General features: G+C 37.8%; 2 protein-coding genes across 3 annotated transcripts; one reads left to right on the top strand and one right to left on the bottom strand.

The window, feature by feature from the left end:
* Nucleotides 1-16,986: 16,986 nt before the first annotated feature.
* On the top strand, nt 16,987-21,265 carry LOC114478299 (zymogen granule membrane protein 16-like). 2 transcript variants are annotated; one of them, XM_028471285.1, is made up of 6 exons: nt 16,987-17,128; nt 17,717-17,826; nt 17,921-18,056; nt 18,195-18,294; nt 18,984-19,073; nt 20,949-21,265. In XM_028471285.1, the coding sequence occupies exons 2-6, from the start codon at nt 17,775-17,777 to the stop codon at nt 21,081-21,083; spliced, it is 513 nt and encodes a 170-aa protein (XP_028327086.1). In that variant the 5' UTR covers nt 16,987-17,128; nt 17,717-17,774; the 3' UTR covers nt 21,084-21,265. The 2 variants fall into 2 exon arrangements, with proteins under 2 accessions (XP_028327086.1, XP_028327087.1); XM_028471286.1 differs by having other exon boundaries at nt 16,994-17,128; nt 17,744-17,826.
* A 330-nt stretch (nt 21,266-21,595) lies between these two features.
* On the bottom strand, nt 21,596-25,406 carry cmtm8b (CKLF-like MARVEL transmembrane domain containing 8b). The gene is made up of 4 exons (XM_028470521.1): nt 25,272-25,406; nt 22,448-22,621; nt 22,228-22,347; nt 21,596-21,761 (listed from the first exon to the last, which is right to left on the bottom strand). The coding sequence occupies exons 1-4, from the start codon at nt 25,404-25,406 to the stop codon at nt 21,675-21,677; spliced, it is 516 nt and encodes a 171-aa protein (XP_028326322.1). The 3' UTR covers nt 21,596-21,674.
* Nucleotides 25,407-51,145: the final 25,739 nt, after the last annotated feature.

The raw sequence follows: 51,145 nt of genomic DNA, 5'->3' as shown, positions 1-51,145 counted from the left end.
GTGAAGTTAGTTAGATATGTTGAAAAAGTAAAGCCACATATTTGTTTCCTTTATTGTTGTAATCTGTGCTTTAAAATGTATATTTATTCAAAGTTTGAATACATTTGAAATTGTTTATTATGAAACAGATTGATTTATTGCTTGTGTTCATTGAAAAATATATGACAAGAGGCCCTTGAAAAAATAATCACATATTAAATCGCAATATTGAGAAAATTAATCACAATTCGATTATTTTCCAAAATCGTTCAGCCCTAGACAGCACAGTGGTGTTCTTTAGTTTGCATGTTGCCTCAGTGCTATCATGGCTCTACCAGGATTTCACAAATCTGGGTACGTGTACCCCTAAAGGTGCGCACAATGGCACTACAGGGGGTACTTCAAAGAGAGAGAGAGAGAGAGAGAGAGAGAGAGAGAGAGAGAGAGAGAGATAGATAGAGAGAGAGAGAGAGATATAGAGAGAGAGAGAGAGAGAGAGAGAGAGAGAGAGAGAGAGAGAGAGATAGATAGAGAGAGAGAGAGAGAGAGAGAGAGAGAGAGAGAGTCTAAATTGAAAAAAAAAATCTATTCAGGATTCACTAAATCAGTGGTTTTCAACCTTAGGGTCAGGACCCGATGTGGGGTTCCCTGAGATTTCTGAAAAATGTAAATAGATTTTTGAAATTTTGAAATTGATATTATTATTATTATTATTATTATTATTATTATTATTATTATTATTATTATTATTATTATTATTATTATTATTATTTTATTTATTTATTTTTTTAATGAAAACAACACAATCTTAAACAACTGATTCACTTTGTGAAATATAAATCTAGTTCAGCTAAAATGCAGTTTCAAAAATCATCTGGGCTCAAACATGATCAAAAACTAATTCTAGAAAAAAAACGCTCTCTGGGGTCGCCAGAAATTCTTGATAATCAAAATGGGGTCACGATCCAAAAAAGGTTGAGAACCACTGCGCTAAATAATAATGTTTCTTTCCACTTATTTACAAAATGAGATTCTTTCAAATGTGTGTTATCACTCGTTTATTCCATAATTAGGTTCTATAGTCATTTTAAAATAGTTTTTATAAGCAAAATGTTATAGTCGGGCGAAGGGGGTACTTGGATTCAGAAATAAAAAAAAGGGGGTACTTGAACCAAAGAAGTTTAAGAATCACTGTAGAGTTATTACTACATTATATAATAATATTTGACAATTAAATAATACTTGATATCTTATTTATACAAACTGTGTCATATTTGTTTGAGATATGTATTAAACCTAGGGCTGGGCAATATGAACCAAAACTCATATCTCAATCATTTTTCTCAAAACGGCGATGTACAATATGAATCTCAATATTTTAAACTCAAATAAAATCTGACCAGAAAAACAATCTGGGTTAAAGTTGCTGATGTAAAATGTCATTTATCCCATTTGTCCCATTTATTAACAAACAACTACAATATGTGGCGCTTTTGGCTTTTTGCCCTATACAGGACAGCACATGTGAGTGAGTTCTGTATTGTGGCTTTTTTTTTTAGAGGAGGGTCTGCATTTCAGCAATTCATTAGCCATGAAACTTAAATCTATATTGATATAAGCGATATTGTAATTTTCTATATTGACAAAATAAAAATATACCTTAAATCTTGATACATTGCCCAGCCCTAATTTTACTATTGAATCCAACCATCTGTTTTTATCTAGATAAGCGTCTGGGACCCTAACCCAACAATAACCCAACATAATACTCATTCATTGTTGGAAAAACAGACATGCATAAACTCAATGACATGCACCCTGATGTCAAATGATAGTATTCTCCAATTATTCTAACAAACAGGATTGGGAATACATAATATGTGGGGCCAAACCCATTAAATTACTGTAATTGCTTGTTATTTTACATAATCTAGTCTTTTTTCATATACATTCTCATCCTGCAAGGTCACAGGTGTTGTTAAAACCTATGACTTATAATGTAAGGCAAGGTCAACCCTGAGACGACACCCATCGGTCCCAAAGCCAACACACAGACTGGCGACCTGGGGGCCTCCAGTGGTAATTGAACCCACAGTCACCTTATCAGATATGCAAACTTTATCATTTTCAGCATTAACAACTAACAAACAATTCCTCATGTGCACATCAATGTGTTTAGCTTCTGATCTGAGTGATAGAAACATGGTAAACTATTTCTATCTCTGCAAATTCTACATAGGATCATAAGTACATGAAATGTTATCTAAAGTTTGTAAATAGAAATAGAACATGAGGGTCATTGGGTTTTAAAGATGATTTTAAGAATTTACTGGTTAAACCCAATGATATGTGTAGTTTAACTTGTAGAACAAAAGGCACCTCACACAGACTTTTTAGTTACACCTTAACCTCTACCATTGATAGATAATGAAAAACCTTCACATAGAAAACAAAGTGTTTTATCACTCAGGCAGGGTGGAAAATTTGTATTTGGTCGAATTACAGTAGCAATGATAATGATCCTATTAATCAAACACAGGTTTGGTCACGTACAGATATCAGGTCAGAGATTACGTTAGGAACATCTGGGGTCAACAATCAACTCTGAGAAATTGGATGGTGGTAATCAATTTGAGACTGTGTCCAATCTCACTCAATGACAAGATCAATGAGCAAACACATTTAAAGCTAACATGAACGTACACGCTCTAAAGACCCACAGATACAATGAACGTGTGCAAATCCTTTCCTATACCTAGACGCCCCACGTCTGATGCATGTGTTGGCCATGTACAAGCTGACGTATAGATGTCAGCTCCAACTGAAGTATTTTTCTACTCAGAGTCTTTTTTCAAAAAGGAAAATCAAAAAACAGCTTTTTAACAAAACGGAATTGCAAAATGTTTCAATATTTTACTTTATCAGTAAAAACATTACTGTTGTCTAGTATTAGGAATGTAAAGAGACAGCATTCTGCTGCATAAATCCCATTCAAAATAAAAGCACAGGTTTTATTCTTGGTTCATAGTGTAACAAGCCAAATGCCACGACTCACTAAAAACAAGTCTCTGTCCTAGTTTTGGGTCCTGGCCCACAGGTTTGGAAACTCTGCTTTAGACAGGGTCAACTGCCACAGGGCCAACACATACACAGACAACAATGTCAGAAATCCAATGTAAATGCCATTGTTTTTGCATAGGTCACATAGGACCACACATGCACACATTCCTTCATTCATTACTTGGCAAAGTCTCAGAGCTGTTGTTGCTTCACCTCAACTTTTAATGCTGGTAAAACCTCCCACCACTTTTCGACGTCATTTCCACCTAACATGGGAGAGTCTGCTGTAAGCCTGCCAGGTTGTTTTCAATTACTCCCACTCTAACGTTCACACACCCTGAATGCACTTTAAGTGACAGACAAGCACAGAAACCAACACCTTTAGCAGACTGACATACTGACACAGGGTATGGCATTATTGGCTATTTAGTATTTAACGTGACAGAAGTTTTTCAGCTATTTGTGTTTCACTTGCTGATATGATCAATATCTGTCCTGACAACACGTTTTCACAAATGCAGCCACGTAGGGAAGACAAATCCGTCATCACTGTTGTCTTCTACCCTGATAACAACAATTGTTTAATCACTCACTGAAACCCTATTTGGCCTGGGTTTTTTCCCCACTATGGATTGACTTACGTGTTGTTTATCTACAGAGCTTACATCACGTGAAACAGATACAGCACATCACCGTCAGTGACAAACACAGGCTTTATGGCCTCAACAGTATCCCTAGACTGAATTATCGTTGTTGTGTTTGTGTTTGTGTTGCAAAGAAAATCATCACGATAACTTGAAAGATTATGCAATAAATTCAAGGATATTGTATCATTTCATTTGCAGTTTGAAGTCATGCACTCTTTGTATTTAATCAATCTTGATTAATGCATAACAATATTTCACACAAGAAGCACCATTTTTCCAATTTAAAAGGATTTTGGTATATAATTGAATCAATGAAAACAATAAATGACTGTTTAATATTTTCATCACTGAGTGCAAACATAATATGCACTATGAATAGAGAATGATATGATTGCATTTGCTTAAATTTAAGTAAGCCATATTCATGCTTTTCTGGATTTTTTGTAAACTTTCTAAAACAAATTTGTTTTTGTGTATTAAAATTAAACAATAGCACAGATCTTTCCAGAGAAGTGGAAATTGAACAATGTAAAATAGTTAGAATATCCGTGGCATGAAATAAACAGACCAACTGATGAAGCTGATGAATTTTGTTTGAAAGTGTCTTTCTACAGAGCAGTTCATCACATCAAATCAATCGTCATTAATAAAAAGTGCTTTTGCATAGATAAAAAATGAAGTTGGGTCAGATGATGCTATCTGTAGCACCACTTCTAGCCCCGCCCACATTCTCTACCACCGAGAGTGGTCGACTGTCCACTAAAAATCATTTATCTAGCACGTTTGTTCATTTGTCACTCATGGACATTTATTTTGGCTCTGAACCCTGTCATCTTGAGTGTGGATTGGCAACATGGAGCATGTTGCAGTTAACACTGTCCTAGTGTCCATGCTAGCTGTCCGTGCTAGCCGCAACATGTTTAGCATTAAAGCTACAGTATTGTTTTTTTCTTCATTTGGTCAAAAATCCATAATCACCTATGAGCATATTGTAATTCAAAGTGTTCTGATAGGAAATGGGACCTCTACATCTTCTATTGGCTTTATTCAATTAAATTCTCAGTTTGTATTTATATAGCGAAAAATACAGCAAAGTCATATCAAAATATAAAGTCCATAGTAAGAAAGAAAGAACCCAAGCATTTAGCGACAGTGGGAATAAAAAAATCCATCTTTTTTATAGGAAGAAATCTCCAGCGGAACCAGGTTCAGAGGTGGCAGCCATCCACTTCAACTGGTTGGGATAGTGGACAGAAGGGAAAACAGAAAAACTTAGAAGAATAGTCCTTTGTAGTAAAGTACAATGGAGGACATTCCAGCAGGAGAATCCACATTGCAGCGTTACGTCCAATGGTTACACGGCAAAGCAAGAAAAAAGGAAAACCGGCCGCAGGTCCATGACTGCGTTCTGTCTGCCCCACGCACTGGTGTCAGAAGAAGAGTGAGAACAGATGAGATAAATTGCATGTAAACCTAAGAGAAGCAAATCCATGGTGGAGAAAACAGACGCAGTTCATTGCGTGGCGGGGGGAGGAGCTCACGGCAGCAGTCGCTGCTGCTTTGGAGGACAGTAACTAGAGAGTGATACTTGCATTCATGTCAGAGTCTCTAAAACTCACCGATAACACAAGATAAAGTCCATACATTTGTCACTAGTCTCTATTGAGAGAAAAGTCGCTTAGAGCTCCACACTTGTGCACGTTCACTTGGACACCGGCAGTGCTTAATTTGTAAATCATGAGATCCCAGAACAAACACCGGGTATTGTTCCGGCACTAAGATAGAGACAAAAATGTAACGGAATACATTTTTTTCAAGCGCCTTTTGCTAACTAAATGGGCCAATTATATCACATGAACACAAACAATGAGTCAGCGTTAAAGAAGCACGGACAATCACCCATTCTGCTGTGTTTCAGCAACAAGGACAGCACAAAATCACTGCTAATTTAGCCATAAATGACACTAAACTTTCAGAAAACAAAAAAACCCACAAATACAAAACTTTTACACCCATAACATGAGGCCATAACTCCTCTAACGAATCAGCAGCACAGCAGAAAATGAAAATAAAATTTGTTAGAGAACTTTGTATCCTGCCTTGCCTTTCATAAGCCAAGGGTAGCAGCTCATCTTGAGTCCACCCTGAGTAACTCTGGATAGTTCTCCTGCATTAGAATCATCGCTACAGGTGCTGCTAGTTGCTAAGCTAAATGCTCTTTTGCTGCTGCTGCACAATTTCCACAGAAACAAGCTTGGACTTCTAAACCTCAGGCTTGCCTTCACATATTGGCTTAAAAAAGCTTTTTAAATCCAACTGCCTTTTTTTTTTTAAATTATTATTATTTTCTACCATCTTCCATGCTGACAGGGATAATGCATTATTTATTTTTTTAATGTTTTTTTTTTTTTTTTGTAATTTTGCTTGATTACAGTATAGTGTTAGGTTTGAAACTTTGTTGCGTAATAAAAAGTAAGTCACAAGTAAAGACTTTGAGGTGACATTCAAGTGTGTGAAAGGAATTTAAAGTGTTTGGAATCCTTAAATAGTTTAACAAACTGGCAGCAACAGCTTTTCAAGTTCCAATAAGTCTTAAAAAAAAACATTCTTCAGACATTTCTGCTTTTAGACTTTAAAATGATTTCATAATGTGAGTGTACGTGTGAAGTGGCATGACCACTTGAACTTTTATCAGCCACTGGGGCAGTTTCTATGTGGCTGTGTTGGTGGGTTTGTGGGTGGCTGGAAACAAGAACAGGGAAAAATAGAATCAAATCATATACACAACAGAGCTACAAGCAAGTTTTAATGCAAACTGTTCTAATGTACATCAATACAAGCCTATAATGTCACAGCCATGATAATAATGTAGGACTCGATCAATTTAAAAAGCACACAGTTCATACGAGGTAGAGGTTGAAATGTAATAGCCATAATTACAAATGAATACTAGCCTATTGTTTGTTTAGCTACAATGGTGTTTTACATTTATATTATTGTAGACCTGTTTTAATGATAAATCCATGTGCCACTGAATGTTCTGAACGCGTGAAAGTGTTTTGTGCACAAAAAAAAAGCAGCTTTTTGTTTTCTCTTGGTTGGTTCGCAGTGAATATTTGGACCGCTTGCTGGAAAAACTTGAAACATGGCCCATGAAAACTAGGCCAAAGCAAACGTGCCTTTGTTTCCTTTTTCCTGACTGCTGCTAAAAATCTCATGGTTCAGATAAAACTGGTATGTGCCGGATCCCAGAATACATGTCAGAAGCTTAAATGTACATCAGGTTTTACACTGTATTACAACTATTTGGCGCGAGAAATAGAGAAATAGTTAGAAACAGTACACCTACGGAACTGTAAGACAGCCTGTTTCCCTTTTTCTCTTTGAGTCATGCTTCAGTTGTTTTTTTTTTCACTTTAAAAAAACCCCCCCCCCCCCCCCCCCCACCCTTCACAACCACCCTCCACCCCCGCCCGTCCTGTCCGCACCACCCAAGGCAAACTGCTGACTCTAGCTCTTAATTAGCTGAGACATTCAACTTTAAAAGCCGATAGTGTCTCTATGATGCAATGATTGAAGCAACATGCAGTTAAGGACCTGGTGGGGTGTAATGGTTGTGACGCGAACTTGTAAATTTTTGGTTAATCATTAATGTTTCGGTGAGAGTGAGTTTTTCGTTGACCCACATTAAAATGTGGTACGTCCATGATTGTGCCTTACAGCCCAGCTTTTTAAGGGCCTGTCCATCTTACACAACCTTATGCTGGATGCGCATTTGTACTCCTTTGAGACAAATAAGCATTAATAAGGCTTTATTACTGTTAATAAAGCCTTATTGCTCGTAATTGGCATAATTATGGCTTTATTACTAGTAATAAGCATTAATTTGGCTTTATTACTGTTAATAAAACATTATTGCTTGTATTAAGCAAAATTAGGGCTTTATTACTAGTATTAATTGCTTTAAATAAGCATAGTTCAGGCTTTATTACTAGTAATGAGCATTAATAAGGCTTTATTAATGTTAATAAATTCTTATTGTTTATAATAAGCATAATTAAAGCTTTGATACAAGTAACAAGCATCAATAATGCTTTATTACTGTTAATAAAGCCTTATTGCTAGTAGTATGCATAATTAAGGCTTTATTACTAGCACTTATTCATACTTATTACCAGAAATAAGTGTTTCTTACGAGAAATAGTAATATAGTAATGCTTCCTACTAGTAAAAAGCACTACTTACTATAATAGTGATAAGATAATGCTTATTTTAAAAAAAATAGATTTAGATTTCCAATTTATTTATTTATCATTCGACACTGTGTACAAAATAATAGTTAAAATCTGTAGATAAATATAAATACAATAAATTTGGTGTTATTAACACCACATACTGTATGAAACAGCAGAGATCAGGGTGTTTAATCTCACCATGGGTGAAATTACAAGGAAAAAAAATGTAGGTTTAAGACAAAACTAAACCGCATCCTGTCTAGTGAGGAAAGTGAGACTAAAAAAAAGTAAGAGGAAACAATGAAAATGTGTGAAATCATTTCTTACTTCAGCCACTGTGAAATGGAAGACTTGATACATTTGGGGGAAAATAGATGAAATCACATGAACCTTTTCCTTTTCCAATAACCCAATGGTTTATATGTATATATATATATGTATTGTATATAAATTGTATAGGTTATAGGTCACATTAAATGTATGTACTGTATCTATCTATCTATCTATCTATCTATCTATCTATCTATCTATCTATCTATCTATCTATCTATCTATCTATCTATCTATCTATCTATCTATCTATCTATCTATCTATCTATCTATCTATCTATCTAGCTATTAGTACACTGTTTTACTAAGAGTCAAACTATGGCTGAAAGGATACTCATCGCCTAGAAATTCAACAAGAGATCGTAAAATAATTATTTGGTTAAATTTAAGCAGCATTTTTCATACAGTCTCACAATTTACATTTACCCTAACTCCCCTACACCACTTCCTACAGCATTTACTGCATTATTGGTCACTGTTCCATCAGGGCACACTGCAATATATCAGTATAGTAGTGTGTGATGAGCATAACTGCAAAGCATTGCACACAAATGTTTACAAGTGTTGGGCCTAAAATAGAACTTTGAGGGATAAAACTCTCTAAAAATGAGTTTTTCTGAAGGTTGGATCAGTTCTTTAGAAACACATAGAAAAATTATTATTGATAAGTATCTACTTTGTTCTGAATTCATTCAACAATCAATGGTAATAAAGCATGGTTTATGTCACATTATATTCAATCACAGTCAATGCAAACTAAGACCAACAATGAATCGCAGGGGTTCAAATTAAAGTCATTCTGGCAAAGGCAGAATGTTTATATCTAATCCAATTGTAACTAAATTCCCCATATTTAGTTGCACATTTTAACATAGGGTCCAATCAGGGTAAAAAAGACGGGACATGATGTTGAATATGCCAATAAAGGTATTTCTTATGTGTGGGGCTTTGTGGCTCTGAAAAAAACCCAACACATGTTTATGAATGAAAATAGAAGCGTACCTAATCCGCTGTGAATTTAGTTAACGAACATAATGAACACATGACGTGGGGTTCAGCCCTGAAAATGTGTCCAAGTAGGACTTGAATGTATTCAAGCAGGCAAAAAATAAATAAATAAATAAATTGCATTACATTTTAGTTACAAGACTATAAAAATAGAAACAAAATCTATATAAAAACTTTTGCCCAAAATTTACATTATTCCATTATCTTGCATTTTAATATCAATTATAATGACATTTCGGCAAGTGATGTTCTGTTGTGCTTGTGGAGAAAACGTTCTCTTTTATTGTAGCTTTGAAACAGAACCCTTTTAAGTTATATGCCCCAGTTAAAAAGAATCTGGTGTCCTGCCAATGTTTGCCTCACTGGCAGTAAACTAAAGAACCTTTGCACTTTAGACCACACTGGATTTAATATAAAAGAGCAAAGGACAGCACTATGCTCTTCTTTTTTTAAAACTGTACATTATTTTATGAACTGTCATAACTGTGTCATAATTATGTAAGTTGATGCAGCTGGAGAACACAGTACAGTTCAACACAGTTTAATAGACCAGCTCGTAACAGATCGTAAGTTACTACAAGTACAAGGGGTTGGTCAAGTAATAAGGCAATTTAATAAAATCACATTTCATTTAATTATTAATAATTATATGTGAATTAATAATTCACCATTTAGGTTATGTTTTGTTTTTGTATTTATATGTATGCGTGTGAACTCTCTTACTCAAAAAAAAATAATTAAAAAAAAATCGATAAATCCTTATGTTCAGCTCTTTGAGCTGCATCTACAACTCCTGCTGGTGACTTCTTGCATTACATGCTGTCGTCAGAAGTTCCATTTTATTTTATATTTTGAGGATACAGCAGCAAACACATGCTGGAAATTTCTTACAAGCATGAAATTTCTTTTGTGTGTGTGAATGATCATGATACCAGATCATGATATCCAACCAATATCTGGCAAAGAGAATATTTGGTACTTGGCAGAGGTTTGCGCTCTCTCAAGTGCTTTCTAGTTTAAATCTTTATCAACAATAAACCCTACATCATATCCTCTGTGTGTCCTAATACCAACTTACATTTTTTTTTTACCAGTTTATATGTTGAAAATGCAGAAACATTACCTGAAAAAAGACCTTGAATGGCATCTTATCCCTACAGTTCCATTTCCTAACTCTACAAAGTTCATTTATCTTGTTACTCTAATAGAAATGAAAGCCAAGGCAAGCATATTGATCCATAGTGGCTGCACGCTTTGGGTTTAAAGATAAACATTTAACCTTTCGGTCAGCTATTCTAGCCATGTGCCATCCCTGATAAGTCACCTGCAGTATTTAACCTATCCAGATTAATTCCATTATGTAAGCAATTTTAACCAACTGTATCTATTAATAAGTACATATTATGTTATAAGTAACTGAAATAAGAAAAAAAGAAGCGTTGATAGGGAACCAAACTCAACATTTTACTTCCAAGTCTTGACAAATGTGTTTGAGAATGATGTATTGACAATATGAGCCAGATAATGGAAAAACATAATTATATTGCAATCTGCAATAGTGCGATAAAAGCACTGGGAAAACTGTGAAGCCCTGTAAATATTGTAGAATTTCATTTACACGATGATTTATTTTCTCTTTCATTTTTACTTTATCCTGTGGGCCAAATTGGATGCTCCAAAGGGCCGGATTTGGCCCCCAGGTCTTGAGCTTGACACATACACTCTAGACCAGGGCCGTCCAATTTAGAGTCCGCGGGCCAAAGCCGGCCTGCAAGTGATTGGTTTTAGCCCACTGCCCAATATTGAAAATGTTATTAACATGTTTTTAATATGTTTTTTGGAGCATAATCTGCTCTGTAAAGTACTAAACTCTATAAAGTACTATATAATCTCTATTTTAACCAAAAAAAAAAGTAATACAGCACAGTGATTTTAAATAATAATTTTAAACTTTAATTTACTGACCAAATAATTGTTTTTTATCTTCTCTATATATGACATTTACCATGTGGCTTATTTACCAAGATGCATTTTCTTGATTCTACATTTATAACCCAACATGCATGTTTTTAGACAATGGGAAGTAAACAGCTGATAAATGCATAGGGAGAAATACAAAATGGTCCCAGTTTTCTACTTTGAGACTCAGGGCTTTCCTGCTATGAGCTACAAGTGAAAACCTCTGCCTCACCATGCTACTATTTACATACTTTTTACAAATGCAAAAGCTTAAACAGTTACATTCTGATGACCTTATGATAACAGATCTCAATTAGCTGATCGTGACTGTACATGTGTTGGCAGCACGTAGCAAGCATTTGGTACCTGCTGTTGAATTTCTAGTCCAACAGGTATTGTTACGACAGGTATTGACCTGTATTGTTCAACTGAAGCCAATTTGTTGGTTTTAATAAAATAAAAAATAAAAAATATAAAATCACAGCAAGATAAAAAAAGAAGAAAAAAACTGTATAGTCTATTCATGCACACAAGACAGTGGAAACTGCTGCTAAGTTCAGTTCGTCTCAAGTCTCAATTTAACCAGGAGTAAATTTACAATTCTGTTTTTTTTTTTTATCCCACAAATTGAAAATAGCAAGAGTTCAGTGATGAATGAGTGAAAATGATTTCCTGAAGATGAACATACTGTGATTGTTGTTTGATTGAGAGAGAGCTCAATGGGGACATCTAGTGGAATAATAACAGTACGTTGGGTAAAAATGGGAACAAATTTAATTTCTTTGGAAAACAATAATAATAATAATAATAATAATAATAATAATAATAATAATAATAAATAACTGCCATGAAAAATATATTGTTACATTTTTATTTTAATTTTTTTACAAACAAATGATATCCCAATAGTACTATGTTGCTCTTATCCCTTATGAAAAACAAGCATTTAAATATTGTATTTTCGCGGTCATGGCCTTCAGTTGGTCATGCACCGATAGGGGGCGTCGCCCCCTGGCTTGTGCTGTCTGGTGGGCGGCGTGGCCTGGGCTCCTGTCCTTTTGCCGTCTGACGGCTGTGAGGTCCTGCTTGATGGTGGCTGGTTCGTGCCTGCCTGCAGGTGCGGTGTGGGGTGACCCCTGCTTGGGCGGTGCCCTGCGGGGCTGGGGTCTGCTGTTCTGCCGCCTCAGGGTTGAATGCGCTGCATACCTGTGTGACGGTCTGACTGGGCCCCTTGGTGGGGTCCTGACTTTGATAAGAACTAAGGCTCATCGTGCGGGCGACGTTGATGAGGGGTGATCTGTGGCGCTCTGGGGGGCTTAGCCGGTGCCCTGGGCAGGTGGGAATGCGGCCGTCGTCTTTGGGCTGGGGTCCGGTCCCTGCTCTGCGCTCGGGCTTGGGTCGGTGTGGGGGTGCGCTGGGTCCTCGGCTCCTTGAGGCTCTCTCGGATGTGTGTCTGGGGGCGGTGGCTTCCTCTTGGCCTGGGATCTCTGGGGTGTCTGGGGGGGCCTGCTCGGTCGTGGAGAGGTGGCCTGGGGCTCCTTGGCTTCCGTCGTTTCTGCCGGTCTGGCTGCATCTTCGGGCTCAGGGCAGCAATTGGGTTCACAGAAACAGTTCTTACAAACATTGGTCTTGGATGCACTGGCATGCCTTGGGCTGTGGGATAAATTCATACTGGGCTAAACCTTAGACACGTTGATCCCAAATACCTGTTTTAGGTAAAACCACTCGCTCCTTCCCTCTTTTCACAGCCACCACCAATTATACTTAAGCCAGGTGCTTTGTTACCCGCCTCACTTTCTCCACACTTGTCACCAGACTGGCTTGATTACACAACACAATAAGCACAATATGCACAACTATAACATCAAATCTCACTCTCACTTAAAAACAGTCGACACTTCCCCACCCGTTTCATTTCCTTCCCTGACTCTCTGTTCCCTTACCCCTACCCTAGGTGTAACACTGCCCTCTCTTTTAATATCCTCCCTTTAATAAAGTGTTTCTTTCCCTTCCTTAGGCTGGTGATGGTCACAATAATGCAATAAAATAAATTAATTTATTTAATTGCAATAACAAAACATGCATTGCTGTCTTAAAAAAAATGCACTTCTTGTAGTTTTGACCTTTGACAGCATGTGCAGACAAAAAAATAATGAAAATGAATAAATATTGTATGTTTTACATCTTTTTGTTAACATTCTAAAACCCACAGTGAGAAGACATATCTGTAACACTTTGAAGTTTTATTTTACATAAGGCTGTCATTAGCATGAATAAGGTGTCATGGAGGCTGTCATTAAGCTGTCGTCAGTGTTGTTAGCTAAATTATGACAACTTTGGCACTATGTTGGCATTTTTTTGGGTTAGGTGGCGGTGTGGGGTTAGGTAGGGTTAGGGAGTGTTATGGTTAGGTTGATTATTATTTCTAGATGAAACTCCCTGAATGATTCTGGCCGACACATGTTACTGGGGTTTCTCTGTTCAATACACCATCAGAAGTGTGGGATGGGTGCACCCTGTTCATTCTGTGTCCGTATGGACCCCGTGTTGTAAGGCTATGTGTCTTGGGGTGTGAGGGTTCAGAGAACTGTTGCCAAGGGTTAGAAGTGGGAACTGTCTGGGCTAATAACCACAACTGGGGCTGTTTAAACCTCTCCCAGCTTCCAGCCTCCCAACCCCGAACCTGTGGTGTAGGTATGGGTTGGAGTGTTTGGGTGCGTTCCTGTCTGTCATTTCTGGGGTAATTTTAAGGCATTCCATTTAAATTTATTTTTGGTTTTGGGGCAAGCTCTCTCTAGTGGTTAGGGATAGGATAGCCCAAATGACTAAACAAAGCGTTTTCTTTCATTAGATTTTAAATAAGCTTGCGCATCCAGAGAAGAGAAACCTCTGGTTCCAACTGCAAGAGCTGAAACATGGAACCAACACAAGGACAAATGCCTGCAGAGCTGAACCACTGGGAACCAATACCTGGGGAACAAAGGCCTGCATAATCTGAGCTGAGCCTGAAGGCTGATAGAGCAAAGCCCGCTGATACTGCTAACACAAGTCAGAACCAATGGAAACCTGCTGACTGAAGAGCTGGAAAAACCCAGCTAAAGGCTGATGAAGTCAGAACCAGGGCCAGAAACTGACCCTTTTGAACACGCTCCAGAGATCCAGAAACATGCATTGCTGCTTCAGACTCCTCTTGCCAGTCGCTCTGCCCCAAGAGAAAGACCACGGACTTCAGAACCACGGTACTCTGGATCAAAATTCCAATCGTACCTAATGTAACTACAGTCACATGGTTCTACGCTGATCTTATCATAGCTCTTTCACACAAACACACACACTGACATCATGCTACTTTTATTTCTGTCTTTCTTTCTTTGCTGAGTCTTTTACCTTTAAGTTGTATATAAATATATCCTTAGTTTAGTGAGCGTAGCACTCTTTTAGCTATATTGTGTTTGTAGGTGTTAACTTGTTTGATTGATAAATGTTTATATTTTGAGAAGTTACCTGTGATTAATAATACAATATAATATGGTTTGTTATAGAGAGTAGACAGTCTTGACAAGATTTCACAACTCTGGATGACAAGGTATTAATAACTAATTAAGTGATCTGAAACACTTTAACTCAATTTCAGATGGCATCTCCTAAGGCAAATTACTGTAATATTATTAATAATAATCAATATTATATTATTATCACTCCTTGTCTAAGTCCTCCTTCAAATTGTATAAATAAACTAGAAAAAACAAACACGTATAAATTGCATAACTCAGTAAAACATTCATTTGGTTTCTAACACACTTAAATGACCCACTATTCAAATGTCTTTTCTTCTAATCTTGTTTCCACATTGAAAGCTCAGTTTTATTTGTATATGTTGTAGGTTTAGCCTTACGGCTTTGCGGTTTTCTGGTGTTAAATTTCCCCAATAGGTGCACGTATAGTTTGAACCAATTACCAGTTATTTACCTCTTTCTTTAGGTTTAATCTCTTCCTATCAGCACAGGATCAACACTCAAGTGTTTATTTGAGGGTGAAACTGCTTTTTATCTGTTGTTCTATCACAATTACGTTAAAAAAATGTTAAAACACAAAAATCCAGGGTGAAAAGAACTCTTGACTCCACAACGTTTTTTTTATTGTTTTTTTTAATTTTTAATTAAAATTTTTTTAATTGGGACGTCACGTGGCCTGTCAAAGAACAGCTGTGGAAGATGTGAACAGACGGGTTTACCTCTGAAATATTTGCAAGACGAAGAACACAACAAGGAGCGGGTAATGCTCTGTATAATAACATGAAGTTTGCCAAGTTTATAATGATACGTTGCAGCTAAAACTTTCCATGTTGACATACTAATAAAAGATACTTAGCTAACCCTAACTAACCCAAACACCTCCTTCTTTTGTTTATTGTTTTTTTTTAACTTTTCTTCTGCGCAGCTACCGACCAACAAAAGAGGGTGAAAAATGTTTGGAGGCTGCCCCTCCCTTGACGAAAACAATGCATCCACATGTGCCCTGCAACGATGGATGAACGAGGCAAAAGGATGAGCCCCTTCCATGGCATTTTACAGACCATGGAGGAGAAGAAATTTGTCGCCTTTCTAAAAAGTGTTGACTAGGCCACTGGGAGTGAGGCCCAAGGCCAAGGCAGGCTGACTTAATAATACTGTATCATGTTTTTTCAGTGCCTTCTCCTCGCTCTTTTCTCTCTTTTCTGTTTCAGGTGTCGTGAAGCTGATGGTGGCAGTTCTTGATCTGTGGTTCACGGCTCAACTAGTCTGGGGCACTCTGATGTTCTATCTCTCTAACCTGTTCTGTTCTCCTCCTTTTGTCCACTAACCCCAACCAGTCAAAGCAGATGGCTGCCACCTCTGAACCTGGTTCTGCTGGAGATTTCTATCTGTTAAACAGGATTTTTTTTTCTTCCCACTGTCACTAAATACTTGTTCATGTGGATTTTGTTGATTTTTTTACCTTTTCATTACAAAATGTATATTTTGATAGCGCTATGAGATGACTCTTGTTGTATTTTGCGCTACATAAATAAAGTTGAATTGAAATGAATTGAAAAGTGCCCATTGGCCTCAGAGGCTCCCGATGTTTATGTTGTGGGTATACGGGGGGTGTAGGTATGTGTGCACATGGGGGGTCCAGTGAATGGATAAAACACAGTATACCCACTAGAAAAATGAAGACGACGCCATTGGACAGCAGGCACTGGTTATAGAACAAACAACACTCTATTTTAAAAAGAAACTTCAACCAGTGTTGTCAAGAATGAATGAGGGTCACAGATCATGTGATCAAACATTGGAAAGCCCCTCACAATCTGATCCTCTCTGTATCAGCTGCAAAAATGATTAAATTAACGATCAAGGCCAAGACCATCAGCTGATCACAATAGATTAAAACAATAGTATAGGGAAGAACATTCACAGTTTGCTTTTGTTAAGAATCTGAAACTAACCTGCTACTGTAGCATTCATAACACTGACCTGATTACATGGTTAGCATTCTATTGTTGTCTATAATTAAGTGTTCAACCTTTAGAATGACAAACAACATAAACATCTCAAACACGCGCAAGAGTGATCTGTAAAACAACAGCTGTGACACACATGTGAACAGACTGGTTTCTGAACAGACGAACAAACAAATAAATGAAGATGAAATGTTCACCAGTAGACACGTGTCAAGCTTTTAAATCATGTTTAGGGTTTGGTCTTCATTGATGAAAATTAATGCATGCAAATTGTTAGATGAAATGAAAGTCTTTGTCAGGCATGTCAGTGATTGATGTCTAGTATTAAAAGTTGTGAGTGAGGTGAGGTCTATGTGCGTATTTAAGATCTGCTGTTTGATCATCAGCTTACTTCTTCTCAAGACATCAGCTGCACTGGACAGCAAGTGAGTAGAAGCATCAGAGCAACGATAAATAATTACAATTTTATGTAACTCCTTGACATTTATCATGGGAGGCCGATTGTAAAGTTTTGCATGCTAAAATAGACAGCAACTTTTCGCAACATTTAGCAACTACGTTTAAAAATGTATTCATGTTACTTTTTCCCAGATTTACAGCAATATTTGTGAAATTTGTGTTCTTGTGTTTTATTTTATTTAGCTTTTATTTTGGTAGTTTCGTTGAATTAGCATAATAGCTCATTATTTAGTTTCACCCGTGACTATTACATTTGATATTTAACCTTCATTTTTAACCTTTAGATTTTACATTTAGATGTTACTTTTTAATTTGACATTTACTATTTAGATTTAAACATCACAAATTTCACAAATATTGCTGTAAATCTGGTCAAAAGTAACAACAAAAAACTGGCATACATTTTTTAAACGTGGTTTTTGACTAAATGTTGCAAAAAGTTGCTGTTTATTTTAGCGTGCACAACTTTACAATCGGCGCCCCATAATGTATAGGTTTTTGGTATCATTACTATTTTATGTAATAAAATAAAACACTTTTTAAATATTTAACAGATCTTGAATGCAGTTTGTACATTTTAGTTCCAGTCGTGCTCAAGGATAAATCTTCACAATGATTTCCTACGTGATCTTGGCTGTGTTGTGCGCCGGCTCTCTGGCAGTCCGTAAGACTTTTTTGTTGCCAAACACACCAGTTTATTCCTTGACGATGTGCTGTTTTTGAGTTCTGATTAAAAGAAATCAATCCAATTCTTTTAGCTGTTCCACAAAACTTGGGTTTCTACTCGTTCTCTGTTCCTGTTGGAGGTGGTAGTGGCCAATCATTTGCTACTCAAGGAGAGGGAAGGATCACAGCTGTCAGGATGTGGGAGAACTCTAATGCATACATAACAGGGTGAGTTTTTACTTTCTGTGTCAATAACTCAAGAACTCTAAAAAAAAAAAAAAAGGAAATGTAAATGATTTATGTGATGTTAAGGTGTTGTACTCGATTGATCGATTGATCACTGCTGAGTGATGGTTTTATTTTCAGCTTCCAGCTGCGGTATGAAAACATATGGTGTGCCATTGTTGGTAAAAAAGTAGGTAGTACCCAAGAGATGGAGCTGCATGACGGAGAGACCATTGTTCAGGTTAGATTACGTCTATGTTTGCACTCTAATTATGTACATTCTATGACAGGGATGGGCAACTCTATCACAGCGGGGCCACAAAAATGTGTTTGTATCTGATCCGAAGGCCACATGATCAACATAATTACCAATCAAAGCAAAAGGGGTTTTGCCTTTTTTTTTTTTTAATTTTATCTTAGTCTGTTGTTTTAATGTTTTCTCAGTTTTTTTGTCATTTTGTGTTTTATGGGTCATTTTGAGTCATTTTCTGCATTTTTGTTGTCGATTTGTGCCTTTTTGGGGTCACTTTTTGTATTTTTGTTGTTGTTTTCTGTATTTTCCTGTCATTTTGTGTAATTTTTTTAACAGTTTGTCTGGCGCTATTCTGTAACGTGCTGTTATTTTGTATGTTGTTTGCAGTCATTTTGTTTGTTTAAGTAGTTGTTGTGTCTGTCTTTGTTTTCACGAGTCATTTTGTGTATTTGGGGAATTTTTTGTGTACTTAGTGCATTTTGCTACCGATTTGTGTGTTTTGGGAGTTATTTTGTGTATTTTGTTGGACTTCATATTCCTTCCAACTTCTTGAATTACAATTTTGGGGGATTTGCTTTGGGGGCCGCAAAAAATTGGGCTGAGGGCCACCAGTTGTGTCTTGTCCATGATGTTTCATCTGTTTCAACTTTTTTCTCTCGGTGTTTGGGATATTTCAGTTATCCGGTAAATACCATACCAACTATATCTATCAGCTGATTTTCGTGACCTCAACAGGACGCATGCTGATGGCAGGACAACCCACGCAGGTAGCATCACTGCAGACCCCTCACACCCTGCACACAAACTCCTCCCCTCCGGCAGACGCTACAGATCACTGTACGCCAAAACAACCTGCCATAAAAGCAGTTTCTTCCCCCAGGCTGTCACTCTGATCAACGCTAAACAGTCAAAGAGTGTCAGACCTGTTTCTGTGAAATAACCATGCAACTAAACATAACAACCCTGGATCAACCTGTAACTGAGAATGTTCATGTACATACTATTTAATTTAAATGTTCACCTGCACTACTCATCAATGCACTTTTGCACTATTATCTTATTATTATTATTATTATTATTATTATTATTATTATTATTATTATTATTATTATTATTATTATTATTATTATTATTATTATTATTATTATTATCTTGTTATTGTTATCTTGCTATTTTAGTTAGTTTTGCACATATTAGTCTCACTACTGTTTATATTTATGTTTATATTTTTTTATTTTATTTTCTAGTTGATTGTTATTATTTAAAGGGGACATATCATGCTAAATCCACTTTTTTAGCCCTTAAATGCATTTTGTTGTATATTTAGAGTGCTTAGAAGTACAGAAAAAATCAAATTAGTCTCTTCAGGTGCTCCGTAGATATCTTTATATTCTGTTTTGCTCATATTTTTCAATCTGTTTCAATTTTTCTATTCTCTATTACGTTTTTTGAACAATAACGTCACAGTATTTGCAGCGGAACTGCCAAATTAGGACATCGACTCCAGGCCCAACACTTCGAGCAATCCGCCATTTTTATTTCTCGCTTTTATTTTGTAGTCCAAGCTCCAGGATGCAGAAGTTACGAGAGGATAAGTCAAAATGTTTGGTTGTTGGATGTAGTAACCCACACGCTTCATTACACCGTCTCCCAGCATCAGAACCTTTTCAAAGTGACTGGTTGAGTTTTATTTTTCACAGAAATGTACCCACATCTGTGGGTAAGGTCATTTTTGTGTGCGTGAAGCACTTCAAGGATGACTGCTTCAGCAACCTTCGCCAGTATAAAGAAGGATTTGCTGAAAGACTTTGTCTGATTGAGGGTTCAATTCCTTCTATCTTTGGAGACGACGAATAGAGCACTTCAGTAAGCTGTAAATAACACTAAAAAGTGTGATGATAAGACGTCCCTGTCATTGTTTTGTTAGCATTAGCAGTTGTACTGTCTTCACATGTTAGCGCTCTGTGCTCGTTTTAGATCCTTGATGATATGGCCTACATGATTTAATTTAAGTCTAAAGTTTTCATTAGTCATTTCATTTTGCTGTTTTTGTCTTTGAAAAGACTGTACTAAAATGCATTTCGTGACGTTAGCTTGGCGCTAGCGTTAGCTCGGTGCTTGTGTTAGCTTTCTGTTAGTCTTCTGTTGTTGACATTTTGTAAATTACCTCGGAATAAAAAGTTTATGCGCCGCTACGTAGCAGTATCTCTTCTATCAAACTACAAAAATGGCCGAGCAGGGTGGAGTTGAACCGAGTGTCACCTGAAGAGGGGGCGGGGTATGGAGTGTCTCATTTGCATTTAAAGAGACCGCACCAAAACGAAAGGGGTAGAAAAGGGGCCTGTGGAGCTATAATAATGAGGAATTCAGACCCAAGCATTGCAGTTCCTCTTTATATAGACCACAACTGTATGATTTATATGTAAAAAGGAAGGATTTAAAACCATGATATGTCCCCTTTAATGTTTACACTATTAGAGAGAGCACAGTTCACCAAGTCAAATTCCTCATGTGTATAACATACATTACTTGGTCAATAAAGTTGATTCTGATTCTGTCTGTATACTACACTGCTTTCACCATTTACAGGACTTATTGAAAACTATTGACTAATGACTTTTTGTTCTCTTTCTGTTTTACAGCGTTCTTTTAACATGTACCCCAAACATCCCAAAGCAGAGCTAATAATGCTGAGCGGTCGTTTCAATGGTTTTGGGATTACAGAACTGGGAGCTCACTGGCAAAGGGTCAACATCGATCCACGCGAGACAAAATAAGTAACTTACAAATTACAAAAGCCACAAAGCAAATGATCAACATATGTTTTAAGAGATGATATTTAACCATAGATTATTGTGTTATTGTGCTTATATTGTAAATTATGAGGAATCAATGGGACAAATATCAAATATGTATATTCAATGCAAATATTTTAAATGAATAAATAATTATGAACATGTTTTGTACAAAAACGCTTGAATCTATCATTTCCTGTGAAGGTAGAACAAAACATTACACAACACAGTACATTAAGATTTATTTGTTATTATCAGTCTTCAAATGTTGGATTTTCATTAACACGAGTTTATAGACTTATATATGATTTTTTTTTTGTAATGAAAAGCTCTCCAAAAAACAGGAGATGCTTTAGGAAGACAAAATTGAGTCATAAACCTGATCCAAAAACACCTGAACAAACTTTAGTTGCTTGAATCAGTCGGTTTCATCTTGTCTATATTGATACATTGGTAATAATGCTAATAGTAATATATTACATTTAAAAGCGCCTTTCAGGTCACCCAAGGACACTGTTCAGAACAAGATAAAAAAAAAAATACAATCTAGGAATAATCCAGGTGTAGGTGCGACTACTGCTCCTCCTCCTTGGTTTTCCAGATGTGGTAGCTGAGAAAACTGCTCCCTGCGTAGCACAGAGTCGTCAGAAAAGCAAAGCACTAAAAGGAGAGACACAAGAAGCAGGAAAGAAATGGATGAGAAGGAAACATGCTCAAATGGTCTTAGCATGATTAAGAGAAATTGTTCATCCAAGTGTTGGCTGGGTAGGAACTTTGTATGGACACTCAGCTATCCGTAGCACTGATAACTTAGCCTTATATCATTCCCTGGCCTCTTCTGGTAGTGTTTCTTTATAGCTGAATGCCATACTAGGATATAAATCACTCTTGTATTGAAATAAAGATGTTTTTCGCACCAGACAAACAGGAGGAGGACAAGTTGTTTTCCCCCATTTCAAGATGGCGCCCGTTTATTTACTACCACTAACATCATCTGTGATGTAAGCCCGAGTTCCCGAATAATAAACAAATTGCTCTTACTACCTAAAGTATGTTAATTTCACCCTTTGTACATTGTATTAATAAAAAAGCTTAAATAATAATAATAATAATAAATTGTTCTTACTGTTGATGCTGCCCAGCATTTGTAGCTATGCCGTCCTCTGTTGGCCTGGCTGACAGTGAGCGCATTTAATGCTGCTGCGACCAAATACAAGACTGTAGCACTGCAGTTTAAACACAACGACTAAGGAAGGCAAAGTGGAAACAGGGACATTCATAGTCAGCATTGCGATAAAACATACTGAGATATATGTACATATTACAGTAAAATGCCAGGGGGTTACCAGTGTGGTCCATGGGACATGTGGTATTCTGTGGTGGAGTCCAGTAAGGTAAGTGATAAACAGACACACTGTCAAAATCCAGAATAAGACAGCTACAAACATCACCCAGCAGAGAGCAGACAGATGGAAATAATCTGTGCCGCCAACCAGAATCCACACCAGCATTCCACAAACCTGCAGGAGAGACAAGAGGACATCTTTAGACTATTAACTTAACTCAACTCAACTCAACTTTATTGATATAGTGCAAATTACAACAAAGTCATCTCAGAGCGCTTAACCAAATTTTAAGTCTGTAGTAAGAAAGAAAGAAAGAAACCAACAAGATCCACATGAACAAGCATTTAGCGACAGTGAGAAGAAAAAACTGTCTATTTTTTTATAGGAAGAAGTCTCCAGTTGAACCAGGTTCAGAGGTGGCAGCCATCTGCTTCAACTGGTTAGTGAACAGAAGAGAGAACAGAATAGAATAGAAGGATAGACCATCCGAGTGTCCCATAGTTGAGCTGAACCATTGATCAGGAACCGCCAGCTCCGACATCAAGACACCTGAAGAGAAAAGAGAGCGGAGGGCGAGGAGAAGGCACAGACTGCATGAAAAACATGATACACTATGATACACTCATTCCTAGTGGTTAGGCTAATATTAAGATTAAACATTGTATTGCCTCACGCATGCTCTGATGCTACTATTACAATGTTTTGTCTTGTAATGGGCGCACATACTGTAGTGATCTTGACAATTCACGATCACTACAAGATGGAGCTTGTCCGCTTGAATTATTGCAACTATACGGTGTAAATAACTAGGTTTTGAATGTAATGGTCGGTGATTGTGGCCAGAACAACAAGACCATGTCCATATACGCCCTAGCAAACAGGTAGGTTTTGAGTTTATTTTTAAAGGTAAAGAGAGCAATAACCTCCGGTACTAAGATTAAAGGGTTTTAAAACATCTGTGAGCACAACTGTATATAGTCTGTGTGTCAGCTTGGTAAACATTCATATCTTGAGTTTAGAGTCTTCAGTAGGGTTGTCCCAATACAACGTTTCCACTTGCGGTATGATGCCGATATTGCAGCCTTGCGTATCAGCCGATAACGATATTGATCTGATACGATATCAGCACAAATCATACATACTTTTATTACTTATTTTATAGTGTGGAATGTTGGAAAAGGCTTGATCAAGTGATGTTACTCAAACAGAGAACAATAGTCAGCAACAATAGGTTACTTTGTTGGAGTGTGAACCACAGTCACCTATGGATGGAAGTGCTGGAGCGGAACATTTTATCGGAGCGTTTATATTGGTGATTGTAGATGCAGTCCGATAAAATTCGATATTCATTTTCTGGCTGATATTGGACCGATATCCGATATCAATATGGGACTGGGACACCTCTAGTCTTCAGCATAGCAAAACAAACATTGTGGAAAGCTGGTATTGTCTGAACTTGAATCTGCTAAAATATTAAATTAATTGAAGTGTCAATTCAAATATTTTAGTAATATAAAATAGCAGGCAATGCACAATGATCTACCAACTTCCTCCTAAAACCAAAATAGTGACGCTATATCATTATTTACGCTACACTAAGCCAAAAAGCCAAAAAAAAAAAACTCACATTGTGTTAGCTAAAAGCTCATAATGTTATAATTAAGTGCTATATTTACCACGTGTATCAATAAGTGTGGGTGTTCACAAGATAAACAATCGCCAAACTAACTTGGCATGCTCTGAATAAGATGAAAGGAAATATTTAGTCTAACAAGGTCAGTACTATAATTAAATATGTAGTTCATTGTTTGAATAACTAAGGTGAAAAATAAAAGGAGACTCGCTGAACTTCATTTTAAGTGTTAAAGAGGGTTGAGATAATGATGATGAACATGTGACTATTCTTTCCTCCTCCTTTCCACTTACCCTATACAAGAAAATTCATGTTACATGTTTCATATCAACAAAAAAAAATGTGTTTGTGAGATTTAAATGTCATTTAATAGCCACTAATAGTTACTTTAAGCACACCAAGTAATCAAAATTCAATACAATTCATTTAAATTAGGGAACAGCTATTTTTCAAAAATTAATTTAAAGAGATGTGTGATATCGGCCATTCTTTGCCATAAAAAGTCATAGGCACGATTTCCATAGCTGACGTTGAATTGGTTTTCTTTGTTTTCCACAGAATATGTTTTATGTGGAATACATCATGTGCCGGTAGACCACATAAAAACAATGTTAATTGTGTGTTAATTCCTTGGAGAAACATGTATAATGTGATCTAAACATTTGTTTGAGGGAATTGGGGATTATGTAGGCATAAGTATGAACTAATATCAGGATTCAGAAATAAAGCGTTGGGCAATATTGAATTCCGGCAAGCCTCCGCATGGCAGACAGCCAGGCTGTGTTTAGAGAAAGCCTGTCCTGAGTTTTTTCCTTCATCTGATTGAGAAAGGAAGCGAAACAATGAGGCAGAGAAGAAAGGAAAAGGTGATGTGCTCAGTGTTTTTGGAAAACTTCCTTTTTCATTAGAAACCCGGGAAAGAAAATCCTTAGGAATGTATTGTAAAATGTAAAATGTTGTCTTTATAATTTGAGTGAATTACTGAATATAATATTGGAGGGTAACATAATAAGCCTAAAAACATCTGTATTGAATGGATTTACATAACCTGCTATGGGAATTAAAAAAAGTGGTCAAGTGCTTTCATTGATTCTGCTAATAATCGATCTGTAACTTTCTAGAAAAACATTATTAAATACTATACACAGTCAGATTATAATGTTAAAATCCCGTTATTTATCACACACTTACTGTCTCAACCAGGAGGAGCATTCCTTTGGCAGTGGAGGTAAAATGCTGATCGAAAGCCAAGGTGGAGCTGGACATGTTGTTGTATTCTGGTGTGGGAGGACTGCTGTAGACCGACACACCAGTGGGTCTCTCCATCACACACTGACATAGAATGCTTGTAGTGCTGAGACTGAAGCTGCAACAGAGGAAGTTGTGTTCCCAAACAGGAATCCAGCGAGGCCAGAGAAATCTAAATACCAGTATTTGAGTCATGTCCTGCCAAACTTTGGTGTTCTTGGTAACACTTTACTTGAAATTTCATACATAAAGGCTGACATTACACTGTCATTGCTATGATAAGACACCCGTCATTAGCATGAATAAGGTGTCATGAAGGCTGTCATTAAGTGTCCTTCGTTACCCTAACCTTTGTTACCCTAACCCCTATCGTTAACCCCTAACCCTAAATCTTAACCTTAAAACTAACCCCTAACATTGACCTTAACCCTACCTAACCACACTAGATCCCTCCACCTAACCCAAAAAATGCCAACATAGCTCCAAAGGTGTCATAATTTAGCAAACTACACTTAATAAAAGCTTAAGCAGTAAGTAAACCCCAAACCAACTTTTTTTCTGCTGAATACATATGTGTTTGGGTAAGAAGTGCTGTTGATTGATCTTTGTCCAACATTTTAGTAAAAGTATTTTAAACTTGAGTATTTAGTTGTAAAATGTCAGAGTCACTGACCTCTAAGGGTTGATCGCCGGCTATTACAATGAAATTTTGCCATTGGCTGAGACAAATTATTGTGACCATCAGGCGTCACCAACTTTAACTGTTGGCCCTGCCCCGTCTATAAAAGCTGAGAGGAAAGAGGAGGGTTTCTTCCAATCACAGCCCTCAGTGAGCATTGATTGACAGCCTCAGCGGTGATGTTTTTGACTCTGTGCTTCTATAAAGAGCAGATTCTGCGCTAATCAGAGGGTTCGTCAAGTTATGTGTGTATGTACAGACACATAGTGTGTGTAGTCCTGTCTGTCTCTGAGTGTGCGCAAACTTTTTGTTGATGTTTGTTTGTGAGGAGGTGGGAGTGTAGGGCTGTTTGCTCCTGGGTGACGGTGATTGTAGTGACAAATCTCAGTTGCCCAGAAATGTGCGCTGCCTGACTGGGCGTGCCTTACTGCTCCAGGAGCCCCGCCCATAATCAAGGCAAAACAGGGGTTTAGTTACTCTCTACAGCCTTCATGACACCTTATTCATGCTAATGACAGCGTAATGTCAGCTTTATGTATAAAACTTGAAGTGTTCCCATGTTCTTTTAGGAAATATTTTAGTCAGTTACATTGAATAAGTTGGGTAGCATTACTCCTCTGTTCTTGTAGGTTTTTTAACATTTGTGTAAGCGGGTCAAACCCAGACTTAAATGCTGTAACGATGCTTTATCTCACACAGAGGTGACAATAAGTGACAGAAATAGAGATGACAGTCCCCTCAGAGGAATTCATAGCTGGAGGCGCATAGAGCAGCACAGTGGGAAATCTGTCTCACTGGTAATGACAGCCCTGCTGATGATGATAATCATTGATGCTGAATGGCATCCCGCGCCCTCTGTGAGAGAAACTCAAACCCACCACCTTGTATTTTTACATGCTTTTGACCCTTCAACTATTCACATACATTTTTGGAAGTTGGTGTGCATTGTTTTGGTCATGGTTTTCAGCACTTAAATAAAACCCTATAGATCCAGAGTTACAAAACAGAAATTGCATATGAGTCGAGAGAGATTCATAGAAACGAGTGATTAGTGACTTGTTACAATCATACATTGGTTATTTAGTGCACCAATAACACACACGAAAAGAGAATATTTGCTTTTATATTCTATTAGGCATCTTTTTATTTAAAAACATAAAAGAGCACTGTAACAAAATAAAGAAAAAGCTTTAAAAATAAATTTAATAGATTTTTTTTAAAACCACATTCTGCTGTTTAATTTCAAATTAAAAGCATTTTTTTTTTTTTTTGACTTGGAGTAAAATGTATTACTGCGACATTTGGTGAAAACAATCCAGTTTGATCTACAGTGCAGCAGAGCAGGACAAAAAAAGCATATTTCAACAATAATGTGATCGAGTTTTCATATATTTACTTGTAAAAACGACTGGGCAAAAAACCACTTAAGAGTTTCATTTGGTGTAAAACATGCAGTTCCAGATACCCAGAACAATGTCATGATTTTACCACATAGTCCAGTTCAGTTTGGCAAATAACACTGAACACTTTTGCAACAACAGTTTTAATGTGAGAACATGAAGTATGCAGCATAGCCTTTATCTACATGCAACTCAAGAACATCCAATGAATTCACTCCCACTATCCATCTTAAATGTATAAGTGGCATGCAGACATAGAAATCCCATAAAAGTTGGGATTTAATGAGACAATTTGTAAAAAAAAAAAAAAAAAAGGCTGCAAGCCATAAAATAACCTGTTTATTTATTTATTTATTTATTTATTTATTTATTTATTTATTTATTTATTTATTTAAAACCAGTAAACCATTAGTTACATATGGGTTTAAACAGCTTTTGAGTCAACAGTAATAAGCTTTAGATTGCTGAGCAGTTTTTTCTTTTTTTCATGCCAAAATTAAAACGTTGAAATATGAGGACAAGCAAACATTACATTACCTTGGTGATGAGTATTCTTTATTTAAGACGTGTGCCTCCATGTGTTATTAAAGTCTAATGAACAGTGGTACTCTGACCACAAGAGAGCAGTAGTTTCACATGTGCAAAGGTAAACCTACAGCTTTGTCAGAGATGGGGTGGGAAGAACCACAAGACAGGCCCAGCAAACTCACTAGAGTAGGTAGTACTTAGGTGTGATTGCTTTACTTGTTTTATTTTTATTTTATTTTTTGGTATAACTTTAATCTTGTACTGTAACCCCGAGTGTGTTTAACCTCAATTGAATGTTGTGAGTAAAAGGCCATAAGTGCTGATGTTGTGCTCATACAACATGTAAAGAAAGACATAAGCCATATATGCATAAACGTGGAAATTGGGGTTATATGCTTTGCTCTCGCAGCCTTTTTTCCCTCAGGAAGCAATCTAATCTGTTTTGAACTGGACTTCAGTGGTTTGAGAAATGAGTCGACTTCTAATCAACATAAAAGTCATCACGATTCATCAGTAACGCCAAAAAAGAAGGGTGTTGCATTGTAAGCTGTCCGATCTAAGCCATAGATACAATCAAACAGATAAACCACCCTCATGTTAGAGTGCTGTGTGTTGTTCTGCTGCAGTAAATATTCTGCTCCGTGCCTAGACTAGATATTTTATATGCACAAACCTACTTGCTCGACTAATTCTGTCGTGCTGGGCACATTCTGCTCCATACAGCAATATATCCACTGCAGCAATCTATACACTGCATTACTCTCTCTCTCTCTCTCTCTCCTCTCTCTCTCTCTCTCCTCCTCTCTCTCTCTCGCTCTCCCATCTCTCTCCTCTCTCTCTCTCTCTCTCCTCATCTACCTCTCTCTCTCTCTCTCTCTCTCTCTCTCACATCCTCTGATTCAATAGGCTAATTTTTCTCCCTGAAAGTAGACAGTGGCTACACATAGTCAAGACAATAAGAAAACTAATGGCCAAAGAAAACATTTCTTTATGCCAGATTGACAGCCGTCTTTTTCTACGAGAGATAATATCCTTTTCTTTGACAACAATACATTTTCCATACAGCTGTCTAAATGCTAATTATCGCTGCAAGTCTGAGGTCATTTCACTTTCACTCAGTTAATTAAAAATGGCAATACAAATTCAATGTCATTAACTCATGTCAGAGTGAGTTCTTAATCATTTCTTTGGGCGCAGTTGCCGAATTGAATGTTCTGTATGAACGCGCTTTATTCCACTCTAATGCTAGTGCAGCTAAATGTGCAGAGAAGTTTTTAAAGTGTGTGCAGTCACTGCGCACTGTGCAGTCACCGTTTGCTTTCTGTTCCACCCTTCGTGTGTATGTGCTGGTGTGTTTATTCCAGAAAAGTGGGAATGCTCTTCATCTTTCATTTCTGATTCCAGGAGTTTATTTGGATGGGGGTGCCACTAAAGCTCAGAAAGACCACTTTGGAAGACCATCTCCCTCCAGCTTCCTTTCTGAACCACAGCACCAAAAAAATACAGGCCACATGAGTTGCTCAAGAACATTGATTGTGTGATTAATAACTAGGATTTTATAGCTCTGATTTTACTACTTTTGGATGGATGGATGGATGGATGGATGGATGGATGATCTCTAAGATGAATTAGCCTAATAATGTTGCTGATGCTGCAGAGTTGTAAACCGATGCACAAGTTAGAATTGTCTACCAATCACTGTTTAAGACTGTTCCAGCTTTTAAAAAAGAACTGAAAAATGGTTAAAAGCAAATCATGTGATCATCTATAGTTGATTTTTTTTAAATAAGAAATTGCTTTGTTTGGTTGTAAATAATGTATATATTATGTCTATGTTCATGTGTATGTCTTAAATGTATGAGGACTACGGATGGAAAGTCGCTCATGGCTAAATCTGGCACATTTACACAAAGTATTGCTGTTCATTAATGTGCAGTGTAAATAAACAAATAAAATAAAAATAGATAAATAAATAAAATAAATTAAAAAATTGCGCTCATACTGTGTTTTTAACAAATACCATTGTATTGACTGACCCTGCACTTCCAGTAGCTGCAATTAACCAGTCTGCCAAGTTCTCAAAACATCACAAGGATTTAATTAAAGCTGAAATTATTACAGTGGTAAAAATAAGTTTTCCTTCAAGTCCAGGGGGAATCAGGCAGTATCTGCAGAAATGTGAGTGTGTGTGTGTGTGTGTGTGTGTGTGTGTGTGTGTGTTGTTGCTTTTGGACTTTTAACAGTTACCTGCTATGAGAGTGACAGGATGGAGAAAGAGAAAACCAAGTGCAGCATTTCACACACCTGCTGAAAATGATGGAGCTTTAATTTTGTTTCTCCTCCGCTACCCTCCCTGCAGAAGTGAGTCTTCCACAGCCGTGTGATTGTCTTTGTTCCTTTGCCGTATTTACTCATCGCATCTCTCCCTGGTGTGGATTTAGCTTCTGCTGCTGTGACACAAAGGCCCGCCATTGTTTTACACACACACACACGCACACACGCCGCACCGTTTATGAAAACACTACATGCAAAGACGTGAATAACCTGAACTTTGCTTGAACCCCAATCCTTCACACACACACACACGCACACACACACACACACACAAAATGAATTTGTTCTAGTCCAGATGCTGCCCTGAAATTGGCCAATATGGCTTCCTGCTGTGGTAAAAATATTTTTGAGCACACAGACTAATCTTGCCTATATAACATCTGTTAAGCGCACACACACACCACACACACACACACACACACACACACACACACACACACACACACACACACACACACACACACACACTCACACACACACACACAGTGCAACCATAATCACCTGTGTATGTAATCCCTCTCCAACCACTGCTCCTGACATCAGCTCTAAATAAAATGTTGTGGTTTCAGTTGGAAAGTCACAACCTTTCCGACTGAAACCAGTGCTTATTTACCCTCAGCGTTTTCTCCCTATTTGGACTGTGTTCGTTGTAGGCTCATGTGACAGTACAGTATGAAACAAACATAAACAAATAAAAAAGTTACACTGTAAACCCGAATAGGTTCAACATTTTTAAGTTGATTAACTTAAAAGTCAAGATTTTCCAGAACTTAAAAGGTTTGGTGACTGGCTACTTGCACTTTTTGATAACAGTTAAATTAAAGTGCCATATGAATTAAGTTTCTTTTTTAAATAATCCCTATTTGAAATGCAGTGGCTATCCGTACGGTTGCCGTATCAATATATCGACATTCCATCCGTATGCAGCGCCCCTATTTGGCCAGTTTAGGTCACGGGACTAAGACTAAACCTTACCCTAAACCTAACCCTAACCCTAACCATAAACCTAACCGTAACCCTAAGACGCTATACGTACTCGTACTTCGGTAACAAGTACCAATAGCACCGAGGGTTGTCCTTAAGGCAACCGTACAAATAGATGCTCTCTATTTGAAACAACAAAAAACTTTGAGTATAAACTACTTAATCTATTTAATTACCTTGAACCTTTTCCAAATGACTGACATCTAATATTTCTAAATAGATTTCACTGATGCTCACTTTTCTCTTCATGGCCATTCTTAAGGTGAAACCAGCAGACTGATTCTCATCAGATGTTTCATCCATCCATCACAACGGCTCAGGAACTTACTTGAAACTTTAAAAACAGATGTGACAAAATGATGTGGTTCTGAGGGTGGAGCTCATGACAAAATCATATTGCATGGCCTTGCTACTTTTCACCTTTCTGACTTTGTGATAATTGATCCTGAGCTTACCAGATGATATGAGATTTAATCTGCTGATGTTCACTTCAGAATTTTACCGCCCAAAAAACAATGTTATCTTGAATTTGCCAAAAGTGTTGTTCTTACTTCTTGAATGAGGTCATAAGAACTTAGTACAAAGTCATTGGCAGATCATGAGGTGTCGCGCAGACATGTTTAAATTGTATTTCTATACTGGGCCCACTTTAATCGACATTAAAGGTTCCATATCGTGCTATTTTTCACCCATCTCCATTTGTTCGAAGAACCCCAAAAACATAGTATTTGAGGTTTATTTTCCCAAACTCGCCTGTTTTCCAGAGACACTGACTTCCTCCTCCCCGCACGGTGACGTAGGGCCAGAGGATGGCCCGCCCTCCTCCCATCCACTCCGTAGCCGAGCTCATGCTGCTTTATAAATATGAGACAGAGCGTGGGGGCGGGGCATTCACCGGTACATACATAGACTGTAGAAAATACATACATAGCACTGTGCGAAGGACGCTGAAATGCTCACCTTCGTGGGCGTGTCAGTTTATATGTCAATCACGGTCGATTTTTTTTTTTTTTTTTACTTCAAAATAAGGGATAGAGGAAATAAGGCCAAATTTCAATACTTTTATTTTAAACAATCTTTAACATTTAAAAAGAGGTCAACAAAACTACATGTGTATATATATATATAGCTGACTCCACACGACAGCTGATCACTAGAGATTTTCTTTTGCCATCCCACACACTGTTGTTATTGTTTTCAGCCAAAAAAACTGCACATTACAGTAAAACACTTGGATATTTAAGCGGCTATTGTGATTGTGAGTCAGACAAACACTGTTTCAGGGTGTGTGTGCAGCAGCGGAGTCAATCAGCTGTTTCAGCTGCTTCAAACACTCACCGAAGCTGCTACGTCGCTTTCCTGTCATCCTCTCCACTACTTATTACAGGAATAGTCCATTCAAGTTGATAGTCCACTGTTTTGTCCAACCGCTTTGAGTCACAAACACGTCAGATCATTTCAAAGGCGATACCAGGCGATACAACGGATACTATAAATGGAACTGATTGTAACTGCTCCCTGGGTGCTACACCGTGGCTGCTCACTGCTCCTCACGGAGGGGTTAAATGCAGAGAACACATTTTGTGTATGTAGCTTTACATATATGACAATAAAGTATAATGCACATTCTAGATTAAACCAGTGGGGTAGTTTGTGAGGGAGGAGCTCACATTCTTATATAGGGTAGGAGGAGCCAGGATTGTCAGGAGGAGTTTCCGCTAGGTGACGTCACCTAGCGAGAAGAATCCAACTCTCCAATTTGAAGCTGATTTTTTTTTCCAAATTGTGGAATAACAAGGGAGGGAGGAAACAAAACTTTTTCAACTTTGACCCTCTGAATGAGGCTAAACAAATGTACATCACTGTTGAAAATAATTTTCATGTTTGTCAAAGCTGAAAATCCACTTTCACACAAATATCTGGTGGCAGAGGACATCAGGCATGTTTGGCTAGTGCAAAGCAATATCGAGATTGTTTTCTGTCACCACTAGAGGGCGGGTCTTACAGAGGCCAATTTGCAATTTGTGGGAATGTATGGAGGCTCCTGACTGCTGCTCTATTTACAGTATATTCTAGTTTCCAATGTTGTCAAGCAGTTTTTTAAAAAATGTTCACATACCCCCATGACAATTTGTGTACCCCACTTTGGGAACCTCGGTTCTATGTTATAATCAGTGCAACATAAACAGCAGTTTTGGAGGTATAAGGTTTTTTGTTGTTCTCACAGTGATACTTTTCCTGAGGATGTTAATGTCTGTATTTTAGACGCTGTGTACCTCTTTGTTTGTTGTATGGCATTAACCAAAGTGACCTACTATATTAAATGTTTTTTTTCCTCACCATGTTAAGAACTGTATCTCTTTGTTTTTCTCAGGCTGCGTTCAAAAGCAACTTTTCTTTTTCTTTAAAGGCTTGCCTGTTTATACGAGATTTTATGGAAGCGTTGAATCCCCTCATTTTCATTGGTGAAACTAGTGTCACCAACACAAGCGTTAAAGCTGTGTCCAGATTGGCAGAAAGAGAGAGAGACTGTCCATCTCTTGAAGAACATTTATCTACTCGCCTCGCTAGTTATGAGAGACAGAAGGAGAGAGGAGGGGAAGGTTGGGGTGCAAAGAAAGAGAGAGAGAGGGAGAGAAAGAGAGAGAGAGATGGATGTATCAAACAGCAGCCCCCTGCTGAGCAGGGAATGGAAAAGCTGCTGGCACCAACATGAATATTTCAGCAGATAGCTACTGCTCCCTGTACCACCACCACCACCACCACCACCACTCCACCCTCCCACACACACACACACATACATATACCTCTCACTCTATCTCTGTCCCTCACCTTTTTTCCTTCGTCCCTCTATCCTCCCTCTCCTTCCTCTTAACCCTCCAAACCCCCACATCGTGCTTCCTACACATGGAGTGAACTGTGATAATGAAGGGAGTGGTGGTGGAGGGAGGTCGGGAATACATATAGCAAAGAAAGAGAGAGAGCACGCTAGACCTCTCCGGACTAAATTCAAGGATGCCGACAAAATGGCTTCTGAATGTTAATCTGGGCAAGCAGATTGTTGCTTCGACTTGAATGCTGCTGCTGCTCCACCACCAGCACCATCTCATAGACACTTGTGATGGTTTGGCCTGAGGTGGTGTGACAGTAAAAACCCAAGAAAACAAATATCCACTGGCAGAGTGTTTCTCCTGAGACTGAGAGGGATTTTCAACAGGCTGTTAAAACAGTTTTTGTTTTCTCAGTTTTTTATTTTTTTTTATTTTTATTTAATGGCTTATTTCCACATTGGTTTTTTTATATATCCCCCCACATTCGTGTGATCTCATCAGTTCAGCGTGTGTTCATTGAATTGAGAGTCTTTGAATTTGGGTGGTTACGAATGCTGATGAGTGATCAGTAAAAAAAATAATTCTGTAACAACTGATGGGCTTTTAATTCCACGCATCCATAAAACAATATTTTGGATACACTTCTTAGAATAAAGGTAAGCAGTTGCCTAGAGCTGCAGTCTGTGTGATCTGAACATGTTTTCCATGCAAAAAAATAACAATAGAGTGCTGTTATAAATTTGTCTAGAAAGCGTACGCTTTAAGATTGAGCAAAACAGCTTGCTTGAGTTTGAGAAATTTCTTTGAATATTGTTCTGACTTGATCTGTGCAACAGCATGCAGTTTGTATTTTTGGTATCACATTCAAAACAAACAAAACCCTTGGGTTTCCAGGAGTGTGCCATTAGACATTTTTAGGAAACAGGGAATTCAGAAGAGTTCTGTTTGCCTCGTTTAAAAACCTCCTTTTCTGATCCTTATATTTTGGAGAGAATTCATAAGCTCTTCTAATAAAGGGTTTAGGGAATATTTCCTCAAACTGCAGCAATTTTTACTTGGTTGAAAATGACAAGTAATCTTTAGGAAAAAACAGGTCAGACCTCTGGTTTGAAATATATTATTAAGGGAGATGAGTAGCTTTTTGAGGAGTTGAGACATATTTGCAGTTAACTATTTAAATGTTCATCTCTACTTCGTCCCATAAACTAAAAGTAAAAAACAATTCTTCTTGTTAACAAAGTCTTATAGCAAAGGACATTATGCTATGGAATATTCTATTAAATCTTCAAGGGGATCTGGATCAATATACTGATTCTGGATCAGTTTTAAAAATAAAAATAAAATCTCTATCGCTCATCATTGGCAAAATAAAAAGCATATCTTTCTTCAGAATGACAGATCTTTATCAAAATTAACTCAATTTCTCCACTGAGTTTCATCTGGATCTGATCTAGAATGCACATTTCATGGTTAAAAATTGGGGTGCCCATATGGATTTGGACCTACTGTATGGTTATTAACGGCGATAGACATTTCTTGCTAGCCTTTAAAGTGTGGATGATTATGGTACCATGGTACCAGATAACTGCCAATATATGGCAAAAATAAGATTGTCAAGTTGGGGTTCCTTTTTTAGTTGGGATTTTATTTTATTCCTGTCAGTTCTGTTACAGTAATTATTAGGTCCATGTTGCTCATGCGTTCTGATAATTCTTAATTTTAGTTTTGTCTTTGTTGATGATGGTTCATCTCTCTGTATTCACTCCGTTGAGTCTGATTGAGTGAGAGATAATGTTTCCCCTCAGGTGTTCTTAATCATCTACTAATTACCTTCCCCACTACTTAAGTTTAGTCTCTGCACTGAGTGAGTCTTGATGTATTGTCTGTTTTGCCTCTCCCTACCCAGTCTGTCAGCATTAGTAAGGAAACATAGTTTGTTTAGTTCTTCTATTTGTGTTTTTTCGATTCAGATTTTTAGCATTTGGTTTTTTTAATTAAAAGGCCTTTTAGCTGAATGATACTCCTGCCTTTTCTCTCCTTTACCCTCTGCATATGGGTCCTCTAAAACCACACACCCTAGGGACAAGTCCAGAAAAACTGATTAAAGTTGACAGTCAGCTTTGTTTTGGGGCATACCTAAAAGCTCACCTGAAAGCTGAAGCAAGACAACTCTTTTGCTTTTGCCTTGGTGTGTCACCTCGTTCACTGGGCATACAGGACAACTGCTTCAGAAAAACTGTTAGATTTGAACATCAAAGTAAAAGCAGAAAGGTTTAAAGCTGCAGTATGTAACATTTTTTTTCCCATCATTTGGTCAAAAATACATAATCATCTTTGAACATATTGTAATCCAAAGTGTTCTGAGTGGACAGTGAATCCACTCAAAAAAAAAAAATAATAAAAAAAACATTGGTTGAACATTTTAAAATTAGTAAAGGATTGAAGATGGTGTTATTTAGTCAATGTATCACAGAAAACCACGGAAGCATGTGATCACACACTGATCATGTGAGTTTGATATATATTGATCAATAAATGGACATTTGTAGTCAAGCTCGAGTCTAGCTGCATACACTGCATACACGTCGAGCTGCATACACATAATGTAATGGTTACAAGTATGTGATAGCTTTCCAGCTTTATAATCTGGTGCAACTCATTAGGATAAGAATGTTACTTCTGCCAAAAACAATATTCAAATCACTGATACTTCATCATCTATAGTTATTCCTCTTGAATCTAAATAACACAACTATGATTTCTTGAAATTATTATCCAAATAATTCTCTTCGACTGAGTTAGTGTTAACTCTGAGTTAGTGTTAACTTTTTTGACATGTGTGATCATTTTGAATTTCCTCTCTACCATGGCCTTAAAATTTGTTTTTAAAGTTTTATGTTATTTTATCTGGTAGGTTAATGGAACAAGCAAGGCAAGGCAAATTTATTTATATAGCGCTTTTCATACATAAGGCAACCCAATGTGCTTTACATAGTCAAAAAGTGCAACAGTAAACATTCAACAGCTTAAAATTCAATAAGAACATTAAAATCAGCAGCAAACACATTTAAAATTATCAGCAAAAATCTCCCTTTCAATCATACGCAGTAGAGAAAAAAAGTGCCTTTAACTTTGATTTAAAAATGTTCAAGTGATGCTGACTTCAGCTCTGCTGGCAGTTTGTTCCACTTCTATGCCGCATAACAACTAAAAGCAGCATCACCATGTTTACTGTGAGCTCTGGGCTCCACTATCTGACCTGTGTCCATAGATCTGAGAGACCTGCTGGGTTCATACCTGACTAACATCTCACTGATGGATTCTGGACCAAACCCATTCACAGATGTATACACCAGCAGCAGAACTTTAAAGTCTATTCTGAGGCTGACTGGGAGCCAGTGTAAAGACTTTAAAACTGGAGTAATGTGTTCTGACCTCTTTGTTCTGATTAAGACCCGAGCTGCAGCGTTCTGAACCAGCTGTACCTGTTTGATGCTCCTGGAGATAAAAACATGGACCTCATCCAGCAGTCACACAACACCTCAATGAGACCATAGTCATCTGGGTTTGGTGATAGATATAGTTGTGTGTCATCTGCGTAGCTCTGATAATCAACCTTACAGTTCTTTGAAATTTGTCCTAAAGGAAGCATATACAGTAAGTAGTCCAACCCACGTTTGCAATCTATGCATCAAAATTGTATGGTCCACAGTGTCAAATTCAGCACTTAGATCCAATAGAATGAGAACAGATATAGATGCAATGTAACATATACAACACATGCATTGATTTCAATTGCATAATGAAAAGTCTAGCAACCAGAAGTATCGATTTATGATAGTAGTCAACAATGTACAGATTCATCAAAAGCAACAGAATATGGTATTATTTCAAAGGCCATCAAAGTTGGAGTACAAACATCAATCCTTCTCACACGGCTAAGAATCGTCCACAATGCAAAGCTTTTGGTTGAGAATGGTTGGAAATAAACTAACCTTTAGGCCATTGGGGTTCCTGTAAAATTGAACCATTCAAACCATTCGCCCACTAAGAGCTAAGTGTTTTATGATTTCATACTAAATATCAGTATGGGTTGGAGCATCAGCATCTAAATAACCCAAACCTTCCGCACTCCGAGCAGAGGGAGTCGTGAGCACCACTACTCGAACTTGGACACACATACAATCAACACGGCATTCTGCCACTCTGGTTTGGAAAATCCAACTATTGATATATACTGTACAATATTAAGAGTTGTATATAAAATATTTAAGCTGCTAATTTAAGTTACTTCACACCCAATTCTAGCACGCCAGGCAGAAACTTTAAACCTTCAGTCTGGATTCAGAAAGTATTTGAGCTGCTCTTGTGAATAATGGAGTGGTGACCTTACTTTAAGCCTTTTTGCCATAAGTATTGCAGGTTTTTTGCAATTTGGTCACAACCCTCCACAAGACATTTGGGTTTATTTTTACCTGCACTGACAGCTTCTTCTTTTTGGCTTAAATGTGCAGTTGTTTGTAGCTTCATAATGTCATTTAAGAGCTAACATTTGGGCAGATGGACCTACTCTATTTTTTTCACAATGCTTTGACACCAGTAATTGTGCTTCCTGCAATACGAGATACAGCGTTAGCAGCTCAACTAAGATTCAGAGACAAAAAGAAATTTTGATTAGATAAGGAGGGAAATGGATTAGGTAAGAAGGGAGTTGGGAGAACAGATAGGAGCAGAGGAGATTGGATGGTGGTGAAGAGTGTCCAGCTGCCTGGAGCAAAAAATGGAGATTGGCAAAGATGAGAGATAGGTGAGTTAGGCAGACGATGGGAGCAATAAAATCCCTCCAGCGTGGACCGAGGGTTTACAGCGATTGTGCTTCTAGATGGTGCTGAAACACGAGTGAAGATGTGTTCACTATGTATGTAAAATGGAGGCCTAATACTGCTTGCACTTAATGGTAATTCTGGCCTGTCACTCTTCTAAAGGCCATCTGTATGGGCCATCAGCCTGCAGCACACAAACCTTGCACACTGCAAATGTCACTATTATCAAAGGACACAGAGTGTTGGTGTATGTTGAATGATTTCTGTGTTTCCTGCTTTTTCTGCTCATGTTTCTTGGTGTTGTCTCTCTGTGTCCGTCTGTCCTCTGTGGTCCCAACAACAGTCACACACTCTCCTCCTCTTTCTGTATTGACCAGATGGGCTGTAAATATTTACATGGACTGAAACTGAATCGATCGATTTCTGTCCTTTTCAGTCCCACATTGACAAGGATCACTTACAATCCCAGCTTTCTCTGTAATTCCCTTTTTTCCAGTGACTACATCAGTGTCTCAAAGAAACACAGCTCCGATTTGAATGATTCTTTTAAATCACTGACAGCCAACATTGTCTCTCATGTATTAGAAATGTTAGTCCAAGCTAAAGCCACTGATCTGGCATTGTGACATGCTTGTCAGGCGAGAACAAACATTTCTACTACAGGAAACCCCATGTTGCTGTGTTGTTTTTCGTCTTGTTTTTTTATTATTATTATTATCACTTTTTCAGCCAGTTCTCTATTCACATGTCAACCTTTTTATCAGGATGATTTGTTCCCTATAGCACACTTGATTTCATGCCATTTATCATTTATAATAAGCTAAGCCTTGTGTCACAAACCTTGAACATTCAAATAAAACATTTAACTAGTGCATATCACTCCTACTTTCAGTTTTCAGAGCAAGGTCCAGAGGTCTTTCTATAAAGACTCCTTTTTAAGCTTTTTTCACAAGCCAAGCTATGCTTTTTCATTTCACTGTTCCAAACACACTCCCACGCAGGTGTCAGGGTGTATCCTTGGACTGTCTGTGCCTACAAAGATTTTAATCAAATAACTCAGACAACCTCAGCTTCCACCATGTTGCTGCATAATCAGCGTTGTGCAAATGAACAGATCTCAAGTGTTTGGCACAGACAGTCCAAATGACTTTCATGTTAGAATCAATAAGTGGGTTATTTTCAGCATGTCTGGCGTTAAATCATTTTGGCAGATTATGTTTTACCAACCACGTTTGAACAACTCGTTAAGAGATTTCTTTCTTTCTTTAGTGGTATAGTATTGGATAATGTTATTCCAAAGGTATGATGATTAAACCTACCATTCTTTTTACTGTAAGCCTGATTTGGAAACACTTCCTGTAAATATACCTGTAATGGGTAAAGATATAGGCTTTGCCCCTACATCAATCACATTTAGATAAGCTGCTACAGCCAATGTATGACTAATGATTCTTCTTTATTTGTTCATTGTTAAACATCTTCAGCTACACCAGAAAGTAAAAAAAGAAGCACAAAAAAACCCTTTTTTTTTAAAAAAAAAAAAAAAAAAAAAAACTTTTTGTAAGATAAAGCAAATCAATTTGCTACTTCTTGGCTCACATGTACGAGGATGTCGGTTTAAGTCCCAGTCTTTCTGAGACATTTTCTAAGTTGATGTTGGTTTTATCATAAAAAAAGTTTGTGTAACAAAAAAAAAAAAAAAAAACTTGAGAAGCCACAGTGGTTATGGTTGGTGTAGTGTGCTGCATGTTGGTTAATTCTTTTGACAATAACTTTTGTTGGAGAACCTCCCACTGAATGAATGGGAATTGAATGCTATTCATCACCACACCCAAAAGGTCTGACTTGTGTGTGTGTGTGCGTGCGTGCGCGCGTGTGTGTATTGTCCTTTGGGAGATCAATGACATTCCCTTCCTTTGAGTCCATAAGATTATCTGTCTGTGCTTGTTTCAAAGTCTGCCTCTCCTCTCTACGCTGTGTCTCCTGAGCTCTCTCTCTCTCCTCTGCTTTGGCCTTCCTTCATCTGTTTCGTCCTCTTGTGTGCATCACGGTGATAGTCAGACCACATCCTGATTTTAGAAAATTGAAAGAAGTTAAATAAGGCCAATATTTCTTAGTAGGATCAGTGTAGTTTTTATGGGTTTAAGAGTAATACAAAGTACTAACATTAATCCTGCTGTTGAGCCATTCAAGTTAATTTATGTTACCTCTAAAATAAAAGGGGTATTTAATTTTTTAGGAACATGCAGACAAACTAAAAAATAGTCGAACTCAGGAATGATTAAAAAACAGAAAATAATGAAGAGCTTATCAAACAAAAACCATTTGACCTTAAGGACCAGAAGTCAGACCAGCCTCTAGCTGCTACTGCCCCTTTGGAAGGTAAATTAGATTATTCAATTTTGATTAAAAAAAATAAAAAAAGCTTTATTGACATGTTTACATTGCCAAAGCAAGTGTGACTATGATAAAAAAAAAAAAATAAATAAATGTAAAAAATAGCAACATTTATGTTACATGTTATATGTTATTCATTTGTTTTACTTACCTTGGCTACAGTCGTGTTATATCTCATTATTACACTTGCTGACACAGATTCAGAAAAGGTATTGACATTGAGGCTATGAGCCAGATGACGGGTTTAGGCTCTTTCAATTGCAACCATGAGTCTCTTCCTTTCTGCCTTAATCTTGGTTCTCCTAGTGGATTAAAAAGGTCTTTCTTAAGGTGGGCAAGTCCTCCATTAACAAAAACAAGAAAACATTGGAGATCTTACCAGACCACTCTTTATACAGTATACTTTTCAAGTTCATGTGTTGTTTTGGTTTGTTGAAAATTAAGTTTTGGCTCTGATTATTTATTTATTTTTATGTATTTTATTCATCTATTGATTATATAGGCTTATTTAGTTTGCTTCTGAGGTTCTCCGCTATAAAATTCCACATCAGAAAAAATTTTCACACTATCACTTTGAAACGAAGATTCCTTATGCCAGATGTACCCAAACCCCAAGAGGGCTGCAATAATGCAGGTCTCCTTTCTTCATTTGAGTGTGTAAAGTGCGAAGTAGATTATGGAGAATGTGATTAAAGACATAAAGATGACCTATGGCTACCTTTGCCGGTGGTTGGTTGCACTGTTGGCACCTTTGATGTTTTTGTGCACATGGGGCCACTAGATTCTCCACCGAACAATGCCTGACATCCGCTTTACTACCTGGTTACCATGGCTTTGGTGTAGTTGTTGCACAACCTCTTCCTTCAAAAGTTCTGGCAAGAGAGTTTGGTTGGTGTCTTCCCAGTAGGGTAAATATCGAAGGTGACACTGATGCAGATACACCGGGGCATGTCAGGGTTCCATGAAGGAGGAAAAAAGCAGCTGTCCAGAATTTCCACAGGCCCCTGTTTTTGTGAATGAAATAGCTTGGGGTGGGTCGGTAAGGTAACGCTGAGTGGCTGGTATGGGTATCCACTGCTGTCTGGTTTACCCTTCCCTAGGGAGGGCTGGTGAATAGTCACAATTAAGCGGGGGGGGGGTCTGGCATGCTCGGTTGGAGAGAGGTTGGAGAGGGCGTTAAGAGAGAGGTCATTTAGGCTAGAGAGGGACCGGAGTGGGTCCCATTCCTCTCTCAAACACTCCCTCTATGTCTTCTTCTTCCCTGTGTGTTTGCTCCTGTACTCCTTCTGGCTTTTGTCTTGCAGGTCCGTGGGATCCTTAGTGTGGAGTTACAGAGTCTCAGCGGCTCTGTCTCCACCCTCTCCTCTGCACACACCCAACACAGCATAACGTGGATGGCTGTTCATCATAGGAATGGGATCCACACAAGGTTCCTGCTGCTTAACAGAAGGTTTTCCTTGCCGCCATGATGAATTCATGTTGGGTGTGGGATACATATGTATGTGTATATACGTATATATGCATATGTGTGTATCCATAAAATGAAGAGTCCGTCCTTAAGACTGCTCTACTGTAAAGTGCCTTGAGATACCATTGGTTATGATTTGGCGCTATACAAATAAAGATTGATTGAGATTGATTGATAAGCAAAAAACAAGTTTTGCTGTCCAAGCATCTCCCAAAATCTCCACCAATGCCCCCCTGCACCCCTGCCACCAGAGGATGAAGTGGAAAAGCCAATGTTTGTTTGGTCAGTGTACATGGAGCATTCAAAGATGGCCGCATCTACAGACGGTGGAGACGCTGCTCCTCAGTTGCCGTCAGAGAAAGATATTTTACTACTAAACGCCAACAAAGAAATTACCAAACTACAGGAAGAGATTTGTCGCCTTTCTAACGAGCTAAAAAAGAAAGACGAACTATGCCATCCTGGGCTGAGGTTGTCATTCGCAGACAAGAGAAAAACATGAAAAATGGCATCACTCCTCTGCTTATTCTCCATAATCAGCAGTCCAGAGGCACTTTAGCTCCATGCGCAGATTTAATGACAAACATCACTTTAATCCGCCTGCTGCTGAACCGTTTCAATGCCAGTCGATGATGGAGGATCCCCGCAGACATCAGCAACCCCCTTGCCAATAGACGCAGAGCCACTTCTACGCCTACCGGAGCCGATAACGGAGACTTCCCCCAGCCTTCAGCAACTCGATCGTCATCAGAAATCCCGCACAGCTGTTCCAATGCCAATCAACCCCGATGACGAAGGCCCCAGTTGTGATCCACCCGCCGCTGGATGCTGGATGTAACAAGCCTACACACATTCCTAGCACTTTCTTTCCTCCAACCACACTCATTGTTGGTGATTCAATAACTAGGAACATTAGATTATTAAATGCTATCACACACTGCTACCAAGGTGCTACAGTTCACACTATTTTAAACAAATGTAATCAAATGCTACCCACACTGCCAGCAACTGTTACCAAAATTGTATTACATGTAGGGACAAACAATGCCACTCGACGTGAATCGATGCGGACCATGAACAAGTTTAACCTTCTCTTTAACGTTCTCAAAACATGTAGGAAATCATTGTTCATCTCTGGTCCTCTTCCTGCATTAAATAAAGGTATAGAACGCTTTAGCCGTCACCTACAGCAGCACAACTTCTTACAATCCTGCTGCGAACTCCAAAATTTCACGTTTATTGATAACTTCGACCTCTTTTGTAAATGTGCTGACCTATTCAAAAAAGATAGTGTCCATCCTAATTTACATGGAGCGCAAAGGATAAAATCAAATTTACAGTCTGTGATTCACAGCTCTACACGTGCATGACAAGCTGAGAATAAACAGGCAGCTCTTGAAGGAAATGTCATAGAAGGAAATGTCATAGAAGTGGTACATGAATATAAATACCTTGGTGTCGTAATTGATGATTCCCTCACTTTTAAACTTTTCATTGACAAACTTGTGAGGAAATTAAAACTTAAACTAGGATTCTTCTTCCGCAACAAGACATGTTTTTCTTTTGGTGTAAAGAAGCGCCTTGTCTCTGCCACATTCTTATCTGTGTTAGATTATGGTGACCTTTTTTATATGAATGCTTCTTGTACATGTCTTCTGATGGTGGACTCTGTTTATCATTCTGCTCTGAGGTTCATCACAAACTGTAGAGCCAAGACACATCACTGTGAGCTGTACTCTCGGGTGGGATGGCCATCCCTGTACACTAGGAGGCAGTGTCATTGGTTTACTTTTATTTATAAGGCTCTTCTTGGATTACTGCCCTCTTACATCTGTACATTACTTACTAAGAGAAGCACGAACACTTATGCACTGAGATCCAATGATCAGCTGTTGCTCACAGTTCCTTTTGCCCGCACAGAGCTGGGGAAAAAAGCCTTTGCACATGCAGCTCCTTGTGCTTGGAACACACTGCAAAGAGACTGGAAGTTGACTGAATTGTTATCCTTGAATGCTTTTAAAATGAAACTGAGAGAATTTGAGACTGCCTCAGTTGTCTGTAATTGTTTTATTTGATTCTTATGTTATCCTGTCATTTTAATGTAATGTAAATGTATTTCTGTTCAGTGTTGTAACTTTGCTGCCTCTTGGCCAGGACTCCCTTGAAAAAGAGGTTTTTAATCTCAATGGGATTTTTTTCCTGGTTAAATAAAGGTTAAATAAAATAAAAAAAAAACAGACACCTCCATAGATAAGCCCCTTACTCAAAGCTCAGTGCACTTATACCCTATAAACACTGTGCTGAGCAGTATAGAGTAATATGCAGTGCAAACTAAAACCCATAGAAGAGGAGTTAACTAAAAAAATCTAATCAAAATTAAAACTACAAACATAACACAAAACAATTAAAAAATTATTAGATGTGCAAATATCAAATCGCTTTCGTAGTAATGTCTCTTCGTGAATGATTTTATAACTGACCATCAATTAGGTTTATTATGCCTCACGAAGACCTGGCTCAAAAATGAAGATTTTATTACTCCTAATGAAGCCAGCCCTCCCAGCTATTATGAAAACCACTATATTCCCCTTGAGGGCGGTCGGGGAGGTGGAGTGGCATCAGTTTTTTAACACCCCAAAAACCAAACTTTACCACAATTCATTCAAAAGCCTTTCTCTTGAAATTTGTAATCCCAAAAATAAGAGAAAAACCCACTTTACTGGTTATAGTTTGCCGTCCTCCTGGTCAATATTCAGAGTTTCTCTCTGAATTCTCTGACTTTTCACTGATCTGGTGTTGAGCACCGATAAAGCTATCGTAGTAGGTGACCTAAACATTCATGTTGATGAGGAAAACAACAGCCTAAACAAACTATTTAGCTCACTATTAGATTAAATCGGCTTTGCACAAAATGTAAACAAACCAACTCAGTATCTTGATCATGCTCTGGACCTTGTTGTAACATTTGGTTTAGATATTGATCACCTGACAATATATTCTCAAAATCCTGTTCTTTCAGATCACTTTTTGTTATTTGAATTCCAAATATCATCCTTCTTAAAATCTGAGAGAAGACTACACTATAGTAGATCACTGTCTGAAAAAGCTGTTGCTAGATTTAAACATTTAGTTCCATCACTGCTTACCTCTGATCTGTATGATATCTCAACAGAGAGTAGCTATCAATGTTTTACGACAGAGAAAACAGATGATCTTGTCAACAGTGCAATATTGTCACTGCACACAGCTCTGGATGGTGTTGCTCCGCTTAAAAAGAAGACGATATGTCATAAAAAGGTCGCTTACTGGTATAATTCTCTAAAACAGGCAATTGGAAAGGAAATGGCTCTCTTCAAACATGGTAGAAGTTCATATTGCCTGGAGAAAGAGTTTGTTAACTTATAAAAAAAAAAGCTCTTTGCAAAGCTAGACCTCCGTATTACTCATCTTTAATAGAGGAAAACAAGAATAATGCATGGTTTCTATTCAATACTGTAGCCACAGCTCTGTTGAACCCTCTATTCCTGTAAACCTTAGCAGTGATGACTTCATCAACTTCGTTACTGATAAAATCCTAACAATTAGAAACAAAGCTGAGGTTCCCCCCTGCAGGAGTGCTCAACAATTTTTAAACAAAGCAGCTGCTGGAATAACCCCAACATGTAGCTTTTATTTACATTGTTTCACTCCAATTGGTCTATCTGAACTGACCTCAATAGTTAGTGCTTCTAAACCAACAACCTCTCTTTTAGATCCAATCCTAACTCCACTATTTAAATATGTTTTTCCACTAATAATAACGATAGTAATAATGATGCACTGGATTTTATACAGCGCTTTATCATAGACACTCAAAGCACTTGACAGAATTATGGCATTATTCTTTCACTCCACACTTAGTAGTGGTAAGCTACTATTGTAGCCACAGTTGCCATGGGGCAGACTGACGGAAGCGAGGCTACCACAACGCTCACACACACACCACATTCACTCTAGGCAATGTGGGTGAAGTGTCTTGCCCAAGGACAAAATGACAGATACCACTGGATCAACAATCCCCCACTAATTAGCACTAATTTGGGGAATTGGATTAATACATCTCTAGTGACAGATTATGTGCCACAAGCCTTTAAAACCGCTGTAATCAAACCTCTCCTTAAAAAAGCTACCCTTGATCCAAGTGACTTGTCCAATTATAGGTCAATATCAAATCTCCCTTTTATTTCCAAAATTCTTGAAAGAGTCCAGCACAGAGACTGCCTTAGTGTTTCAGGTGTCTTGAAGCTGGATTTGACAGTTTCTGATCCATCGTTCACAGCTCAACTAGTCTGGGACACCCTGATGTTTTATCTCTCCATCCTGTTCTGTTCTCCTCTTTTTTTCACTAAACCCAATCAGTCAAAGCAGATACTGTAGCTGCCACCTATGAAACTGGTTCTGCTGGAGATTAATTCCTGTTAAAAGGGAGTTGTTTCTTTTCACTGTCGCAAAATGCTTGTTCATGTGGATCACTAATAACACAAGTTATTTGTTTTCCTGAATGGGCAGATTTGGAGGAGGACGAGGCTGTGGCGTGCCTACTTTTGGTGGGCAAGTTGAGGACCCTACCCTTTACTGGTAATTTCATGGCATTTTTTCATTGAAGGTTGTCGCGAGTTGATGACACATTTGTAGTGAAAATCAGCTGCAGTAATAAGACAGCAGGACATTTCGCTTATAATGTTAATAAAAAAAAAATGACTGAAGAGTGTGAGTGGAAACCAAAACGCATTTAGGTTGTGCTGCTGTTGTACAGTATGATGCCAGTTAGAATGACTGACCTGTTTATAATGCACATGTATACACAATGTATATGCTTATTATTCATCCTCCGCTCAGTGCAACAATGATTGACACCTTCTTAAACCAATAGATAGGCTTTTTTATTAGCTGGCAGTCTATTCATTAATAATAGGGCAATTCAAATTACTCAGCCAATAAGAATGTGCAGGTAGGTGGGCTGCTACTCTGCTTCAAATTAATGGAGATATGCGTGTATTCTGATGACTTTCTACTGATGAAATTCCATATATCAATCAATTTACAGCTTTTCATGGTCATTATTACTTTTACAAGGTTCAGACACCTATATAGGAAGCACATCATAACATTTTAAGTCTAATATGTTACTTTAATTAGTTGCCCAAAAAAGTTATATCCTTATTGTAATATGTTACTTTGTAATGTGATACCCCCAAAAACTGAATATATAAAATATGGGAAAAGGTTAAAGTGATGAAACTCAGATGGCTGAAGGAAAATAAACAGAGTTTAGTAAAGAGCTGAGGAAAGACAGCCAGATGAGCACAAGTCATAGAAAAAACAAAGAGCTCCTTCTTTTCTCATTTCCACAGCTGATGCTCTTCTCAGCCAGAGGGTTCCCAAAAACGCACAAAATAGCTCTCACCAAATGAAATAAACACATGGATTCACACAGACATCACACACATGAGCACACAAACCCACACAGGTGGGACTAAAGTAGTGTTGTGTGCCAATTTGCTGAGCCCCTGATCCCCTCTCTGGAGAATCTCCCATAGGCGTTCAGTCATGCCAAGGCTGGCACTGGTCCCACAAACACACACATCCTCACCTTCACTGTTACAACACTGTGACTGCAGGCACTGCACCATCAGGGCGTTTGTGTCTGTGTGCTTTCCTTCACTCCTTCATTCCTTTTGCATTTTCAGAAACCACAAGAGCCTGTAGAAAACACTGAAACTTCTCTCGATATAACATTGGAGCATCACATACTTCAAATACCTGTTGATATTCACATTCTACTCCTATGTCCGTTCTTTTTTTAGAATCACATATAAGTAGTTTAGAAATTAAAGTTAGTTTTTCCTCCTGTCCAGGGCAAGAGGTTGTGCGGGAGTGTGTTTTGATTCTTTCCCATCTCACTTCAGAGATGGATTTTGCAAATTACTCTGCTGCTGATTTTTTACTTATTTCCATGAAAACAAAAATAAAAGTGTGAGGAGACTCGTCCTTCTTTCAGTAAATGAAGTCCTCATTCTTTCAGATTTATTGTGCTAGTGGGAGGACATGTACCAATCAATAATTTAAGTATTTAGTACATGTATCAATATATGCACTTAATGTAATTATTTGTAACCATTTAAATATAGTTAGGAAAGGTTTGACAATAATGCAATGGGTTATAACAGTACACAATGTACTATTAATTGTATTTTATAGATCACATAGTTCTGAACACGTAATTGGATTGGACAAGAGACATTCCATGAGTGCTGATATAGAGTAACAACAGCACTGGGGCTTTTTACTAACATTATCACTCTACTGTACAGGCGTTCTAATAACTGTTAGTCAACATTCAGTTAGGAGATGTTGGCTTTTCTCCCTTCCGTTTGTGGAACTATTTGTTTTGGCGAAGCCAAAAAAATAAGATTAAATAAACAAATCATTTTCTCTTGTCACTTAATACTTTTGACTAACAAAATGTTCTTGTTGAACTGTTGAGGTCGTGCTGTTGTGCTGAATATCAGCACTGGTGTGATTATCTACGGCACGAGGCCACAAACCGAATCACGCCAGTGTTGATAGTACCTCACAACGGCACTAACTCCTGTGTGATATTGCTTCAATGTAAAACTTAGTTAACACTAAAGGACAACTTGTAATACATAATTATACTTAAATGAATAACTACATACTTAGCGTCTGGGCTTTTTAAAATAAAATACTTTTTTTAGTTTATTAAAAACAGGGGTATTACAGCCTTTGTGACTATTCAAAAAGGATGAAACAAATAATGTAGCACTCAGGTTTAAATAGTCTAAATGAGATTTTGTTTGTTGGAGAAAAACCTTAAAATGTTGGTTTATTAGCTCTTAAAGGTATACTTTCATGTAATATCGAACATCAACATCTTACATTTTTTTGGCGAGGACAAGGGTTATGATGTAATTGGCCTCATAAGGTTTTAAATGGTGAAAAATAATTAATTTTTTGAACATTATTACTGTACATATCATTTGCAACAGTTGGTTTTTATGGTAAATGCAAAAAGAAATAAATAATAGAATTAATGAGAGCAAATAGGTATGGGAACACTCTTGCGTGGGTCAAAGAAGCAGACTGTGATTCACTTCCAGTTTGAAGGTCTTGAAGTGGTCGCAATCAACCTCGAGCTCAATTCCTGCTTGGTGATAAACTGCTGATAGACACACAGTTACGCTGCAGCACAATGAAAGTTAAAATCAACAATAGAAAGTTTTTAAACAACTTACATGCAGACGTGGAGCAGTGTGGAAGGAGGTTGTATAGATACTAGAAGAAGCTCATTGGAATAACATGTTTTTTAACATGTTTAGGCAGCAGAAGGCAGCTGTGGTGTCACAAAGATATAAAATAGTCAACAATGGGAAAGGAGACTCGCTAAGACAAAGCAAGTCATGGTCTAGCCCTAACCTGCCCAGAAGCTGAGTCCTGGACTATCCAGGTCTGAAAAGCAGATAACTGTACCGTTCACTCTAATTCACTTGATGTGCCTGGCCCTCCACAGGTCTCTCGCTCTTTAGCACTCTTTAGAACAATCTTGCTCACTTGTGGTTCAAGCAAGCGAATGAACTTCCAAACTTTAAACCTCCTTGTGTAGCACTAGAATCCTAGAACCCTCTGCAATAAAGATGGTTGAGGCATCTAGTGAACCAAACAATGTCTATTTCTTTATTTTCGGTTCTATATATTTATCATACAGAAACGTAAACATCTTACCATCAAGTACTGGTCCTTAGAATACACTTTGACCACCAAGGTTGATGTTGCTTGTGTTGAATTTTTCTAATAAAGCCATGAGTCAAGCGTTTCTGCTCTTGCGGATGTCTCTGAGTTGATGTCATTGGCATTGTCCTTAAGGCCAATTATGCACGTTGTGTTGTCTGATTGGACTACACATTGTTTCGGCAATCAGCAGCACTTTCTGGCAGTATGTGCAAGGGATTATGCATATGTGTGTAATTTAGTATCTGATGTGATCAGTATCAGTGCAATGGAGGCTACAGTACGGGGAAAGATTGGAAGATAATCCGGAAGAAAGAAAGTCCTGACTCCAGTTTTTCTATCCTTTCAGAGCTCAGTCAGGTTCTAATCAGGCAGACTAAAGGACGACTACTCTCAGTTATTCACTCATTCGTCAGCAAATAGAACAGACCAAGAAAAGCTGTGCTCCGGGAGCTCATAACACTTTTTGTCTTTGTTACATCACTTTTTGAACATGCTTTTATTTGCAAATGGCTGCTTTTCTCTCTGAACTCAAGCTATACAGAATCTCTGAAAGTACTAGCTCAAAACTAATGCTTGTTAGAT

The sequence above is a fragment of the Gouania willdenowi genome, chromosome 16, assembly GCF_900634775.1.
Source record: "Gouania willdenowi chromosome 16, fGouWil2.1, whole genome shotgun sequence".
Lineage (NCBI taxonomy): Eukaryota > Metazoa > Chordata > Actinopteri > Blenniiformes > Gobiesocidae > Gouania > Gouania willdenowi.
Note: the sequence above shows the minus strand (reverse complement) of the source record. Positions and strands in the feature narration are given on the sequence as shown.

What these genes read in the sequence shown, in the direction of transcription:
- LOC114478299 (XM_028471285.1), top strand. Translation starts at nt 17,775, where the DNA reads ATGATTTCCTACGTGATCTTGGCTGTGTTGTGCGCCGGCTCTCTGGCA. An exon ending in CGCCGGCTCTCTGGCAGTCC is followed by an intron (nt 17,827 to 17,920) that starts GTAAGACTTTTT and finishes CAATTCTTTTAG; the next exon opens with CTGTTCCACAAAACTTGGGT. An exon ending in TCTAATGCATACATAACAGG is followed by an intron (nt 18,057 to 18,194) that starts GTGAGTTTTTAC and finishes TTTTATTTTCAG; the next exon opens with CTTCCAGCTGCGGTATGAAA.
- cmtm8b (XM_028470521.1), bottom strand. Translation starts at nt 25,406, where the DNA reads ATGGAGAGACCCACTGGTGTGTCGGTCTACAGCAGTCCTCCCACACCA. An exon ending in TGCTCCTCCTGGTTGAGACA is followed by an intron (nt 22,622 to 25,271) that starts GTAAGTGTGTGA and finishes TCTCTCCTGCAG; the next exon opens with GTTTGTGGAATGCTGGTGTG. An exon ending in ATGTCCCATGGACCACACTG is followed by an intron (nt 22,348 to 22,447) that starts GTAACCCCCTGG and finishes TGCCTTCCTTAG; the next exon opens with TCGTTGTGTTTAAACTGCAG.